Raw genomic sequence first — 56,970 nt, forward strand, 5'->3', positions numbered from 1 at the left:
TTTTTTCTTTTTTTTTTCGTTAGATGAATTGAATTTATTCTTGGTCTTCCAAATTATGAACTGTCCCTCCCATTCCATAATGCTAAATCCAGTTAGGATTCAGCTGACTCCTTCATCTCAGTTGGGGTACACTACATGCAACCTACTACTGCTCCTACTACTGACCCCTTCCAACCTTTTTCCACTTCGCACACTTCCTCAGTGTTCAAATGCATACCAACCACCCCCTGGAAAGGCACGCATAGTTTCTTGTTTTGCCTCTCACTTTACCCACAGTATTCAGCCTTATGATCCCAACCTCATAAACACATTTTCTATAGTTGCAGGACTCCTTGATCCTGTAATTGTGGGAGGGACCCTCTGCTGGCAGCAAAAGGAAAGACAACAAGACGGACCGTGTTGCTTTGGTGCTGAGTGGCTGTAGTTCTGCAATCCAGCTTTTAGCTTTATTGTAGTTTGTAACTTTGCTGCATATCTGACCTGCTCAGACTTCATCTTAAAATAAGTAAAATCGGGCTAGTGGATCTTAGAAATAAGTGTTATTCCTACATAGTACTTCATGCAAGCTCACTCATGACAGTATTTCATCCTGATTCCAAGCAGTAGGCAGTAAACTTCCGCACAAAGCCAAGATATGGCATTTGTGCATAAAAGAAGCAGGCTTCCAAAAATCAAGGTCTGACCCCTCTCTCCAGTCCTCAAGGTGAAGAGAAGAGTCTTAGGGCAAGAGATCTGGCATGAAAAATGTGTAAGTATATTTTCCTCATTTTGTTGTTGTTATCCACCCTCGGGTGGATATCGATCCATGGTGACCCTGTAGATGAGAAATCTCCAAGACTCCCTATGCTAACCCTTTGCTCAGGTCCTGAAAATTCATACCCTGATCTCCTTAATAGAGTCCATCCACTCTAGCATGTAACCTTCCTCTCTTTCTGCTTCCCTCCACTTTCCCTAGCATTATGGTTTTTTCCCAGTGAGTTGTGCTCCTCATCATGTGGGCCAAAGTATGACAGCCTCAGTCTTGTCATCTTGGCTTCCGAGAAAAATTTTTGGTCTTATCTACTCTAGGACCCATTTCTTTTGACTTCCTGGCTGTCCGTGGTAACCTCAGCACTCTTCCCCAGCACCATAGAATCATAGAATCGTAGAGTTGGAAAAGACATCAAGGGCCATCCAGTCCAACCCCATTCTGCCATGCAGGAACTCTCAGTCAAAGCATCCCTGACAGATGGCCATCCAGCCTCTGTTTAAGGATCTCCAGGGAAGGAGACTCCACTACACTCCGAGGGAGTTTGTTCCACTGTCAAACAGCCCTTACTGGCAGGAAGTTCCTCCTAATGTTGAGGCGGAATCTTTTTTCCTGGAGCTTGCATCCATTGTTCCGGGTCCTGTTCTCTGGAGCAGCAGAAAACAAGCTTGCTCCCTTGTCCATATGATATCCCTTCAAATGTTTAAACAGGGCTATCATATCACCACTTAACCTTCTCTTCTCCAGGCTAAACATCCCCAGCTCCCTAAGTTGTTCCTCATAGGGCATGGTTTCCAGACCCTTCACCATTTTAGTTGCCCATCTTTGGACATGCTCCAGTTTCTCAATATCCTTTTTGAATTGTGGTGCCCAGAACTGGACACAATGTTCCAGGTGAGGCCTGACCAAAGCAGAATACAGTGGCCAGGTCCCACCTGTAATATTGTGTCCAGTTCACCTGGAACATTGTGTCCACATCTTATATGAATTAATTCTTTTCCTATCTGCTTTCTTAACTGTCCAGCTCTCACATCTATACACGGTAATAGGGAATACAATGGCTTGTATGATTCTAACTTTTGTGCTCAGTTATATATCTTTACATTTTAGGATATTTTCTAGTTCTCTCATAGCTTCTCTCCCTACTCTTAGTCTTCTTATGATTTCTTGATTGAAGTCCCCACTCTGTTCAATATTTGATCCCAGGTATGAAAATTCTTTTACTATTTTTATTTCCTCATTGTCTTGGTTGAATCTGTGTAAAATTTTTGTGGTTGTTATTTTTGTTTTCTTTATGTTCAACAATAAACCTGCCTTTGCCTTTCCTCCTTGATCTTCCTTAGTAGTTGTTCCAAGTCTGTGATGTTTTTGGCTAGTAGTATGGTGTTGTCTGCGTATCTTAGATTGTTGATATTCCTTCCTCCTATTTTCACTCCTCCTTCTTCTGTGTCCAATCTTGTTTTTCATATAATATGTTCAGCATACAAGATGAACAGATAGGGTGAGAAGATGCAGCCTTGTCTGATCCCTTTGCCAATTGTGAACCTCATATTACTTACTATTTTTAAAAATGAAATACTGTGTGTAATTGCACTTGATGCTTCATGTCTAATGCTTAATGCCATCACAAGAGATTGTCCCATGGTCTCAGGTTTGGCTCCTGAAATGTCAGGGCCTTGGATTGCCCTTATCTATCACCTCTAAGTGAAGGCTTTTTCCGGACAGAGATAGACTTGCAACATCCAGATGACTCTTACAATACTTTGCTCATAGGGAAGCTGGTCTGAAATACCACTGGGCTCATTCACATGAGGCTTCTGCACAATGCTTATTCAACCTCACAGGGCACTGTCCAGTTCTGAGCAGAATTTGGAGGCCATGTTTTAAGCTTTGGATTGCTAAATGACTTTGAATCCCAGTGTCTAAAAGGACAGAGACACCAACACAAGAGCATGTTAAATCCACCTGCTGAGGCCGGGGGTAACTGCAGAGAGAGGCTTCCCCAAATGCTTGCAGCTTTCAGCTTCTGGGACACTCTCATCAGAGAGGCTTTCCTGGCACCAACTCGGACGTCTTTTTGGCATCATCTCTTTTGTTGAACTAACCAGCTTTTAAAACAATCTTGTTCCTGTTTTAGTCTTTGCTGAAATGTTGACAGCTATGCTATTTTAGCTGCTTAAATTGTTTTAAATGCTTGTTGTTATTATATGGTTATTTTAATCTAAGCTACCCTGGGAAATATTTAAATATTGTTTCCTACCGGTTTGGCCATACTCTGTTATATTCTTCCCAAGAAGCCGTTTCCTAGGCTGGGGAATAGGGTGACATCACTTCCCTAGATTTGGGAGGAAAATGCAGACAAAAACAATTATTTCTATGTCGTATTCAAATGTCACGGGTTCTAGTTTCCATGGAAATCCAATGGAAGCAAACATGTAAGTGGTGGTGGGAGGCGGTGGAGTGTTTGCTTTTAAGTGTCTGGGAAATCAACTGTGGCTGGAGGAATTTTTTTAGTATTCAATACCTAAGTCAGCTGCTGGAATAAAATGACCTTTTGTGCCTATTATTTTGCCAGTGAATTTTTGACATTTCACTCCCTTTTTTTACCACCCACTCCCTGCTAGGTCCATTGGCTTAAAATGTTAGTGGTATGTATTCAGCATTTTGTAATGGAATCTCTGTACCCTAGTCAGTTTCAGATCAAGGATCCGAAATCGCCCCCTTACAGAAGGCCACCAAAACATTTCAGTCTGGAGCAGCACAGTAAGTGCCCTTGTTCTGGAGTGCTGTTTCGGTGTGTCTTTGTGCCATGCAGGGTTTTTAGTCCACATATGCAAGCAGATATTGATGAGTATGCTGTCCAATGATCAGAGAGTCTCAATCACCTGCAAGACAATGAGAATAGGGCACCATTTCAGACTTTGCCACTTCACACATCAAGATCTGAACTGATACAAGCAGAAGTTGGTGTAAATACAGTGAGACAGATGACATATGACCAGTGTGAATGCTTGGGGTCTTGTGCACAGCCATGTTCCCACATTGTGTCTGCCACACTTTCTTCTAATCGCACACAAAACTTTATTGCACATGGTCCAAGGCATTTTGCACCAGGGCTCAGAAGCAATGTGTTACAAGCCACAAACTTACCAGTAACAAGCTACCTTGGTGATTACTGCAGGCAAAATAAGTTGATAACAAATCACTGCTAACTTCATTGGAAATTTTATTACAAAGAATTGTTTGCAGTTCTTTCCTCAGGGTCCTGGGAAAGAATTGCGACTTGTAATTATTTCCGATGCATTATACAGGGAAGGAGGAGCACTGCTTTTGTTATCTCTCCCAATCTGCTTGCTCATTCACTTAGCTGCCTTCTTCACTCCTTCTTCTCACTGCCTCCCCCTGCTACCTCCACCTCACGTCCCTTCTTTCTCCTCTGCACCTTGCCTTTTGCCATCACAAGAAGAAGTGGGCCAGAATCCTCCTGGGTTCTTACAATAACTAAAATGATGAAGCTACATCTGATAATGCCATCCCCAAAAAACATACCTACCCAACAGAGGGATTTACAAGTTTATCACATGGGAGGGATTTCTCTTAATTTTGAATGAAAAGAAAGTGGGGACAGAATGCATTCACATGAATTCGTTAGTTCAGTGAATTTATGTGAATTCGAATTGCATTCGAACTGACCTCCCATTGCCTGAAAATAGCTTGCCGTTGCCCAAAATTGTGTGTGGTGGTCTATCACGCATTAACATGAAACCCCATGATTGCATTTCGACTGACTTCCCATTGCCTGAAATTTTGTGTGATAGTCTATCATGCAATAACGTTAAACCCCATGATTGCCTTCGGATTGCCATTGGATTATACTTCCAATTTCCCTTGTCTGATAAACTCCCAAGGCACTGCAGATCAGGGCACTGGGAAACAATATCTGCAATGCTGTCTTGGTTGCAGATCATGTTGAGAACAGGCAGCTGTTCTCAACATGGCAGCTGTTCTCAACCCCCAATAAAACTGAAGTTTGTTGAGATGTATCAGGTCCAGGATTGATCACCTTTTCTCCAGATTATGAGGAGCAGGAATGGTTTGGAAAGAGAGTCTAGTCTTGTTGTCTCATGCTGACATTAAGATCTGTTCAGAACATTCTACCTCAAAAGCAATTTGGATAAAGCAGATGAAATAAACTTTAGAGTAAGTTGTTCAGAAACTCTGTAATGCATTCTCACCCTCGTGGTTTTCAAGGGCCATAAATCCAATGCTATGGTCTCCCATGTCTGAATATACCATAACTGACTCCTTCCAAATTGAGATGATACAAGATCAGAACTGCTGCCATCTTGATTATCAGCTACAGCAATGGACACTGTTTAAGGCTGGAATCAATGAAACTTCAATTAGAATCTAGATCTGGACCTGGCAGGTTTAAAATTATATAAAATTAAAGGAGGAACAAGAAGGCGTGCTAGTCAAGTGAAGAGAAGAGAACCTTTTAGATATGTTCATCTTTCTTGTGAGGTTTGCAGATACCTTACTTTTTGTCATTGATCTTGCAATGCCTCTGTGTCAAGGACAAGGCTGCATTATCTCCGGGGAAGACTTCAACGCTGGAAAATACTTCAGTTGTATGTTCTTTGTGCCACAGCAGTGACTGATAGAACTGACTGCATATGTAACAGGGTCCAGCCATGGTGGTGGTTGCTCTTTTTTCTTCATGGAGCAGCTGTCAGGCTGCGGATTTCTCTTCTGGTATATAGTGCAGCATCAGCCAGTACAGTACAGCGAGTTGTCTGGCAGCTATTCAATGGTTAGCCCACACAGCTGGGCCAGCAGCTGACAGTTATCCTCTTGGATTGAAGCACATCACCAACAATGCATGGGAAATGCATGGGCAGGACTATACCTTTCCCACCCCAACTGCAAGCTCATTGAAGATAACTAGGCTTCAGGAAAGTTCCCATTGGATCCAATGCCAAGGTTTTTTTTTTAAAAAATGAAATGACTGCAGATGGCTTGAACTCTGCAGACGGATGATCCCCTAACTATGCTACACTACCACCATCCCAAAGAAGTTTGATAACAAATAAAGCTCCACCTTCAGTTGTGCAGAGAATTTGTTGGCAATTTACATGAGAAGCTAGCATGGAGTGCTGAGGAAGTTAGTGGCTAGCAAGGGGGCAAGTGTACAGACAGGGATGTTTTGGAAGAAACTGGACAACAGAAGTGACTGGTAGGCCTCTGTGTCAGTGAGATGGCGAATCTGCTGTAGATTTTAACTCCCTCTTTAAAGAAGCTATCCAAGATTCTGAACATATTTTGGAGGTAGGGCTCATGATCTTTAAATTTCAAACCAAAACCCCAAGCAGATTCACCACTCTGCTGATGTGAGAGCCACCAACCACCATGGATTGAAAGGCAAGTGAACCCTTGAAATTCTGATGATGAGCTCTGTCTCCAACCTACTGATTGCTTTAAGTAACATATATAGTGCTTCAGAATATCCCTAGCCCCTTGCATATAGCGAAAGAGTTGTATTTTGTTCCACTGGGCTCTGCCATTGTACATCCTATGAATCTTACAGTTTGTATGTTAGTATATTACTAGTAGTTTTTATGGTTGTTTCAACCCAGTTATGAGAAATGTAATTTATTACAATCCTGGGGATGAGAGAAATGTGGGCAGATACGGTGGTGAGGATCAGATTCGCCAAGAGAGTAGAAGGTCTTTAAGGCCTGGCTTGTCTTCTGGTCTTTCCTCTAGTTAGCGGTTCAAGTTGTCCTGCCATTATGTACTTGGGTCCGCTGATACTGCTGCTTAATGCTCAGTTGGTCAGTAACTGACTTTCCAGTGGGACTACTAAAACGTGTTCTCAGCTGAGCTGATTTTTCAAAGGCTGCATCCACATGGAGAAATAACCTGGTTTGGCACTGCTTTAACTGCCCTGGCTCAAGGCTATGGAATTCTGGGAGCTGGAGTTTGTTGTGGGGCCCAGAGTGGACATATGGCCCTCAGTGTGCATGCCTAGAATGTTTGGCTCTGAGATGAAAAGGGTTCCTGTTTAATTGCCATTGTTAACATGTGATGTGTGCAAGAAATCCAAAACTGTGAAGTCACACAATAACTTTAGTGGGGCACAAAAGCTAACAAAAGACAAAAAGGCACTTGTTAGCTGTCTAACTATTTTCTCCTCTTAGTCAATATTGGCAGAACCATTTTTGGCAGCAGTTAAAGCCGAGAGTCTTTTTCAATAAATCTCCCTCAGCTTTGCATATCTGGATGCTACAGTGTTTGTTCATTGTTCTTGACAATTTGCTTCAACCCTATCACTCTGGATGGGACTGTTGCCAAACAGCTATTTGTATGTCTTGCTACACATTCTCAATTTGATTGAAGTCTGGGCATTGACTGAACCATTCTAAGACATTCAGTCTCTTGTTTTTAAGGTGCCCCGTTGTTATTTTGGCTCTGTAGGTAGTTGTTGTCCTGCTGGAAGATGAACCCCTATCCCAGTCTGAGGTCCTTTGTAGACCGAAACAGGGTTTCAGCTAGAATTGCTCTGTATTTGGCTCCAAACCTCTTGCCCTCAATCCTGACCACTTTCCCATCATGAAAAGCACCCACACACAACATGATGCTGCCACCACCATGCTTTACCATGGATGTGATGTTTTCAAGACAATGAGCATCATTTGCTATATATCCATTTTGCAGCAAAGTCAAAAATTCAGTTTTTATCCCATCGGACCAGAGAATCTTTCCCCATGTTACTTGTATCCCTCATATGCCTTTTGGCAAACTCCAAAATGGGCTTTGATATGGATTTGTTTCAGCAATGCCTTTTTCTTCTCACCACTTTCTCATAAAACTCAGCTTTGTGCAATGCTCAGGTAGTCCCACAAGCAGTTTCTTATCTCAGCTACAGATCTCTCCAGCTCCTTCAGTTACCATTGGCCTCTTGTTTTCGTCTCTGACTTACGCTTTACTCAGTGAGTTTTAGTAGCCAGCCCTTTCTAGGCAAAGTAACACTTGAACCATATTCTTTTCATTTTGGCTAATGGGTTTATTGTTGCTCTGGGAGATATTTTGGGATTTTTTAAAAAAAAAACAACCAAACTGCCTAACTTCATTCTGGACTTGTATGGTTAGCTGCCTGGACTTCATGATGCTGTTTATTTAGATATATTTTCCAACCAACTTTGGGGCCTTCCAGAAACAAGTGTTTAATCTGACTTCACATGGCCCTGGACTTGCACATAGGTGGACTGCATCCAACTATTTAGTTGACTTCTGGAGGCAGAGAGTTGTCCCAGAGCTTATTTAGACCTGTCACAGCTAAGGGGGTGAATCATCATCATCATCATCATCATCATCTTCTTCTATTATTATTATTCCATCCTTTCCCCAGTTTGGAATTCAAGGCGGCTTCCAATAGCTTAAAAAACAAAACAAAACCAGTATGTAGCAAACAAGTGATAGTTTGGTTTTGTGTACTTAACCTTTGTGTCCCACTAAGATTATTTTCCACCTACACAGTGCTGAGTGTCTTGTGTACATCAAATGGTAACAATGCCACTTCAATCCATTTCAATTCCCGGTGTTAACTCAACAAAATGTGGTGGTGGTGGAGGGGAATCAAACTAGAATGAATATTTCTGCAGTGCATTGTAGATGCTGACTAGGGAGAAGACACCCTTGAGGCGCGTCCTGAAGCTTCAGTTGCTGCAAAAAGCTGCAGCTATACTGCTAACTAATGCAGAGATACATTACTGAAAAATTTCCACTGAGCACAAATTGCTTTTTAGGCCTACTCCAAGGTGCTGGGTTTAACTATAAGACTCCTAAATGGTTTTGGGCCTGGCTGTCTAAGGCACTGCTTCTGATGTGAGGGACCAGCAATTTTTCTCTTAAAGTACCAAGGACCAGCACCATATTTGTGTTTATTAACTACAACTGCCACAGCTCACCAAATAGCTGTTAAGCAGGATGCTGGGAACATAACTGAAAGAACAACAAAAAAATGTATACCGGAAGAATTGTGACAGTCTTCTCCAAGGATAATTCCATTCTTCTCACTAATTTAGTACTGGGGGAGAGGAGCAACATAATCTGAGTTGGGAGAAGCATGTGCTTGAGTGTACATATGCATGTCTATACACCTATATGAATACACATCTGTATATCAGTATGGTTCAGTGTGTGAGAGAGGAGGGAAAGTTTATGAGTGTGTGTTCACCTGTTAATCACCACATCTGACCCTTGCAATCAAAAAGATTGATTGCTTCCCACCGTTATACATAGTCTCATGGGGTGATTTGTTTGGGCCAAACTAATCAGGCTTTGGAGGGAGTTACATCAAAATGGCAGCTTTGGGCTGATAATTGAGGACATGGCCCTGGGAAGAGGTATGTTTGGTTTTTCTTGCTCCAGTGCCATTTCCTCAGTTTAATCTCCCTTGCCCAAATCAAATATTAGTGTGAAAATATCAAAATGGGACAAAAACAGGTATAAAGAACCCAAACAATTCTCAATAATCCAGCTTGAGACTACTTTAATTCCCCAGCACAATGCTAGGGAATTTTGGGAACTTAGTTTTGTGAGACATTTAGTCGTCTCTGTCAGAGAGTTCTGGTGCCACAATAAACTACAGTTCCCAGGATTCTCTAGCACTGAGACAGGGCAGGTAAAGCAGTGTCAAATTAGATTATTTCTGCAGTGTGTTTTGGACCTGTGTGATACCTGGCTGTTTACTGAGCCCAGTAAGCTGTAAAATGGTGTGGGGTAGATATGCATTTCACCAATGTCTGAATTGCCAACTCAGTCATTTAGTGATGCTAGATTGTGGAGGCAACATATTCAAGGTATCCGTTAGAATATACACCTAAGCCATAAGGCTTTCACCTTCTCATTCTCCAGTGTGACTGGATCACATTTGCATCCAAACTTTCCCTGTTCCAACATTTCTCCTTAGTTATCATTAGACAGGTGCCCACAAGGAAACTAAGCATCATTCCTTGGATGCAAGAAGAATGGAAGGAGCAAAGTTGACTCATGTAAAAGATCCTTCCATCTTTAGTACAGTAGTTCACACTCTAGGCCATTCAAGCTGAATTCAAAACATATGGCATGAAGGGCAGATGCAATTCTTATATTTTCAGCACACATTTGAATACAGTTTTACTTTTATAAGAGGAGGAGGAGAGGCACTTTTACCAGGTTTCCAAAGCCTTCAAGTGAGAGGCCTTTTGGACAATTTCTGCCGTAAGGTGGGGGTGAGGACTACACAAATTGTAGTAAGACAGGAAAAATGATCACTATTCACAATTCTGGGTGATACAGGCCTTTCTCACAATTAACACCAAAGGTCCACACGTATCACCAACCTAAACAATGGTTCCACTCACACACCAAACAGTTTATGAAATATTTTTATTAACGGAAAACAGTAGGTTTGAAGAGGCATCCTTGGTTGTAGAAGCTGGTCTGTAATTTGGATAGTGCAAGCTTTGCAAAGTTGTTTCATAAACACTGCCTCCGCTCCAGACCCATGGTTGTTATTTACTGTGCCTTCTGCCCCTGTGTTTAATGTTCCACGGCAGCTAGAAACACAGGAAGGGCATGGCATTCCCCAAAGCAAAAAAGCAATTTTACTACCTGGTTATAAATACACCTGAAACACGCAGAGAAACAAACCCCAGAACTGGTCCATTTGTAAGCAGACAGAGCTACTCTCCAATACACATATACACATTTACACACTTACCTACAAGTCTCTACCACTCCCCTTTTAGAATACAATTGTATTCTAAAATAAATCTTACAAGAAAGGGCGAGGTTTCCTATAGAGACACTAGTGAGCCACATCTACAGAGCTTTCATTTTATAGACACAAAGGCATCAAAGCGACAAGTATCAGACAAGCAAACCTTACCTCATTACCAACGTCATGATAACAACTTTTTTTCTAGGATAATATTAGCAGGGCTAATAATTTCTGACAGAGTTCACACCAATACAGACTAGATTTTCAAACAAAAGCATTTAGCTCTGCCCACATGCTAGGAAATGCCTCTTGTTGATGTTTGCTCCGAGGGATATTAACTTTAAGGACCATGGTGCAATATTGCCACACAATAAGACCACAGTGCAGACTTGCCCTCTCCTCTGGCTCAGTACCACCACCACCCAAAAACTCAGCTTGTTTCCAATCTTTCTAGATATTCAACTGTTAAATAGCCAGTGGCTGATTGTGTATAAACGCAGCAAGAGCTATATGGAATGTCCCAGGGACATTGGGTGACAGGAATAACACATGTGATATCTGACATACTGTCTCTGAGCATACTGGGGTAAAAGGATGAAATGGAGAGGGGAGGCAGTGGAAGAGGAGTAGCTCTGTGTGCTTTAGGAGGAATAGCAGAATGCCAACCTGTCCAGGGAGGAAACAGCAAAACAAGTGCAGCTACCTCATCAACTGCTCTTATAGGGCTGAGCCAGCATGTGGCATCACTATATCTAAACACACACGGTTAGTCAAGGAAAGGCAGTGCAAGTGGGCTGAGCAGCTGGGATAGTTGGCAGAAAAAGCTTTCAAGGTTGATCCTTTGCCTCTGAGTCTTTATCATAGATGTAACTTCCAACTGCACCAGTGTTCACTCCTGAAAAATAAACAGAAGCATAAATGGAGGAAGGGCCATGGTAAAAGGAAAAAGGAGTTGCAGGTTGCAGGGTCGCAGGCAGGAGAGTTGATCATTTTAATCTGTACAAGTGTACAGAGTGTGAATCTCTAAGTGGCCAAAATGGCACTGTCCATGCATGAATGGAAGTATCAGAAGATGCAGGAAAACCTGAAGATATGCAGAGATTAAAAAAAAAAAACAACTACTGAAAGAAAATGCTGCCACACATTGAGAGAAGTCACCCCCACAATCAATTCCTCTACAAATCCCTCTAACTACTTAGGCTCACGAAAAATCCATTACTCCTGACAACCTGTGGATGATGTTTACTGCTGCTGGTAGCTGATCTTATGACAGCTGAGTAGTAGAAGAGCCAACGAACAGCCAGTAGTTGTAGCAATAGTTTAGCAATGATGCTATCCATGTGAATGGAGGAGAGATGTTTTACATTCCCTCAAATTCTGCATCTACCCACCAGTCTTCCAAGATGGGTTTTTACACAGGGCCTTGTAAAGGTGAGAAGTAATGTATCTGTCTACGATCCAGGTAAGCAGCATGAATGTCAAGGGAATCAAAAGAGCATTCTCTCACACATAACACCAATGCAACATTGCTACTTCAGTCTTCATCAAGGAAGGGAGAAAGGTCAGTAATCAGCTTTCAGCCTTTTGCCCAGCTTGGAGGGTGCAAGGACAACCAAGAATGGAAAGGACTTCCTTGGCTGCAATCCTTAACAGGAGCACTTTCTATTGACCCATTACATTGCAAGGCATCACTTGTTCTATAAATGGCAGAGTGGTCATTCCAGCTTCACTCCTGTTGTAGTCAAGGCCTCCTTGGAATCCCTTCCTTCCATCACTGGAGAACTGTTGCTTTTCCCACCCATTAACCCATTTCCACCCATGTTACACTCACCCTTTGGTCCAAACAGGATCCCATAGCATGGTTTGTGGCAATAAGGCTGGCCATCATGCTGCAGACAAGGGGAAAAAAGGCAGAATATCAGGGTCAGCCTTTGCACACCTAAGGTACTTTCCAGCATTACCAGCCCTTGAGTAACCTGTTGACACTCATGTTCCCTTGGCCTATGCCTCAACCTATACCTAGCCCTAGGGAAATCTTCATGGTTACACAAAGACACATGATAAACCTCAGTGTGCATTCTGGCCTGTTCGACACTCACTGTAACGAAATGCTGCAACTCTCTTCCAGGAATGCTTAAAAACTACCTTGTGCTTGAGGGCAAGTGTGTACAAAAACCAAAACAGTCCCACAACCTAGGGTTGCTGCTGTCATGGCTATCTCACGGACCTGCAAGGATTCTGCAATCCTTGGACCCATAGGCCAGAGCCACCAATGTAAAGCAGAGATAATATGCTGTTTTGTACCTTCAAGTCACTTGTAACATATGATGACCCTAAGACTTATGATGATCCTCATGGAGTTTTCTTGGCAAGATTTGTTTAGAGGGGGTTGACTTTGCCTTTGCTCTCTGTGGCTGAGACAGCATGAATAGCACAATACCATCCAATGGGTTTCCATAGCTGAGTGAGGATTCGAACCTTGGTCTTCAGAGTTATAGCCCAATGCGCAAATCACTACAGCACACTGGTTATCCAGAGAGATAATATACTGTACTTAAAAAACCCCAAACTTTATTTTATCAATCCTTTATTACATTCTACTGAATGAAAAGGTAATAGCAGAAACACAAAACTAAAAGAAAAAGAACAGGAAAGAAATATCACAACATTGACTGGGAATGCTGTATCAGGTAATTAAGATAATAAATCATTCCAAAACTTATTATGAGTTACATGGAGGTGGTAAATAATATTGTTACTGTTGAAATGTGCAATAACAGGCCACAAGGTTTCATTAAATGGGCCATCTAGCTGGTCACGTCTACACATTTTGCAGTGTGCTTTTAACTTTTCCATAAATGCAAATTGTGAGAAAGTCATCACTCCCTCCAATTTTTTTGGCAATCAATAGTCTAGCTGCAACTCAAAAGAAACCTATCAAGTTTTTATTTTTAAGAGTTACATTATCTCCCTGGAACATATACAATAGCCTCACCCTGTGTTTTGCAGGAACATGTTGACTGATTGGTAATTTGGAAGAGATATTATACAGTACTATATTTTGGATCCTGAAGAAGAGGAGTTACATGTAAATTTCTTCCTAGTCACTAGGGGGCACTTTGGATCTTCTTTGCATTCTGCTTTGGTTGCCACATGGACACAGAAAAATGCTGGTGGTTTGCTTTCCAGGTTAGTAGCAAAGAAAGCTACTAATGCCAAAACCAACAAGTCCATGATGCGAAGAGCAGCAGTGGGGAATGGATTTTGGCTACTAAGAAGGGCTCAACTTCAAATATCTAGACCAGTTAGAAAATCAGCAGCCCAAAATTATAGGCAGGTAGGACTGACTCTCATCTGTTGCTTTTTATATATCTCCTACAGAAGATTTATGTAACAAATATTTCTTAATGTGACCTCATAAAGAAAGGTCTGGATTTCTCATATTCTAAGTTTTCAGTGCTTCTCCAAGGGTAACATGTAATTCATACATTATATTTTCCATGCACTGTAGACTTTGGAATAGTAATTCAATACATGAAGCTGCCCAAATCCATGGTTCCAGGAATCAAGCAATGCATTTAATTAGGCGATCTTTAACTTGCAAGCCATCTTCTCAGGTTCTGAGAGCATTCTAATGCATAGATCCGTTAGTGCTTTGTTAAAAGCATGACTTCAAATAACGTGACTGCAATCACTTTGCTACTGCTACTGTGCAGACATTGTAGGCAGAGTGCAGCCCTCCAGATACATCTGGACTGCAATTCCCATTAGCTTTAGGAAGAATGCCCAATGCTGAAGAATGATGAAGGGTTGTACTTGGCCCACTCCAGCTACATGGAAAAAAGCTTCAGTAGTAACTTTGCAACTTTGTCCCCTTGCAAAAAATGGGAGGGGGGGAAGTATCCTGAAATAATCCTCTCATTAAAATTTGAAAAGTTTTGTTTCCACTCTTGATCTTGCTTCATTCCTTCTTAGTGCCAAATGCCCTGTTAAAGCAATCCCAGTGATACCTGCATACCCAGATGGCACTTGCAGCCAAGGTTATGGTGTCTTACCTCAGCATGGCCTCCAGGGGTTAGTGTCTTCCCACAGCGTTCACAACGTAAGCAGGGACGATGCCAATCCTTGCCCAGTGAAGTTACCTTCTCAGCTAGAACAGAACAGAAAAGAGGAGGCTTGCATATTCAACGTGTTTAAAACTCTACAGCAGAGATGGAAAACGTCTGGAGGCTGCATTAGCCCCAAAGAGATCTTGGAGGCTGGACAGTCATCTGTCAAGGGTACTTTGATGGTTTATTCCTCCATGGCTGAAGGGGGTCGGACTGGATGATTCTATGATTCTATATACTAAATAATGAGTAGGAAACTGGGGGAGTCTAAGGAGGCACATTGGAGGGCTGTACCCACCCTACAAAATTTGCTTTGCCTCCCAATGTTGCCAAATATCCTGAAGGGTGTGTGCGGGTTATTTCTGTCATATTTTCCTGCCCCCAGCCATTTTAGTTACTTCTAGGGGAACAGAAAAGTGGTAAAAATGCCCTCCCACCTGCCAGAATACATCTGAGAACATTTGAGGTAAACATTTTGATCTTAGGAAGCCCTCTGGGCCACAAAAAACAGCATGGAGGTTGGATCTTCCTGTGGCTCATAGACATTTCATCCATCCTTTTATGCATTTTGCTTAGTGTGGTATATCAAGTCCTATTTGCAGGCCCAGAGGTGGCACTGGCTTCTCCATGCTGCAGGAACTCTCTGAAACAGTGAGGTGAAGATGGGCAAGACAAAGTGCAAGCAGGAAACCTGGACAAAACTCACCAAAATAGACTTTCTTGGAGCAGCGTGGGCAGACATTGGGTTCCCCTGTGAAAGTTGTAATGCTGGAGGCTGAAATACAGATAGGAAGACATGACTATCTCTCGGGAGTAATTTGACGGTGTGTCCTACATGGCAGGGATTTGATCGGATGGCCTTTGTGATCCCTTCCAACCTATGATTCTATAATAATTTCCTAAATATGGCTTGGAGAAGGCCATTTGGTGGCTGGAAGCTACCTGGGCAACACCCAGTTATGGATCTGCAAGTGAGAGAAAAGAATAGATGCCACCTTCTTGGAGTGTTCTGGAGATCAAGAGGGTGGCACCCACTTTTTCCTCCCAGTGGCAGAGGCTGTCCAGGTGCCCCAGCCACTTAGATGACCATGGGGCACAGACACTGAGCAGCTTCCTTGTCAGGGGACAGAATAGAAGCCCCAAGTAAGCACATGCACGGGAGACTATCTGATGAGGCTAGAAAGTGCAATTAAAGCAGAATAGACACATCTCTGGCCAAACCTTATCAGATGATGCCATGGCTCAGCTGTAGCTGCTCTGTCCTCCATCCATGACTATAGCACAACTTTTCATTGATGGGCTTTCCCATAAATTGCTGCCAATATCGCTGCTGTAGAATTAATGTGTGTGATAATGTCTCAGCTTGCGTCCCAACATAAGGCACATGGTGTCAATTTCCTCCTCTCCCTCACTCCCTCCCACACTATTCCCAATCAGCTTGTTTTCTTTTTTTTTAAAACCTTACTTTTCTCTTCCCACACCCTCGCCTTTTGTAATGCCTATTTTAAGGAGAGAGAGAGAGAAAGGAAAGGCATGCTGGTAAAGCAATAGGGCAGAGAGGTGGGGCAAAGGACCACACTTGGAAAGAAAGAGTCCCAGGCCAGCAATGGCTGCTACAGTGATTGCAAAGATGTGTGATAGGTACTGCTCCCAAGCCAGAATATATCTGTTTCTTTTCATTGACACAATTTGGGTGAGAATGGGGGCTCATGTGATGATCTCCACAAAGAGGGACACTCCACGTCATGTAGAACTGTGACTGAAGCCTGCAATACCTGCATGAATATTAAATAGGGATCTCTCAGAGGAAAACCAGGGTAGTTTTCTATCCAGATTAAGGGGCCAAAGAAGGTATTCCACACAGAATTATAAGTATCAGAGAGGCATTATCCTAAATAATATTGTAAATAATGCAATGCAATTAGATTCTTGATTTAAGAGTATACACAAAGACTATGTATAGACTAAAGCAAAACAAAACAAAACACAGAGATCCTTCAAAGAAAAACACAAAGTATGCAGAAGGCAAATAAACATAATACAAGAGCCCCTTAGAAATACCCCCCTCCAATATCTCCCAGTTCAGTTGCCTTGGTGGTTTCCAGGCTTCTCTCGCACCAGTACATACCTTTGCTGGGTCCCTTAGGGGCAGCATTTACTTTTTTCTCTTCCACTTTGGGCACATGTTCAATAGGGCCTGATACCAACTGTCCTTCAGTCTGGGGCTTATCGTAAATGTAAGAGCCTGCCCCTCCAATGTTCACACCTAAAAAGGGAGCAAGAGAAATCAGAGAGGCTTGATCCAATAAGCTGTCCCATCTTCCACAATACCTACAAATTTTGAAGAAATGATACATTAATCTATACAGTAGGAACCCAGCTAAGTTCATTCTGTCTGTACTCTCTTCATCTAAGGTTCAGTAAATGCTTTCTCTGGTTTCCAGTGGATGGAGAAAATGAAGAGCTATTCTTTACTCCAGTGACTATGAGTTATCCCAATCTGGTCTATGAAAAGATACCCCAAAGTCCCATTCTCTGGGGAGTCACTCCCACTTGGTTCATGCAACCAATTGGGATTACAAGTGGGGAGGAGGAATTCCTTTGCTACCACTGATCAAAGATTGGGCACAGCAGCAAAGAACCCTTTCTACTACTTGCTTTCCCAAAGGTTAAGGTTAATGGCATGTGGGGGGAATCCCCATTGTTATCCCTGAATGGAAGTAAAAACAGGGAACTTTCCTTACCTGGGGAAACCACAAGACAGGCAAAGCTTTCCAAACCAAGCTGCCAGCTGCAGTAATGCCCCTGGCATGCATTTGACCTCAGAGTGAGACTTGTTGTTTGTAGGAAAACCCATGGGCAGGGAAATCCCAGAGGCTAATGTTGTCAGGGGACATCCCTAGCATTGTGTAGCCTGTGAAGGACAGCTCCCATCCAATTTAAAGACATCAGATCCTGTCTGATTTTGGAATCTAAGCAGGGTCAGCCCTGGTTAGTACTTGGATGAGAAACCACAAAGGAATACCAAGTGCTGTAGGCTATATTTCAGATCAAGGAACTGGAAAAAACCACCTCTGAGTATTCTTTGCCGAAGAAAACCCTATGAAGTTCATGGGGTCACCCTAAGTCAATAGATGACTTGAAGGCAGGCACGTGCATGCACACAAATACAGTACTCTCCTTTTTCATTCATATGGGTCTAAATAAGATCCAGAAGACACAGGACACCTTCAGTCCAGCAGAGTAAAGCTAAATGTAAATGCATGTTTGTGAGCAAAAACCACACATGCAGAATCCTGTGTGAGGGAGAAGATAGTGGTGGTGTTGGTTGGGGGAAGAATTGCAGCAGGAAGCATACACATGAACATAAGATGCTTTACACTGGCTGTCAGTGGCTCTCCAGGGTTTGGGGTAGAATTCTTTCCAAGCCCTAGCTGGAGATTCTGGGAACTGAAACTGGAATCTTATGCAAGCAAAAAAGGAGTGTAGCTGCTGAACTATGACCCCACCCCAAAAGTGCTGAAATACATACATACAGCATTACACACCCTTTGGTGCTACCAATCATGCCCACCCACAGTGTTTCTCTTACATATGCCTGCATATAATTTTTTGATCCACCCAAAGTAGCTCACATTCTAATTACACCACAACTAGACAAGGTGTGTCCCATTAGAGATGCTTGTAGAATTACATCAACATAGATCTGGATCTCTCTGGCAGGCTTTGAGAAGAACTGTGCAGAAAATGAGACAATCAAAGCAAGAAAGAACGATGCAGCAGCGTTTCTCTTGGAAACTGAAAGGGAAACATACCTTTGGGTCCAAACAGTGTTGCGTAACAGGGTTTATGGCAGTAGGGCTTCCCATCATGCTAAAACAAAGAAATGGCAAGTGTTAGACTGGACAGGATTTGTGAAAAGGTAAATAAAGCAACTATCTATCAAAAGGGGTGGGGGTACATTTTAGGGCTGGGGCCAAACTCTAATCTGACAGTAGCCAATGCAGAGTGGATGGGGCCAAATATAATTCCCACCAAATAAATAAAGTTAAAATTAAAAATTGGGCATTTCCCCAACAATCAAAATTCACTTTTACACATCTACCCAGAAGTAATCTCCAATGCAACAGCCTCCCAGGCTGCAAAGCACCATTCAGTTCCATACAATAGCTTCTGACCCTTAAAACACCCTCTGTCCTCTTTCACTGATGGGAGACAGCAGAAGATGTTTGCATCAGGATGGAGAAACCCTCATGAGTTGAGGAAACTAAATGAGGCAGACATGGATGAATTGGGGGGTGTGAGGGGTTCATTTTTATGAATCTTGGCTCAGTTTTTTTTAAAGAACCAAGTTCTTCCCAGTTTCAGTGAAGGAAGAATTCAAATCATTTCAGAATTAATGTTGAGGTGTTCATGATTCAGATAGTGGCAGATGAGGAGATTAAAGACAAAGAGATGATCCTTATGGTCTTCTCAAATACTTTCCTGAGCACAGGAAACAATGATCTCCCTCCCTTCACTTGATCCCAAAGTCTTTCTGGGTCTTTCCCAAGGCCTCCTTCTGGTACCCCAAACATCCTCTTGGGCACAAGAATGGTCTCCCTTCACAGGGCCTTTCCATAAAAAGACAACCCTGGTGGAGGAATCTGAAGAAAGAAAGGAGGAATCTGAAGAAAAGAGGAAGATGTGTATGCCACCTTTTCATACAATCATAGAATCCTAGAGTTGGAAGAGACCTCAAGGGCCATACACCAGTCCAACTCCCTTGCCATGCAGGGATTCACAATCAAAGCACCCCCAACAGATGGCCATCTAGCCTCTGTTTAAAGACCTCCAAAGAAGACACCATTCATTTTCTATTTTTTCCATTGATTTATCTTGAATTAGAGCTATCCAAATTCATGATTTCCCATACATAAACAGGGCTATCATACCACCTTCTCTTCCCCAAGCTAAGCACATCCAGCTCCCTACTCAGAGTGGACTGAACTATTGGACTTTCCCACTCATAATGGACTTAAATGTGTGTTTTCTCTGCACACATGCACACACTACAGCCAGACCATTCTAAACATCCTTCAGGCAAGTCAGTACTAATATATCTATTAATTATGCCGGTAAAGAAACCCCTTTCTGAGAAGAAATGGAAAAAAAAGAAAAGAAAATTAACCCTATTTATCTTTAACATCACTTATTGTTTTCCATTCTTGAGACACCTTTCTTCTTTCAGACACTCTTCCATTCCAGATCAGTCTGCAGTTCATGCCCCGGAGGCCCAGATAGCAACAGGGGCACTATCAGCTCCCTACTGTCAACAGGAGATGATTTCTAAGAGGAAAAAGTGATAAGGCAGGAACATATTTTCCTTTTAACGCAAGCAATGAGCCACTTGTGCTTCTATCTGTCAAAGCTGCCATAGAAGGAAACAACAGACACTGACAGCAAGGACAGAGAATAGTCACCTCTCTCTTAGCAGCCACAGCCACCTCATCTGTGGCATCTGGGGAGCAGTGGGAAAGAAGAGGCAGTGGGTGCCATGAAGAATTCCATGGCTCTCTCACACACCACAATGAAATACAGAACAAAAAATTGTCAGACAAGACTCCTCTCTAAGGACAGAACCTAAGCAGGAGGAAATCTGCTAGACTTCCTGGCACCATTGTTTTTAACCTTTGTTGTAAGCCGCCCTGATCTTGGGAAGGGCGGGATATAAATAAAAAATTTATTATTATTTATTAAAGAGCTCAAGTGTGGGCTAAACACACATTTAGAGAGAAAGTGTTTTTGGAATGAGTCACTTTCTCCAGTTTTCACATACAGCAGAATCTCCAGCAGTAGTAATAAATGACTCCTAGTTAGGGCATTTCTTTGATGTGTGGACACGCCCTGATTTTCATTTCTACTTACAATAACATAATGGGAAGAATTAACTGTTTTGACAAAAACTAGGAATGGCAAGATCCTGGCTGTGTACTTCTACTCCACCTAATGCACTCTGGATGTTATCACACAGGGGAAATTGGAAGGTCAATGCAGTGTGATCTCAGATGCAATCATGCAGATTCACGTTATTGCGCGAGAGGTTATCAAGTGTAGTCGAAGTCAATGCTAGCAAGCTCTCTGGGGCATTGGAAGGGCAGGGGAACGTGCATTTGTGGTTCCCTCCTTCCTTTCCAAGGCTTCAGGGACCTCCGGGGAGCTCTCTGAAGCCTTGGAATGGCAGGAAGGAGGGCGCATTCGCTTTCCCTCCAAAGCAAGAGAGCTGTCTTTCTCCAGGCAGCTCCCTGTCCTGGAAAAGGGTGGGAGATTATTTCCCCCAAATCCCTTCCCAAGACAGAGAGCTGCTTGGGGAAAGAGGCAGCTCTCCATCCTGGAAAGGGGTGGGATTGGTGTGCACACCATTCCCCACGTCTCCCTCCTGGGCTTTTTCCCTTCCCCAGGGGAAAATCCCAGGAGGGATGAGGAGGAGGAGCGCGTGAGCAGAGGCCTTGACCTTGCAAATAATCAAAACCCCAAGTGTCAAAGCCATAAATGTGGAGGGACGACTGTATGTATAGAGTGACCACTGTCCTTGGAAGAAAGGTTCTAGTTCATTATGAACCTATAAAATCAAAACAAACCCCTATCTTCATGGAGCACTGATTGCTGCACTGAGAAAGCAACAGTTTCCAATTTTAGAGTAGCTGTGCTTGAAAAATAGCATTCTGCCAAAGGAAATAAAGCTCACTGAAGCTGGGTGAGGTGAGGTGAGGTGAAGATAAGAATGGAGAATATCAGCCCTGCATATTACAGCATTTTTGCTATGCTGTGGGAAAGGAGAGAGTAGTATGTGACACTTCTGTTATATAGTCCAGGGCTTTTAGCCAGGAAAAGGCGAGAAAGAGGGTTGGTTGAAGTATATTTATTATATTATTATTCAGGCTGCAGTGTTAATCAGGTTCAGGAGTTTTTTCTATGTAGGCATGCACAGGAATGTGCTGTAAGGCTACACTCCCTATTATTTGGGAGTTAGCACTACCAAACTCAGTATTTATTTCTGAGTAAACATGTATAGGATACATCTTTTAATAAAGTTTTTTTTTGAGCTGCTGATCATGTCATTGTGAATTATGGGAAAGGTAGAGGATGAAGATGGAGACAGGAGGATGAGGCAGATTAGAAGTAAGAGGATGTTTCTTGACAATTTTAGTATAAATTATAGAAGTTAGTGTCTGTAGAGAAATCTGGCTCCAATTGCTAAGGCTTTGACTCATATTTGGGGAAGATATATGTGATGCAGGGATGTAGCCAAGGGGGGGGAGTTCTTGGAGTCCAGACCCCCCCTTCTGTTAGAAAAATGAATGGTGTGTGCTGCTGCGCTGATGCACCCAAGCCCCATTATAATGGTGGCACTTAGTCTGGACCCCCCCTTCCTAAAATCCTGGCTACGTCTCTGTGGCTACGTCCCTGTGTGATGGAATTGCTCATTTACAGGTTCCTGGATGGCATTTTAAGATCTAATCTCAGTGAAGAAGTGGTGTGGGCTAACAAAGTGATCCAGACATTCTGTCAGAAGAATAATTTTTGAACTGCAGACAGGCATGTAGGTTGTTCTGGATGTGATTGTACTTTCACTAAAACAGAGATATAACCTAACAGTGCTCCCAGCCCTTGCTATCCTGCTAGACAGAGGGATGATAATTGTAGCCAGAGCAACTTTTTCTAGGGAATGCTGACCTTGCCACAATTACACATGCCCTGGGTGTGTCCAGATTGGGCTATTTAGTCATTAATGTATTTCCTACATTTCTTCCAATCTAGGAAACAAGGTATCTCACAGCACAGGTTAAAACAAAACATAGGTAAAACAATTTATAATACAATAAAAAACAATCATATTACAAATAGTAATTTAAAACAATTTAAAGCATAGCAATGAGGGTAAAAGTGCATTAGTGCCCCCCTTAAAATACTAATCTATCTTTATATATTTTATTGATTTTATTTCATTAAAATATAACTCATTCTTTCCCACCATTATCGTTGTTTATCACTGAGTTAATTTCCTCTAGTCTTAACACTTCCATTTGTTAAGTTCTAATGTACAGATTTCCCTTTGATATCTTAAATCCCTAATTCAAGTCTATATCACATTCTAAATTATTATTATGTACATTCTCACTAATTAATACAAATAGTCTTAAACTCTTTACATGTTAATGTCTAGGAAAATGGTATCTACTTCATGTTCCCCTCTGCTTTATCCTATCTTTTTATTTCCTTAAGGGAAAAAAACAACAACAAAGTAGAGCAAGAAAAAATAAAACAACTTTCTTTTTGTTTTCTGATGAATGTCTCTTCCTTTTCCAAAGTTTTCTGCTCTTTTTATGCTTCAGTTTAATTCCTTAATAGCGTCTTCTTAATTCCCCATTTTCTTTCCAATAATCTAGAATGGGGTGCTATTCCTTTTCAAATTTCATCATTGATTTATTTTTAATCATATATGAAAGTATGTCCAAAGTTCATTTATTTTTGTAACTAATTTTCTATTAGTGGTGTATCTTCACTTTTCCAATTTTTAGCTACTGTCAACCTTGCCGCTGTTATTATATATAGTAGCACACATCATCTTTTAAGTTGTACATCTTTTTCAGTTTTAGTGGAGAATAATACCACCTATTAATAATTTTCAAGAAATTTTCTTTGAGATCCTGAAATTCAGTAAATTCATGTGTTATTTTCCAGGCCTTTTTCCAGTTTTCCAGAATAATTGAATGGCCCACATCTTGCACCCATCTGATCATGTAAAACACCTATCTAAATATAAAGATCTGCTGGGGAAAAAGCAGGGAGATGGCCAACCTAGCTTCCTACAGCCACTGAGGAGGGTTTCTCACATGCCCTCACCAAATGTTCCTATGACTATGATGTTAAAACGTGGGCAAGTTCTTATAGAGAAATTTGAGCTGAGATTTTACATTGGGAGATGTATCTCTGGCACATAGCTATAATGTGCCTATTACTGTACCCTCTATCACCACCTTGGTGTGGCAGCAGTCCCTCCCACAGATGGCCATTTCAGTGCTGGCAGAGAGTGGAGTGGAGCAGCAGAGAACATCCAGGTATTTTCCTATGGCAGGATACACAGCAAGGTCACCCTCAGGGATTTCTCAGGGGTCTTCCAGTGGTCCCTGAGGATGGTGTTATTGCTGGTGCTATTTTCCCAGTTATAGAAAAATAGTTGGATGCTTTTCTGCTGTTTGCCCTGCTCTCCTCCAGCACAGAACTGTCAATGAAACAGATTGGTCATCATTTAGCCTACTATAATATGTGGTATGCTACTGCTGTTTGTCCTTTATAAGTGTCTGAAAAAAACTGAACTGGTACCAAATGCAGCGGTGGAGCTGCGAATCAGCTTTGCTGGTTCCCAGTTTGTTTTCAAGTTCAATTCATGTGCTGGGTTTTTAAGATCCAAATGTTTCAGTACCATCTACCAACACATGAAACCCTGCAATCACTAGAGCAGGCCTTGCATTCTCCATCTCCTTCCTATAAAGAGCAGAGAGCAGGGATGAAGATACAGCCTTCTGGTTAAGATTGTGTCCTGACTGTACTATGCGCAGGGACTCCACTTCTCACCATTTGAGGCCAAAATATTGCTTTGTTTAGATACCCGTTTTTAAGAATTGTTGTTGCTCTCTTTGCTGCTGATGACTGATTATTAAGATGTTTGAATTGTTTGGATGATTTTATTGTTTTGTTTTTCAACCATGAAATGTCCTGGACTCTTGTAGGGTTAAAATGCAGAGTAGAAATATTTTTTATAATGAAACAGCAAAGTTGGATGCATCATATCTACAAAATGGCAGTTTAAATACCTAATTAATTTTTGAAGATCATCAATACATGGTTGTTTTTTTTATATCCAAGAGCCATATATAATATGGGAGCAGGGGCTACACACAGAGAGAAAAACAATCTTCTTTCCTCACTGGGAGATAATGGGGAGCCTTTTGTCCACCCACTTCGCCAGGCAATAAAGAGCAGTTTATATGAGGATCTCTTGGGAATAGGGATGAGAACAATGTGCTCTGTTTTCATAACTAGGATCCTTGTATATACTGGTGAGAAACAGAAGAGAAAGCAACTTGTAGGAGTTGTGGAAAATGTCTTGGCCTGGGCATCAAATTCTAATTGAGAAATGATCTGAGGGGCCCAATTCCAGCAGATGGTATGGCTAGTCTGAGCTGAACCTGAAGAATCCTTCTTTCCTGTCTAAGATGCTCAGCTCAGTTTTAAATACTCTCTATCACTCATCAGAGATAAGAGCAAAAGAAGGCTATGGTTAGATAAAGAACTGCAGCTGCTCTAGACTAAGGGTCTGTCACCTTTTAAAACTTTTCCAGATCTTGGCCCAAAACTCAAATCATTCCACACCACTGACTACATTAGCTAAGGCTCATGCAGGTTGCTTTGCAGCAATATATGAGGAAAAACATATTCCCCAATGCTGGAGTCCCTCCCCTTTGTGGGCTTGTTGAATACATTTGGAAATTTTGATAAAGTATGATGAGGCCACAATAAAACATCCGCCTTGAGTATATAGCCAATAAAATTGAAAAGGGGTAAATTTCACAGCCATTAAATTAAAAAACAAACACACAGTTCATCATGAACATACGTGATTTTTCCTTAAGGCTCCATCCAGCTACCATCACATTAAAGACTACAATACTGTCAACAGACCATGTAAGACTCTGTAAAGAATCATAGATCTTTCCAGCACTGCCAGTGTTCTACAGGACTGGGAAGCCAAGAAACCCAGCATCAAATTATATATCTATGTATGGACAGATGACCTAAAATGTGATTGGGGGGGGGGGGGAGAGCATGGAGGCAACTAAAGCTCAAGCAAACTAGAGGACCCATTACCAAGAACAAAGAATATGAACTTTCTTTCCATGCTTATGCACTTTCCTTTTTTCCCCTCTGAACTTTCTCTCTTAGCCTGAGCCTCATACCATTGCTAAGCTTACTGTACTTTTTAACACATTTAATATTGTAAAGAAAGACAATATGTAAGTTATATTCTCTTAGCCTCATCTGGATTCCCCTAAACACCAATGTGTCAGTTGTGGGCTGGAGACTTTAGGTATTAGGAGAACAGAGATGGTAGTTGCATCTCTTTTTCACACTATTCCTATCTTCCAGATCTCTGGTGATTCTACTCCATCACTCTCTTTGTGACACCTTCCATGATGAAAAAATTTGGTCATCTTGAAAAGCTTGCTCATTCTTGGTGACCTCTGGAGTTTCTCACAGGTGACCACTATAAATATTTTGTTGTTTCTGTGTTGCTGAGCAGCAGAACAGTTTTAAAAGTGGACTATAAGCTTAGTAGGTATATTCATCTTCCACCATTATTAATCATGCTCAGGAACCAGAAAATGGGGTGAAAGGAATCAGAAAAAGAAGTAAGGGTTTCAGCTGAAAGTGGGAAATCATTGTCCAGATATCAGGTCCAGACATCCCTTGAGGAACAACTGGGGTATACCTATTTTGGTAAACTTGGGACTTTATCACATGGGAGGTAAGCGTTCTCCTCCCGTGATTAAATCGCCATTAAATCCTGTTAATAGCACAATATGGGAAAGATTATCACACTCCCAGATGCTTCTCCTGTTCTTCTCCCGTTTGTAAAGAGTAATGGAGGCGTCATTTGGTATTACCGGAAACTCCTATTAATACCAAATGACGCCTCCATTACTCTTTACAAACAGGACAAGAACAGGAGAAGCACATGAAGGTGTGATAATCTTCCCCCCGATCGCGCTATTACAGTATTTAATGGCAATTTAATCAAGGGAGGAGGATGCTTGCCTCCTCTGTGTGATAATCTACTTGGTGCCAGGCTACTACAAATTGTAGTCCTATCTCTGTCACTATTTTCGGATAAAAATGTACAGTTCAAACAAAAAAAATGTGCTGCAATTCAAAATTCAAGGAATACAAGAACGGGTTGTTGTTGTTGTTTTGTACCTTCATGTTGTTTCTGACTTATGATGACTCTAAGACCAACCTATCACTCGCTTTTGTTGGCAAGATTTGTTCAGAGTGGATTTATCTTTGCCTCCCTCTGAAGATAAGAGTGTGGCTTGCCCAAGGTCACCCAGTCAGTTTCTATGATGAAGTGGGGAGTCCAGAGTCATAGTCCAATGCTCAAACCACTACATCATGCTGTTTGATATCAACTGATGTTAAATGTACCGTGGGGTGATAACAATGTGAAAAATAAAATGAATAGTTAAATCTCCTTCAGAATTCTTCAAAATCCCTGAGAAAGCATAATCATTTCTTCTATCCTTATCAACGATACTCACTGCAGATAAGTTTAGGATTTCTTTCATAACAGTATTTACTGACTTCACTCAATGGCTCCCAAAGCATATATTGTTGTTGTTATGTACCTTCAAGTTATCCCCAGGCGGTTTGCCATTTCCTTTCCCTGAAGCTGAAAGCATGTGATTTGCCCAAAGTCACACAGTGGATTTTGTGGCTAAGCTGGGAATCGAACCTTGGTCTCCAGAGTCATAGGCCAACACTCAAAATCACCATGCCACACTGGCTCTCCTATATACTGCATATACCCGTGTACAAGTCAACCTCATGTATAGGTTGAAGGAACGTATTAGGGTCAAAATCATGGATTTTGCTATGACTTATGGATAAATCAAGGGTAAAACTTAGGAGAAGGTGTTAACATCAGAATGAGAAGGAAGGAACTGGTAGGAAATGTGGTGCTTGCTGGGCAGGGACGATCCAAAGAGAGAGAAAGAAGGATGAAGGGGATGAGAGAATGGTTTTCCATGGGACTGAGAAGAAAGGAACTGGGGATTATGTGGTGCTTGCTGGGAAGGACAATCCAGAAGGAGAAGGGAGGACAGAAGAGTAGGGTTTTCCATCAGACTGAGAAGTGAATCACCACACACACACACACACACTCCTGTCTCGGCAGCTCTTTCAGAAATCACTGCCAAGGCAGGGGGACTGGGGCATCAGGGTGGTGATTCTTTTAGGATCTTTCTGAGCTGTATATTACTGTATTGACCTGTATATAAGTCGACCTAGTATTTTTGGGCCATTTTTGGGCATACATTTCTCAACTTATAGTCGCGTATATACGCTAATATATACAAAACATTATTAAAAAGCAGAATTAAAAAACCAGTGATGGAAACCAGAGGTCAATGGAGCAATACAGTTCTGACCACTTGCCAGGAGCTCAAGGATGGAGAGAGACTGACCTCCCTTGCAGTTGAGGGAGTTCCATTATTAACATGCTTCTGACTGTCCCATGTAGCCTCCTGGGGTAATGGGACACACTACTAGATCTCTGGTACAAACATCACATTCTGGATAGGCTAACATGGGAGTTGCCACTAAAATTACTACAGACTATTCACCAATGGTACCAAGATGAAGAGTTTTAGTTCTGATTTTAGAATATGGGGACCCATTTCATGTCATGCCATGCAAATGTATCAATAATATGACAAAGCTGATGATTCCTGACAATGCCACTACAGATTAAAGACTGATGTTACTCTGTAAAGCTGGGGTTTCCCCCTTCTTCTTACTATCTTTTTAAGTGTCCCTCACTCCAGAGAAAGTTTTATTGGTATCCACAATGCCTTCCTCTTGTGTGAAATTAAAATATAATGCTCTTCCACATTAATGTTGTCAAATTCTGAACTTTCTTCTATGTTCTTGTATCACAGAATGTGGATGCTAAGCAGCAAAACATGTATGCAGAGACAAGAAAAACTACACACATCTTTTGACCTATTTACATAGATAACAGTCACATAACACTCTCTCCTACCCAGGGGGGGAAAAGAACTTGCTGTTGCTCATGATCTTGTCCCTTTCGATAACATCCACAGCACAGAGCTGGAGGCACCTATTCAGCATATAAGTCTACAGCTGTGTTGCAGACAAACACTACACAGTCTGAAGAGATACAACCCAACAGGCCTTAATATTTTTCCATCCAGTTTACAGACCAAATGCACACAGCTAAGAGATTTAGAGCATGCGATATACAGGAGCTGTCTCACTTACCTCGGCATGTCCACCAGGGGTCAGGGTCTTGTTGCAGCGCTCACATTTCAGACAAAACTTGTGCCAGTCTTTCCCCAAGGAAGTTACTTTCTCAGCTTAATAACAAAGAAACAAAAAGGGGGAAACCAATTAAAACTATAGATCTGCAAAAATCCATGCACCAGATATCATCAAACTTTCTACTGCCATCCCCCAGGATCACTAATTACTGAGGATGTTTTGTCACAAAATGATGGTGGGTGAAGACTGTATTATTCAAAAATTTGCAGAATCAGATTTACAGTTTCTGATGCTGTACATTTCAGAGTGCCAGCCAAAAATACAAATAATAATTAAAAAAATCAAAATATGCTAATCATTCCTCCCTCCTCATTATAACATCCTTTCAAATATTTAAACAGGCTTATCATATGACCTCTTATCCATTTCTTCTCTGGGTTAAACATCCCCAGCTCCCTATGAGGAACGACTTAGGGAGCTGGGTATGTTTAGCCTGGAGACGAGAAGATTAAGAGGTGATATGATAGCCCTGTTTAAATACTTGAAGGGATGTCATATTAAGGAGGGAGTAAGCTTGTTTTCTGCTGCTCCAGAGAATAGGACCCGGAACAATGGATGCAAGCTACAGGAAAAGAGATTCCACCTCAACATTAGGAAGAATTTCCTGACCGTAAGGGCTGTTCAACAGTGAGACACATTCCCTCGGAGTGTAGTGGAGTCTCCTTCCTTGGAGGTCTTTAAACAGAGGCTGGATGGCCATCTGTCAGGGATGTTTTGATTGTGAGTTCCTGCATGGCAGGGGATTAGACTGGATGGCCCTTGTGGTCTCTTCCAACTCTATGATTCTATGATCCCTAAGCACCTCCTAGAAGTTGCTGTCTCACCTTTCTAATGGTGGAACCCAACACACTGGGTGTGGATTTTACTCATAAAATGGATTCAGCTTTTATGTTACTGAAGCCATCATCTGAAATGTGTGATTGCTTCTACTGACAAACAGGCAGGCCTAAAGCTACTGCCTTTATATGGTTGGACCAGCATGGTACGCAAGACTTTCTTTCCAGGTGTTTCTGCTGACATTTAGGCACTTCAAGTCTCCTTCTCCTCCTGCATGTAATCAGACCTTGTGCTGGGCAAATTTATTCCTGCAGGAAACACAACTGGTAGCTCTCAGTGGCTAATGGGAAGAATTTTCTTTGGCCACTAACCTTGCCTGGGTGCTCAGTTCAACAAGTACTACTGTTAACTGTTGCTCTTCTGGAGCACAAGGTCCAAGTAGCTGTGAGTTCTGCTAGAAAAGAGGTGGGCAAGGGGTGGTGAAGGCTCACAATCTGTCCTGCTTCAGGCTGGATACAAGACTGGAGTAACTGCCGGCAAGAGTGTACCCTTTTTCATCTAGGGCTGCCAGAGTGAAAACTGGAGATGGCTCCTGTACTCTTAATGGCTGTGTGGGGAAGGTAATTTCAGCAGGTGTTACTTGTTCCCTTGTTCCATGACATGCAACCCTTTCTGAAGTTCCCACTTCCACACAGTCATTAAAGATACAAAAACTGCCACAAGATTTCAATCTGGCAACCCTAGCCTGGATTGGGATGCTTGACAGGTTAGTCACATCTATGAATTTCAGGGGTACAGCTCCTATGGGAAACACTGGCAATTTATGCTGCTATATTTAAACCATTTTAAAATCATACTTCTCACACTGAGAGTTCCAAAAACTGTCATACTGATACAAGAGAACAGAAGCAAACCCAGTGCAGTCTTCTTCCTGACAACTAAGCACAAGAGTCACCTTTTCCTTCCAGATCAGCAGCAGGGAATGTGGGGTGAATATGAACCAACAGGACAAGACTAGGGAACACAATAAAGTAGCTGGCATCTCAGTTACCCTTATAGCTGAAGCCTTCATTGATACTGTGTGGACTGCTGGATCAGGTATCTGCCTTTTAATATTTTAGGCTGTTTTCAAGATATAGCATACCTGCTTGGGACTTCCACCTTGCCTGCAATTTTATCAACTGCCCAGGAGCTGACCAGAGCTCTCTCCTGTATTGGATAATAGGGCCAAATAAAGACATAATAATTTTACCCATTTTGCTTCAGATTAGACCTCAAAGGCAGAATGCTTGGAACCACAAGCACAGGAAAAGGAGTCATATCTTTTTTCTCTTCTCTAGTATCAACAGCTGCAGGCTCAATGACTAACCATGGAAGACATCTTTTAGTGGCTAAGAAAGAAATCTCAAACTTACACAGAAGTAAGAACTGCTGACCATAGCTGTATCCTATCCTAAACAGGTTTAGAATTACTGTATGGAATCTATATGCCTTTGACGGACACAAGAGATAACGGATCAAATAGCAATATCCTTTTAGAGACATGGAATGGCATTGCAAATTTGGAGCCCAGTCTGTAGATATCCCATGATTTCACAGCATTGCCAGGCAGGTCCTGTGCCATCTGGGGAAACAAACCTAAATCCAGTCTCTAGCAGGAATGAAGGAATGGAAATTTCTAGGGTTTTTGTATTATTATTGTAGACTACAGTTATAGAGTGAATTCTTAAAACCTTGGCTTAAGGTACATTCATCTTATCTACCCTCTAGATCCTCTTGAGTATTCCCCTTGCCCCCAGTAGCATGGAATGTATTGAAAATGCTGAAATAAAAGAGAAAATGAGGTAGACTCATGCAAGAACCTTCCCCAGAATGGCATGGTGCCTATCTAGCATAGGTAATTATTTGTCTTGCCTAAAAACAAAGATCACTCCCCTCCAAAGAACACAAACAGAAGCAGAGTTTTCACGCAAAGGGAAGCAACTTGCAGATGTTTCCCAATCAGCTTCAAAAACACTGTATAGAAGTCATCCAGTATTAGTCCTAACATAAGATAACACAACTTAATGAAAAAAAACCTTTTGTTGTTGTTGATGCTGCTGCTAGAGGTATCCCTATTCAAATCACATACACTAAACATATGTACCAGGTGGCGGTGGGGGGAGGGGAGATGTGAGATTTTGGCATCATGAGTCAAAATAACGCCACTGCTTTTGAGCTCTATGTGCCTTGCCTTGTGTATGGTGGGAGGAACATCTTTTGCAGTACTGTCTCAGCAGCAAAATGTCTTGGGCAGATCCTGAAACCACCACAGATTTTAAAAAGGAAAGAAAATGAGAGTTCTGTGTTATTTTAGATAAAAGTAAAATTTATTGGTGGCAAATGCACTATGGAGATTTTTAGACCTGGAAAAAAAACCAGGCGTAAATGACATACTCCTGGCAAAGCTGCGTGATTGCATTGAAGATTTTCATACATGCTGTACTTATCCAGGATTTCTCCCATGAAGATCCAGGAATGCTCCAGCAACAAACCATTCACAGGGAAGTACCAGAAATGGTTTGTTGCTGGAGCATTCCTGGTTCTTTCCACAATAAGTCCTGGATAAGTGTGATGTCATCTGAAAATGTTCAGCGTGATTGCACAATTATCCCAGGAGTATGCCTTTTTCTTCCCCAATTTTCCCCTGTCTGATAATCTCCTATCTCTCTGGACATGATATGCTCAGGCCAAATCCCCTTGTGGGCAGAACCCTTTTCACGTACACACACCCAACATTACACATACAATTCATATATACACGTATGTTGGTGTAGTATGATCATGTTTAGCACTCCCTTATTATTATTACACTGACATAACTGAGGTTGAAATCCAATAGCTGGCATGAGAGATAGGAGGAAAAATTGCATCTGTATGACTGCTTGTGGCAGTTTGTCTTGAAAGGTATTGTGTGTGTGTGTGTGGGGGGGGGTTGCCCAGCAATGTAGCTGCAACAAAAGCTGCTCTGTTACTCTTTCTCCAAAGGGAAATCCAAGAAGATATTGCTTGTTTGTATTGGATATAATTAGTTTTTATGATGAAATAGTGTTAAATATATAACTACTCTCTGGCTCTGGCTCTGTTTCTGCTTTGTTTTCTCATGTGATAAGACTCTTGGTCTTTTCTCTACCCTAAGTGGAAGAGCCAGACCCTCCCCCAATGAAGTAATACCTAGTTCCATATATTATGGAATATTTTAAAAAACTAAAAATGTCATCTGCAGGGCAAATTAACATCCAGCAACAAACATAATACTGGTTGGGCAGGATATCCTCCCTGTTACTGTTGTTGTTGTGTGCCTTCAAGTCATTTCTAACTTATGGAGACCCTAATGTGACGCTGTCGTAAGGTTTCTTGTCAAGATTTGTTTAGCGGGGGTTTGCCATTGCCTTCTCCTGAGGCTGAGAGCATGGGGAATGCCCAAGGTCACCCAGTAGGTTTCCAGCTGGGAATCGAATTCTGGTCTCCAGAGTCATAGTCCAACATTCAAACCACTATGCCATGCTGGCTCTCATATGCCCCCTAATATGGCAGAAAAGAAACCTTCACAGTAAATACCATGTTCCATTTTCATATAGCATGGGAAGAGCATCCTTGCCTGAGACCTACCAAAGCAATCAACACCAAGGTGGGATATCGCCTGCATCCCATCACTGAGACACCGCATCCCGAAAAACATGCCCACCAAAGGCTGTATCTACCAACATTAATCTTTTAATGACATACAAAAGAAGAGGACACCATTGTAAAGGATGTGCTAGGCAGCCAATCCTAGTTCAGAAAGAACGTGAAGGGGGCTGCGGGGGAACAGAATGTAATAAAAAGGCAGATACAGACAAGGTTTGAAGTTGGTACAGACAGGATTTTGATTTCAGAAAGTTGATAGTTGATACTGACAGGGTGTTGAGATGATGTGGGGATGCCAAACTAAAGGCAGCTGAAGTAGCCGCACTTTTGGTAGAACTAGCCTTAATCCCCTTAAGAGCAAGAGCAGATCCAAACATGTAACATATCTCAATGTACTATCTAACCCCCCTGACAAAACTGATGCAGGAACAAGTCTCTCAGTGTTGACAATTGAAAGGAAATAAATAATCTTTATTAACCTTCCATTATGAAGCCAAGGCCTCCCTCCAGTCCATCTGCCTTGGTCCAGGCCTTGGAGGTAGAGAAGAACTGCTGGACCTCTTATCCTTTCCCTCCACCACTCCCTTCTCCTTCTGTGTCATGTCTTTTTAGATTGTAAGCCCGAGGGCAGGGAACCGTCTAACTAAAAAGATTGCATGTACAGCACTGCGTAAATTTACAGTGCTTCATCAATAAAGGTTAATAATAATAATAAATCAGATTAACAGAAGGACTCCAAATAAAATTTCATTGCTCTACGTAGATCCAACATACAAGTCCCCTTTTTTTCTGCACTCTAGGATTGGGATAGAAAGATGACAAGAACCTCCTGAGAATTATGAAAGGCTGAATTCACCTTGGGAATAAAAGTTGGATCAAGTCTAAATACCACTGAATCCTTGTGAAAAATACAGAGCTCTTGAGGACCAAAAGTCCTCTTAACTCAGACACTCTCCCGAGCCAAGGTAACAGCAGCCAAAAATAGAACTTTCCAAGTCAGAAATTTAAGATGTACAGACCACAGCAGTTCAACTGACAATTTGAATAATGGCTGCAAAACAATATACAAGTCCCATAGGGAACCCATAAACTGGAGATGGTCTTATTAAAACCATTCCTTTCGAAAAATTCTTAATCTAAGGGTATCTAGAGATAGGATTATCATTCTTCCCTTTCAAAATAGACAATAAATCTGACCCTACTGTTATAAGGTATTAGTGCTCAACCCTCTCTTCAGACCAAATGGTAAGAATGCCAAAATCAAACTAATGGAAATTTTTTGAGGACATACCCTTTTACAGTTGCTCCAGCCAATAAAACACATATCTCCTGATCTCATGCAAATGGTACTGTATGGCCGCCAAAATTGTCTTAGTAACTTTGTCAGAATAACTCTTGGATTTCTTTCAATTCGCCCCACCCAGACTCCAAATCTATAATTGTAACCAACTTGAATCTGGATAAAGAAACCCTTTTGGTCTTAACAGCTATGGTGGGAAATACTAAAAGTCCTTTATCTTCAGACTTGCCAGGTTGGAAAATCAGGCTCTGTAAGGTCAATGGAGTGTTCTGAGAATCACTTTTACTCTACTCATCCTGATCTTTCATAGAGCCATTCACTAAAGAGTGAACAGATATTCGAAGACACTGTCATTCAACACCTGGAAACAAATCTGGGCAATCTGAAATTCCCCCTTGACACAAACAAGCACATCCTTGTGATGCCAAAGGGCTAAACTATCCTGTGAAACATGAAGGTGTTCAGACACCATTCTCCTTGATCTATGTCAGTGATGTCCCAACTCTGGACCTCCAGGTGTTTTTGGCTTCAGCTCCCAGAATCCCAGACTACTGGCCAAAGTGGCTGGGGCTTCTGGGAGATGAAGTCCAAAACACCTGGAGGGCCAGAGTTTGGACATCACTGATCTATGTTTTTCCTGTTCATCCAATCTATTTTGGTACTGAGTTGGCCCTAGAGATAATTGGCCTAGTTTACAGATCTGACACAGCAGTCTCATCTCTTGTACCGGGAATCCTATTTCGTTCTTGATCACTTCTTTGATATATGGCAACAGCAGAAAGAATATTATTTTCTCAAACTTGGAAACTGACTGACACATGGGCAACAGAAAAACATATTGTTAAGGTTGCTAAGTTAGCCCAAATAGCCAAATTAACATGGATTTTAAAGTATAAACCAATTGAAGACTTTCTGAAAGACTGATATCTCTATTAAAGAAATTCCATCTAAAATTATTAAGAACTTCCTGAAAGTAAGAACTGTTGACAGTGGAATACTCTGCCTTGGAGAGCGGTGGAGTTGTCTTCTTTGGAGGTTTTTAAACAGGGGCTGGATGGCCTTCTGTCAGGAGTGCTTTGATTGTGTATTCCTACATGGCAGGAAGTTGTACCAGATGGCCCTTTGTAAGCTCTTCCAATTCTAGGATACTATGATTGGAAACAGTTTATGAATTTTTTTAGCAGTAAGAGCTCTGACAATGTAATAATCTCTGGTTATGGTTATTAGTAATTTTAGTACGATTAGTTAGTTTAGCCTGTAATGATAGAATAATATTTTATTCCTCTTTTTTATTTTTATTTTTATCACAGCCAAGATTGGGGAAGGGGGATGTAAGAGCTTTCCAGTGTATTAGTTGTATGTATTTTTCTTCCTTTCTTTTCTTTCTGTTTCTTTATCTTTGATTGCACATTAGATTGTTTGTCCCAAAAAATTAATCTTAAAAAAAGGAGTCTCATCCCTTTCATGAGAGAATGAGCCCACATCCCTCCTTGCTGATTTATGTAGGCTTTGGCAGAGATGTTGTTTGACCAGACCAATACGTACATCTATGCCCTGCATCAGATGCTTCAGTGCTAATCGCATCACTTTCAGTTCCAGCTAACTGTTGTCACAAATTTCCTTCATCTGAAACCAAAGGTCCTACATCTTGACAATGAAAACTGATTCATCCACTGAAATCAGTACAACTGCAAGTATTGTTGTAAACATTGCTTTAAGATGAAATGGGCCCTTGGTATCCACTGGGTTTGGTTCCAGGACCCGTTGTTGATATCAAAACCTGAGGGTGCTCAAGTTCCATTAAATACAATAGTGTAGTGAAATTATGTCCTTTATATAAAATGGCAAAATCAAACATTGTTTTTTTTCAATTTTTAAAAAATATTTTCAAGACATTGATACCTGAATCCATGGATGTAGACTCCATGGCTCTAGAGGGCTGACCATGCTCAATCACAATTGTCCCTCTACATTTGTGGGGTTAGGGGTGCAGGACCCCTGTGAATATGGAAAAGCTGCAAATATCTCTAGATACCCCCCAAAATCGTATTTAACCCAGGAAAAAAAAGTACCTGTACAATTCATGAATTATTGGATGTCACCTGCATTCCTGCTCTATGCCATTTTTAGGTCAGGCAGTTTAACTGTGCTCCGCTGCATGAATGTTCCCTCTCTTGCTTACTGGCTCACTCACCTGGGCAGGCAGGGACAAGGGGATGGATGGGGAAGTGGAAAATCAAACTGGCAGTTTGGCTTCACTGTTGGGCCACATGTGTTCCCTCACTTGTTTATATGCCTGCTCACTCAGGTGGGCAGGGGGAAAACATATGGGATGGGAGAGTGGGCAATCAAATTGGCAGAGTGATTCATAGAATCATAGAACTGGAAGAGACCACAAGGGCCATCCAACCCCTTGCCATGCAGGAATTCTCAACCAAAGAATCCCTGACAGATAGCCATCCAGCCTCTGTTTAAAGACCTCCAAAGAAGGAGACTCCACTACTCTCCGAGAAAAAGTGTCCCACTATCGAATAGCTCTTACTGCCAGGAAGTTCCTCCTAATGTTGAGATGGAATCTTTTTTCCTGTAGCTGACATCCATTGCTCCAGGGCCCATTCTCTGGAGCAGCAGAAAACAAGCATGCTCCCTCCTCAATATGACATCCCTTCAAATATTTAAACAGGGCTGTGACCCTGAGTTCTGGCATTATAAATGTGCAGATGCCGGAGGGCGGAAAGAAAGCAAAAATGTCTTCCCACTTTCTCCACACACTCTGCTTTTACTCAATAAACCATCACAAATGCTCCCTTCACACTTGTCACCCCACTCCCATTTCAAAAGCCCGCCAAACCCACCGGTCTTTCTTATTGGGAGCATTGATTCTGCCTCCCTGTTCACACCTCTAGAATATACCCCTTCCCCAGTTCTATTCTCTTCCTTTTGGGGATATGAGGAGGTGACACAGGATTTCCAAATGGAGCTCCAAGTTCCGCTGCCTCCACTTCCTGTCAAGGCAGTTGCCCACACCTGAAGCCTCTCTCTGTCTCTCATAAATAGCCTCCATGTCCCACCACTTGTGGGTCAATGATCTTCCACTCCTCCATCTCACCCCCTTGCCACTGCTCACCCAAGTGAGCGAGCAAAGCCAAACTGCCTGACTTAACTGAACACAGCTCAAGATGGATGTTATCCAAGCTCCTTCATTGGCAAAAAAATCTGCAAATTATCAAATCCGCAGAGGTGAAGCCTACAAATGTGGAGGGATGACTGTACTTTCTCCTACAGTCATTGAATTTTTAGGAAGAGCCTACTGTTTTGATGATCTGCTTCTTTTTTCTTGCACATATATTCTAGGGGTTCATCTTTATCCTCAGTAGTGTAACTCTGTAGTACCGAATTTTAATTTTTAAGTAAATTTTATTAATATAAGTGTAACAAAATCTCTCATTATCAAAATTACACACCAACAGCCTTATTATACTGTCCCTTAATAAACAATTATACTTACTTATATCTTAAGTAATTCTTGCAAGCAGTTTTCTTTAAAAAAAGAACATTTAAATATTAATTATGATTAACTGAACAGTTCCATCCAATCCATTTTTTTAATCTATTTATTTTATTTATATACCACCTTTCTCCCAGGCTGGGACCCAAAGTGGCTTCCATAACACATTACAATTTTAACTGAAGTATAATTTCTACTATAGCAAGAAACGTTACCTAAGCATACACACTGCTTATTCCTTTCATACTATTTATTCTTCCCCTGCATTAATCCAGTTTTGACAGACTTACTCTTCTCCTCCCCAACCTTAGTTTAATGTATTTAACTACAGACAAATTAAATTTCTATTGAATAATCTTTGGTGTGGCTGCATTTCTCTATTAGATATAAGGACTGCAATGCCGTTGGTAAAATGATTACACTACTGGCAGTTAGAAGAGACAAAATACATTTGTTATAATCTCCATGGCAGGCTCATCTGACATCATCCTTTCCCAGGACATGTCCTACATATGAACCTTCTGTCCAGGAAGAACTTCAAAACGTCTCCACATCAAGCATGATTTTACATTTACATTAGTGTTTTTAGCTTTTATTTTGTAATGCCCTACACATTTCTTGAATGTCCTATTTTTTGTGGTGCCTTGTCTTCCTTTGCAGTTATGACATCTGGTCACCCTTCTCCATGGCAAATATTTAAAAATAATTTTCCATTAAACTAGTTACATGAACTGCAAATAATGACTCTACAATACTCAGCAGCTTTTAAAACAGCAGGCCCAAAGATTATTGTGAACTTCCAATGGGATCACCCAGGAAGTTTATCTCAAGAATGGGTCATGATTCCCATACAGGCCAATAATGGAAGTGTCTGTGCAACTCTGGAAATGCAAGGATCAGTTATCAACTCTGCTATTTATATGAAGCTGCAGGATGAAACTATCTAGCGGTCAGTCAGATATCAATATCACACCTACCTCTATTTTTGTTTTGCAAACAAACCAGCATACGAATGAAAGCAAGGAGATGGCAATCAAGTCCAAACAAGATGGAAGCAATTATACATGGCAGTAATGGCTGCTCCTTACTAACCCACCTCATTTGGCATATACATTGCAAACTGGTAGAATTAAAAGATATAGCCATGTTAGTCTGTAGAATCAGTATGTAGAGACATCTTGTCACACCTTTGAGACTGAAAGGAAGAAGTTGGTAGCATGAGCTTTCCTAGACTTAGGTCTATTTCCAAATGCATCTGAGTAAGTAGACCTAAGTCTATCAAAGCTCATGCTGCCAACTTCTTCCTTTCAGATTGCCAACTAGAATAGGTCAGGACCCAGGATTTCTCAAATGTCCAAATTACACATTTACAGGAGAACTATATTTGCTCTCTCCACAATGTTTCAGTTAGTGTATATACTTTGCTAGTATGGTTACAAATCCTTCTCATCATCCTGTATATACTCATGTATAAGTCTAGAAATTTAGGTTAAAAAATTGACCCCCAAAACCTTAGTCGACTTATCCATGGGTCAATGTAAGTATTGTATCTTAACTCTTATTTAAAAGAAGGAACCATCTCCTGATGAAAAGCAAGAGTATAATATGTGAAGCTCCCGACCTCCTTTACTCTCTCATCCATCCAGTCTTAAGACTAAGCACAAAGAATTATGTCTGCTGGACTTTTGTAAGTTCTTTGACATTGTTTTGCTTTGCTTCATCTTTTAGATCCTTTGCTATATTCCCCTAAATTTTATCCTCGACTTATCCATGGGTCATAGCAAAATCCATAATTTTGGTCCCAAAACCTGTCCTCGACTTATACACAGGTCGACTTATAGTTGAGTATATACGGTATGTGCCTTCAAGTCATTTCTAACCTATGGCAACCCTAAGGTGAACCTAGCATGAGGTTTTCTGAGGCTCATAGGCCCCATACGGACAGGCCAAAATAAAGCTGCTTCGGGTCACTTTGGAGGTATGCTGTTTCAACGATGCATGCATACTAAGAGTCCAGAAGCTGCGCCAAAGCTGCGCTCTAGTTCTTAGGACTGGTTTGTGGCTTTGGAATGGCTTTCGGACTCTTAGGACACATGCATCATTGAAACGGCATGCCTCCAAAGTGACCCGAAGCAGCTTTATTTTGGCCTGTCTGTATGGGGCCATAGTGTGTAACTTGTCAGGGTAATCCAGTGGGTTTCCATGCCTGAGCAGAGATTTTAATCCTGAACTCCAGAGTTGTAGCCCAGTGTTCAAACCACACCACCAGGCTGGCTCTCTATCCAAGAGTTACAAGATCATAAACTATCTTCATTATTTTGTCTTGCCTCACTAGCTAAAGGGAGAAGGGGTTCATCACTAGTCCTTTGAAATATATGGCATATACTTAGCATTCAAGTAAGAGAGGGATGTTTGCAGGTACTGTACAGGGGAAATGGTCAGACACAACCTGGTGGACTACATCTTTATTATCTACAGTTGTGGTCCATTGTGGGACAGGGATCCCAGGGACCAAATGGTTTGCCTGCTGGCCAAGGGACACTCTTCATCCTAACCACTCCAAGAAGCACCCTAGGGAACTAAACATGGAACCCATGATAATAGGCTGTTGTTGTTGTTGTGTGCCTTCAGCTCTTTTCAGATTTATGGCAACCTGAAGGTGAGCCTATCATGGGGTCTTCTTGGCAAGATTTGTTCAGAAGAGGTTTGCCATTCCTTTTCCCTGAGGTTGAGAGCATGTGACTTGCCCAAGGCCACTTAGTGGGGATTTGAACCCTGGTTTTCAGATTTGCAGTCCAACACTCAAACCTCTACGCAACACTGGCTCTTGCTAATATGCTAATCCATACAACCTGGGAATGAAGTAGCCATCAGCCTCTGACATTGATCTGGCCGTGTCAGCCTGTACCCCCAAGGTCCCTGAAGGGGACCGCAATACTAGTGGAAATGATTGACAAGCAGTCTGCATCACCCCGACAATTGGATCTGGACCCACGATAAAGACCAAGTTGTGACAGTATAAGAAATGAACACAGAGTAACTGAACAAAGGTCATTTATACACAATAATGATGTGAATGAGAATCCTAGAGATTCTGCTTCAAGGGAGAAGGGAACACCCTGATGCTGCCACTGAAAAAGTCCAACCAGAAGCGAGAGAAAGGTCCATGTATGGAAGCATCATAGAACATGCTGCTCTGTAAAGAGAAATCAGTAACACTCCCCCCCCCTTACTTCCCACTGTTGCAATATGCCAGATTCTTCACCTAACCTCTCAGGTTTCACTAGATATCTGAGTGAAATTGAGAATCCAAAAATGCTTCTATTTGGTTTTTCCACAATACAGACTTAAGGTACTGACAAGTTTATTCACTTTATTATAACTTCAGAGGTGTGGCCATATTAACAGAAGACTCCTCAAGATTCCTTATTTTCTCTGCAGTATATACACCCATTTTTACTGCATCAATTCTCATAGACCTCATGTATATTTATGTTAGGTTCTCAGAAGGTACTGAGATAATAGCAGCCCACTGGGACAAAAATATATATAAATCAATGGAGAACATTTAGGCCAAAAGTGATAGTGTCCTCTCAGAAAGAAAGAAAGAAACCCAGAGAGCTGGAATAAAGGACAACGCCCTAAATATAGGGAACAAAATCCAAGCCAGAAAGCAAATTTTAGCATCCAGCAATTCGCCAGTGCAGGAAGCAGCAATGATGCAATGTCCCATTCCTAGGCCCCATTGATACCCTGCCAAAAGGCAGGACAGAAGCACAGTGTTCTCTCTAGAGAGGAAATTGAGCTAGTCACCAAGCAAGGAAATGTTTCCTACTGTACAGAGTACAAAAGTTGAGTGAGGACAATGATTTAAGTTCAATTCTTTTTTCTGCAGTTTTCTGCCCTGATGGCTGAAGGACACAGTAGGCAACTTGGGGAGACGAGGGCAGGGGGGAGACCCAGACGACTGACAAATTGCAGTGCCAGTTACTCTATCAACAACTTTAGGGGTATTAATAGGCAGTGGTTACTTCACATGCTGGATTAGGCCAAACCTTATCCAGTCCCTGGGTATTAATCACTTTAGGCTTCAAAAAACTATGAATCACCATAGTTTATGGAAAGGCAAAAAGGATTCATGATTTACAAAGATGGTAACAATTATACCCATTCTTCAGGTGATAAACTAAGGCATAGTGAGAACAGCAAAGCATGCTGTAGTGCAAGAAGGACTAACAAATTTATTTATCATGATTAGGTTTATAAAAGCTCACAATGTAATACATTTGCTAGTCTTTAAAATGGCACAGGACTCTTTGGGGTACTGAGATGCAATAATTGCTTTCTGTTGCAGATCACAGGGTGAGTGCCCAAGAGAAGATGCTAAGAAGGGGATGAAAGACCCCAGTAGTTCCTTACCCAAACCTATCTGCCTTACCTGGAGCACTGCAGCCTTGCATATGTGTGTGTGTGAGAGAGAGATCCCATTAATTTCATTAGGTTTTATTAGGTGAGGAATACTCGGAGTTGGCTCTGCCAGCTCCTTTCTCTAAAATATAGCTTTCCCCTTCCTGAATTTCCCTGCTCCTCCCAGCTGCGTCAAGGCTGTGCCTTGCAGCCTCAAAGGAAACTAGGAGGAAAGTGAATGAATCAAGGCTTTGTTGGGAATGCTACCTTCTGTCCCAGAAGTCTTGTTGCCTCTGAACCACAACTCCTGTTTCTGTTCCACTGTATGTCCTGCCTGTCATCCCTATACAATTAAGGGACAGGGGAATAAAAACAGCTGGGTCTGGATATTTCTGCTGCCATCAAGAGACAGCTGTAACTGCATTTTTGAAAGCTGACAGGGGTGGGGCATTGGGGAAGCACAATCCTGGGAGGAAGCGGGAGCCTCCCAAATGATGTAGCCATAAAGGCGAACCAGATCAGGGGCAGCTTTATATAGTTCTTGAACTACACATCTCCTCTCAGCCTAGACCTTGGAATAACTAATCCAATAAGCTAATCAGTTACCCCAATTTCATTAAATATTTTCTTAATGATTTTAAAAATCTGCTCTTCTAAATGTTACAGGCCAGTGGTGTTAGAGATCTGAGTAAAGATTAATGCAACAAATTTTATAGTTTCCACTAAAATTATGATAGCAAGCTAATTATTGATTTAACGCCAGTGTTTCAGTATGAATAGAAGAGATTCTCAATTCTGCTCAGTCTGACTAGAAACACAGGCTGCACGTGGCTCTTCTTTCCAGGGCACTGGGCAATTAGGGCGCAGCTGGGAACGAAGCTGCCTACTTGACAGAGCATCAACATTCCCCCCTCCACACCATTATTTTCCTCGCGCCTGAATAGAGGTAAGAGTAGAGAGAAGCCAGGCCATCTGCTAGAGAATCTCCCTCTGCTGACTCTGCAGGGAACAGCTGTAGGTTTCTAACCAGCTGTCCCAAACTGGATTGCAAATATAGGAAGCCCCACAGAAATCTCATAAAGGCAAACATGACACAAACTCTGGACTGATTTCCCAGTTTTTTTTAAATTTAAGAATGGTGGTTGTAGAGTCTTTAAACCTTTCTTTCTTGGTGCATTTGCTTAATCAAATTTACTTCTCTCTTCACCTTACCCATAATCTACGACTGACTACAACTGGGAATCATGCCTCGGTTCTTTTTCACTTGAAGCATCTTTGGAGTAACTTAGGCTGGGATAACAAGTCTCCACACCAACCCCTGGATATGGCCTTGTGTCTGACATGCAGAAAGTCCCAGTAAGTCTCTGGCATTGCCATACAGTACTGGAGAATCTTCAGTTTAAAGCTGTGGAAAACCACAGCCAGTCAGAATCCACAACAGTTGGTCCAGTGGACCATTGGAGTGAGCCAATATAAGATAGTTTCCTATTTCCCCTAGTGGCACTTCCCCCAATCCAGTGTAACCTTCTCACTACACATAACATGTAATTTTAATTAATTAAATTTATATCCCACCTTTCTCCCATCATGGAATTCAAGATAGTGTACAACCTCTTAAAAATACAACTTTTTAAAAACCTCTCTTATACAAAAGTTACAACACAATTAAACCAAGTTCTATTTAAAAACAACATGTTAAACACAGGTTAAAAGCAGTTTTAAAAATACATTTAAAGCATACTAAAATCAAAACACAACTCCCTCCCCATTAAAAACTCTATGTGCTGTAACACTGGAGAACTCAAATGCTTCCTTAAATTAAAAGGTCTTTACCTACTGACTGGCAGAACATCACCAAGGAGGGAACCAACTGGGTAAGGAGTTCTACAATTTTGGAGTGGCTATTGAGAAAGCTCTCTTGTGTCCTCGCCAACCGTGCCTGTGATGGTGGTGAGTCCAAATGAAAGCCCTTCACTGCAGATCTTAAAGTTCGACTAGGGTCATTTGCGGAGTTAATCTTTCAGTTAGTCTGCACCCAAGCATGTAGGGCTTTAAAAGTCAAAAACAGCACTTTGAATTGTGCCCAGATCAGCAACCAGTGGAACTGTTTCAAAAGGGTGGTTATATATTCCCTATAATCTCCCCCAGTTAGCAACCTGGCTGCATTTTGGGCCTAATGGAGTTTCCAAAATGTCCTGTCTGGATTAAACTTCAATTTGCCTTCATCTGTTACATTACTGACAGCACTGCCCCCAACTGTTATGTTAATATCATCATACTGATGACAACCAACTCCAAAATTCTGGATAACCTGTTCCAGTTATTTTATGCAAATGTTAAATAGCACGGGGGACAGAACCAAACACCAAGGGACTTCACAGGCCAATAGCCATGGGGGTGAAACAGGAATCCCCCAACACCATCATCTGAGGCCCCATTCCCACTCGCCCATTTGCCCTGGATAGAACTGGGCAGGACACCATGGCTGATGGTGTTGAAAGCCACTGAAAGATCTAGCAGAACCAACAGGGACGCACTCATCCTGTCCAGTTCACTGCATAGGTCATCCAGCAAGGTGACCAAAGGTGTGTCTGTCTCACAGCCAAACCTGGATTGAAATGGATATAGATAATCTATCTCACCCAGAAACCCCTGGAGTTGGAGGCCACTACATGCTCCAGGGGATATTTGAGACTGACCAGTAATTATCCAGTGTAGTCAGGTTTAGGGAGGATTTGTTTTGTTTAGCAGAGGCACCACATCTTCTTTTAGATGAGATGGAATTCTGGCTTGATGTGTATTCCCTTTACACACTCAGCCACTCCCCCTCTGGCCACTTTTATAAGCCAGGATGAAAGGGCGTGGGTCTAGTACACATGTAGTGGCCCTCACATCTCCAAGGGTCTAGTCCACATCCTTGGGCTGCACAAACTGAAATGTATCTAATAACACTGGATAAGCAAGGGGCAAGATTACATCCAGTGGACATGTATCAACAACAACATCCAAAATGATCCGAGCTAATTTATATGCAAAGGGTCAGGCAAATTATTCACAGTGGACTACTGAGTGGTATGCAAGCTGCTCCTGAGTATAAAAGGGGCAGAGTATAAAAGGCCTTTGACCACCCAAGATAACTGTGCTGGATGAACATGCAATGATGGCAATTTAAAAACAAACAAAAACACAAGATTTCACACATCACAATTGTTTTGAGCTTTCACTGCCAATGATTCCTTTCCAACAGCCACAGCACAGTCTTAAGCGTTTCTGTTGTTTTAAAGGGATCTGAGAAACTTTGTTTAAAGGAGAGTAAGAGTTAGAAAGGCACAGGGACGTAGCCAAGGGGGGGGTTCTTGGGGTCCGGGCCCCCCCCCCTTCCATTAGAAAAATGAATGGTGTGTGCTGCTGCGCCACTGCTCCCAAGCCTCATTATAATGGTGGCACTTAGTCTGGACCCCCTCCCATCCTAAAATCCTGGCTACATCCCTGGAAGGCAGGTAAAACATATGCACAAGCATACACAGAGAAGTACTTATAGAATCCCACAAGAAAGAATGTAAGACAATGGCTAATTTGACAATGCTGATCAAAGAGAAATCTTTGAACAGATTTAAGAAAGACTGGGAATTATTTTATTTCATATATACAGTTTAGCTGGGGGTACGTGTCAGTTTTAGGCTTTGTAAAATAACCCGTTTGTATATTAGAGACATAAATATATTATTACATATAAAGAAGTATAGTAATAGTGGTATGTATCCTTCAGTTGGGGAGGGGGAAGTCACTAGTGTATGCTTGTTTTTGTTTAGTAGTAGGTAAGCTGGGTTTTGTTATTGACATGTGTGTTTTAACTAAATATATACAATTTGTTAGTGCTAGATCCTTTGCACACAGATCCAGACTAATACAAGTCTTTGAATACTCGCCTCCACTCTGTGAAAAGGGCAGTGCAGCCACACAATAAAACCTTTGTCTGATTCCTGTGTGCCCTGTTAATGTGTGAGAAACCTTACATCTTGCAAGAAGCTGTAGTATGCATGTCATAGATACAATACAAAACAAAGAACAGCATATATACAGTTTGCATGTCACAGTTTGTGCACGCCATGTTCCTACATGAAAATGGCATCTATGTTGTTGTTCTTTTAAGTTATCTTGTGTGAGGTAGCTTTTAGAGCAGCTCAGTGAACCAGGAGCAGATTCCTGTTTCTTTTACGGAGCCAAAGAAAAAATAAGGATGCTTTCTCATCTCAGTCAGCACCCCTTCTTATTTTTCACTCTCTTTATCTTGAGAGATACATCTCAGTAACGTCACACAGAGTACCATGGAAACACGAACTAAATAAACATGCTGGCTCCAATTTGGCACCACCCTCCATGTCTCCTGCATGCTTATGCAAGTCTACTCTGTTAGATGCGATGTAAAAATGGATGGGAAAGTGGGTGCACTCCTATTCTACCGTCCCCACCCAAGAGACAAAACACTTCATATTCCAATTACTCCAGCAGCCCTCATGCAAGGCCAGCACCTTCTTCTGAGATAAAGGGACAAGCCTAGGGGGAGAAATTAGAGAATGTCATACCTCTGGAGAACGTGCAAAATGGCAAGATTTCAGAGGACTGTTAAATTAAATTAAAACTGCTGCTGCTGTCGCCACCACCACTGGAGCCAAGGAAGCAGAATTGCGTTTCAGGCTCAACGCTCCCATTTAAAGTAAACTAAATATCCACAAAATATTAGGGTTTTCACAGGCCTATCTATCCAGTGAATGTTGTTACAAAAACTTTGCTGGAATTCCCCCACAAAGGTTTTGCACTGAAACTACTCTGCTTGCAGTTCAGTACAAATGCTTCCAAGTAGCATGTTCACTGCATCTGCACTAAGAACCTTTTGTTGCAAAGATTTCCAATTAAGGAGGAAGAAATGGCTACTGAATGGGACCGATGCAATAAAAACCATCCCAAAAGGATAGGAAGTGCCTCCCAAACTTTCTGCCTCTAGGATCCCCTTTGAGAAAATGACTAAGGCCCACCTAAAATGGCAATCCAGGATGGAACCAATCACAAAATAGCGGGAGAATGTGGCATAATCTGTTTGCAATTACTGATATCATTTTATATTGCCACAGCAATTTCCTTGGGGCAGGAAGTTCTTTAGCTCAGATATCAAATATCATTCAAATAAGAGGCATCATGATCCTCTTCATTCTAGTCAAAATTTGCTGACCCAGGGGGCTTTAAAGTATTCCTTCCTCTTTCCCATGCCTCTGAAAACATTTTCTCACACCTGTCACTTCTTCTCCTCTACTTTTTTCATTCCATTTTGCAACTGCAAATTTCATTCATTACCTTCTCTCCCTCTTCCACATTAATTTTCTTCCCAACAGTTTCCATCTCTTGTCTCTTCCTCTTTATTCTCAATTGTATTATGACTATTAAAATATTAACCTTTATCTCCTTACTCTTTTTCAGCAACACCTTTTTCTCTCCATCTTCCCAATACACATGCCCTCCAGTTTTTGGAAACAAAACCTCCACAAGGCTGCGTATGATAATACAGTTAACATTTAACAGTTCACCTCACCTCTTCCTAATCTGTCTGTTTTCTTTCCCTGAGACTTGGCTGGCTGCTTTGTCTATCTGTCTTAACAAACACTGATAGGCTGTCATGTATCACACTGAGAACTGTAGGCTTTTCTCTTAAGGGTGGTAGTCAGTAAAATATGACACATTTACCAACACTCCAACTATGCTTTTATAAAATATAGAATCATAGAATCGTAGAGTTGGAAGAGACCGCAAGGGCCATCCAGTCCAATCCCTGCCATGCAGGAACTCTCAATCAAAGCACCCCTGACAGATGGCCATCCAGCCTCTGTTTAAAGACCTCCAAGGAAGGAGACTCCACTACAATCCGAGATGTAACTTTAATGAATAAAAACAAACTGTTAACAAAGAATATGGGAAAGGAAGATATAAGATTACTAATTTTAAGAGACTGGGTAATTTTAATTTTAAATCCAGATAGTGCTCCACAAACTGAATCCACACTGCAGAACTAATTCTGGTTGACACTGCTTTAAGTGCCATGGCTCAATGCTATGGAATTCTGGGAATTGTAGTTTTATGAGACATTCAGCATTTTCTGCAGAGAGCTCTGGTGCCACAACAAACTACATTTCCTAGACTTCCATAGCATTGAGCCATGGCAGTTAAAGCAACGAGAAACTGGGTTATTTCTGCAGTGTGGATGCAACCATAGTCTACCATAGCGTTCCAATGTTTTCAGTAAAGCATCAACACAATCTAAAGGGGTTTCCATTATAATCATCAAATCATCTGTAAAGTCTTTCAGTTTATAAGACTGTTTCTTCATGTTTCTTTAATTCTTCCTTTTTTTCCAAATTTCATCCAGCAGCAAAATTCTTTTTTCCCCCTTGTCTTTCTTGATTTTCTTGTTGGATTGTATAAAAATACCTTTCACAAAAGGTTTTGTTCTTTAATACAGCTAAAATAACTAAAACAAGGAAAGATCAGGATCATATTAGGTAAGATACACACATCCCTGTTGATATTAGCCCTGGAATAGAAAGATTCCAAATGAGACAAGAGAGGGTCTGTGCCTCGTATCTGGCAGAGCCTACAATTCCTTAGGGAGGCTTCTCTGTCTATTGTCTCTTGCCCCACCCAAAGAGAGCTGTCTCTAATATAATCCTTGGAGGAAAAGACATGGGACGTTGCTTACAGGGTAGGCAGATATGAGTACTGTATAACCAAGAAGGGTCTGTTCAGATCTGTGCTCATCCAAACTCAGTTACTAGTTTGTATATTATTATGCATCCTCTGCACTCTCATAGTAAGTAATATATGTGGTTCTTCAGGTACAAAATAAAGGCTGCCAGTTTATGCAGCATAAACAAGATCAAGCAGAACAACAATGCCAAGGGCGATCTATGAAGCAGACGAGGTTTCTTCCTTTTTAATGCATCCTTTAATCACTTGGATATTCATAGTTTTAGGCAGAATGAGTGCACAGAGCTTGTTTGAATCCCCCCCCCAATCTTTTGGCATCCCACTAGACATAGACTCAACTATATAATATTTCCAGTCCTTGTAGCTAATGAGTTCGAAAGTGTAATGGCAAAAACAGTAACAGTCTGAAAGGGTGGGTGATGAACCTTCCTTATCAGGATTTCCAAATTCATAAGCCAACGTTTTCTGAGCTGTGGGTAACTACTTTAGAATAAGGATTTTGTAGATAAGCGCACCATGTCAGCAAATGTAATTCAGCACACCACTTGTCATGAAAGTTATAGGTCAGTTATCTTTGCACACAATTCAGCACCCACGGCTCTTTTTGCCTCCTTGCAAGAGGTGCCTATATGGGGTTGTGATGACTGACAAAGCCATCCTTGAGTTCAGGCATCAAGACTGCAATCCTATTCCCTTTCATCTGGGAGTAAATGGCGTTTATCACACAGAGGTTTTTGGGGATTTTTGGAGCTCAGATCCTGGGTGACTGCAGGTCCACAATGTGAATTCATGTCATAATGTGAATGTGTTATCAGATGAGATTCCTTTCTATGGGAGCTCCTTCCATGGTGCTTCCTCAGTGATTCCAATTTTGGTAAAATTGGAAAAAAAGTGAATTCACAAAATTCGCTTTCAAGCTCACTTCGATTTCACTTTGAATTGGTCTGCTGTGGAAGATCACTCCGATGTTGCCCCCCTTTGCACCCTGCGTCCTGCTCCTTCATCCCCCTCCTCCTCCTTCATGCCATCTCGTCCTCTCTGCCACCTTGCGACCTATCCCACAATCCCCTGACTGCTCCTGCATCTGAATCCTGGCCCCAGTGACCCCCCTGCGACCTATCCCATCATCCCCTGACTGCTCCTTCAGTCCAATGATAGATGACAGCTAAGGAGAGGGCAGGGAAGGAGGATACCATTGAGACCCCCACTGAGCATGCGCAAGGGTTCCAATTCAAATCGTTGAATCTGAATGGTATGCACCGGTGTGGTAATACAACTTGCATTCACTCTGCTTTGCATGAATCCGCATCACGTGACTTGCCTTGGATTTGATTCCCCCTTGATTCGGAAGAGCAACCAGGTGTGATAAAACATTCATGTTACGACGTGAATTCGCATACCTGAACCAGGAGTCACCCCGGATCTGACCTGCAAAAAGCCCAATGTGATATACTCCAATGTCTTTGAGCTCAGTGGAACTTACGTATTCATAAGATAGGCATGGATTTGACTGCACTGTGAAGCATTATTACAATAAATGAACTAGCCCAAATAACACAGCAATGCATACTTAATTCTCCCAAATTTCACAGTTTCCTTGCTAATTCCAAAATCCACATTTTAATAGAGTTACTAGGCCAACAAAAAGGACACAGAAATGTGCAGGAATGTAAGATCTTTTAATTTAAGGACTAACAGTTTTCTCAGCACTGGAACATGAAAAAAGAATATGGAGAAAACTGTAAATTTGACCCCTCTTCACATACTACATTTTTAAACCCATAGCTATAAATAGAAAGAGTGAATACTGTACGACAAAGGGATATTGGAACACGCATGTATTCTCCAAGTAAATTGACTAGAAAAACAGGATGGATACAACAGTAATATGAACATTAGTTTATCAGCCCTGTAGGACAAGGTCTGCCCTGGGTTGTTGGCATTCAATTCCTGCTTTGGCAGTTGAGGCTCATTTGGGATTGATAACTTTTGAGGGTAAAGCTGTTTTTAAAATGGAGTCCACAATTTGTGTACCCCTGATGCTCTTTTCAAAGACAGCATCTCAAAACCACACCCTCTCTTCAGTAAGATAAAGCAAGGGTCCAAATATCTGGCACTGGATTGGCATTAGAATACAGCAGCTGAATTGCTAGGTGGGGTCAGACAAAAAGTGTATATGTGCATGCATGCCTTCAAATCAGCTGTTGACATATGGCAACCCCATGAATTGCACAGGGTTTTCTTAGGCAAGGAATACTCAGAGGTTGTTTTGCCTGTTTCTTCCTCTGAAATATAGCCTAATGACCAGACCCTAAATCCATTTGTTAGTCCCAACAAAAGTAAACCCAGTGAATCAGTTGAACTTTTAAATGTTGATTTACCAAATCCCTGCAGTACAGCGTTTACATTAGTTAAGACTAACAGTTGGATTCAGGCCATTAAACACTCAATGCTTCATCAACTCCACTGGCTCTTGTTCTCTAGCTGGATTTCCTGTGTTAAATGGGGGGCTGTATTTGATGGCCTATGATTCTATTATTCTTGAATTTCTAAGCCAAAGGTCCTAGTTTTGAGCTTTAAAATCCTTTATGGCTTAATACAGTGGTACCCCGGGATACGAATTGATCGCGTTACAAAATTTCCGGGATACGAAAAAGTTAGATTGGAAAAAACTGTTCCGGGATACGATGTTTTTTTCGGGTTACGAAATTTATTTCGGCGCGAAATTCAAACGCAAAGCGCGGCTAGCGGCTTTCCAGCGCTAACGGAAAGCCTTTTCGGGTTGCGAAATGTATCGGGTTACGAACGGAGCGGCGGAACGAATTAATTTCGTAACCCGAGGTAGCACTGTACTAAATGTCGTGAAGGAACACCTGCCCATCCATGCAACAGGAGACTCAAAGGCCCTTCTGTAGCCTCTTTTGTAGTGGTGAGACACATCAAGTGGTTACTGGGGAGATATGTCTCTTCAGTAGTAGCACACTATGAAGTACTGTCCACATAGAAGCTTACACAGCATCTACCTGCCAGCATTTACTGACAGGAGCCAAGGGAAGATCATTCCATTTTCCCAGTGTTTTCATTCTTCCTTGTATGGTGGGGCCTTTGGTATCCGCTGGAGTTTGGTTCCAGAACCCCACCCTCACCCCATAGATACCAAAGTCCCTGGTTGCTCACATGCTATTAAATACAGCAGTGTATTCAAATGGTGTCCCTTATATAAAATGTCAAAATCAAAGTTTTTAAAGCATTTTTTAATACTTTCAAGCCAGAGATGATTGAATATGTGGATGCCGAATCCATGGATATCAAGGACTATCTGTATATATTAATCTGTCCGATTCTTTGTATTTTTGCATAGCTTTTCTATGCTTTTCTTCACTTATTTTTATGTTGCTTTGAATGTAATTTTTAGCATTTTATTTTTTAAATATATAATACAAATACAAGAAATGTGTTCTACATGAACAGAAATACATTGTTGTTACAATGGAAAGAAAGGGGGGGAAAAGAAAGGGAAAAAAGGGATTTTTAAAAGCATTTTTGTTGTTAATTCTGACCTCAGGGTGGTGTGTAAGCTCTGTTGCTAAATAACAATGCTTCATACTGATGTAAAAAGCACTACGTTAAATCCAAGACATCTTTAGGCCAAAGGATTTCTGGAAGCAGAGCTGCAAAGACAATGAGCAGTTAGTTGGAGCAAGCAATACTGGTTGAAGCACGCTGATGGCCCAACTCAGCACAAGCTACCTTCAAATATCTGCACATTCAAATATGAAAAATAACTGGGGGTTTAATCTGAACCAACAGTACAGAAGATGAACAAACTTGTCTAAAGACTGGGGAAACTGACCTTGCAATCCTACACAAAACTGAGAAGAAAGTCACCAGTGCCAAATTTAGGAAGAACGCAATCAAGCTTGTTCTGCTAAGGACTCTTCTAAAAAGCCCTCCTTTTAAAAAATGCTCCTCCTCCATCCATCTCTACGTATGAAAAGGGAAGGATGCATGAAGATTATCCATTTTTATATTTTTATCAACTTGCCCTTGGAAGAGTGCCACCTTCCTCAGTCAGTAGTCCAGACATTCTTACTGTCTCCCAGCCAATCCAGTTTAGAGAAAACAAACACTCAGGGACATCCTTCTTATCACCTTAACAGGCTTCTCAGAGATGAACAATTTGCCATTGGCATTTGCTACAGATTTACATGTCAGAGAGAGAGAGGGAGAGAGAGTACTTTCAGGATTTGCAATCAACAGTGGAGAAGGTAGGAGTCTCCAACAGCTGTATGGCTCCATTCACCTGCAGGAGGGAAAAAGCTAACAAAAGCAATGACCCATAAAAATTCTTTGGCAGACCCTTTTGTATGAGTGGCTTAAGAAACATTTGTATGGGTGTCTTGCTTCAGTAACTCCAACAGAACAAAGAACATTAAAACAGAAGCCTATAGTATAGAGCCATGGGCCCAACAAAAAACGTCAAAAGAAAAGAGCTGTTTTTGTTATTATGTATTCCAAAAGTTATTCATATTTCCATTTTATGATAAATATCAGGAAATGGTACCACGGTAAATAAAGGTCCTGCTAGCCCAACATGAATCTGCACGATTATTTTTAAATTCCCATGATACTTTTAATGTCTGGAATGCCCACCCAGTACATCTTGTATTTCAATGGAGTCAGAGGCCAAATCAAAAATAAATAAGCAAAAAAGCCCCCAAAGGAGTAGTTTCCCCACCAACAGAAGTCATTATTTTTGTGGATCTAAAGTCACATTCCTGTGGGACCATGTGAAGACATTTGGTTAGATACAAGGGACTGACTCCAGAAAAAATACCTAATAAACATAAGCCTAGCATAGTAATTGCTTCACAATTCACGGAAATTTTTGCTGCTTAAAAATGCAGACACGAATAGAGGCAACACTTTCAATGTTGCCGTAAGCAGGGCAATAAAAGTCTGAGCAGACCCTTTAGGAGACCCACATTAGGAGAAAAGTAGGATATATATTATATCAAATCAATCAAATATAAATCTGTGGACTGGTTCAGATGTAACAGTCAAATAATCTGCACACCTACCTATATGATCTCTCCCACCCCCCAAAAATCCCCCTTTGGCCCCACCTCACACATACAGGTCCAATGAAGCTTTCTTGGTTTCTTAAGCCACCATTTCCAGGAAACTGAGCCTTGAACACATATCAAAACATCAAACTAAGAATTCTCAAACAATTCCGTAGTTCAAACATCACTGGAAACTGCGGTTTCAAAAGGCAAGAAAATTTTGCTCTTATATAGATGAAGGAAAAAGGTAAGCACACAGTCCATTCCCTGTGCAATACTATTTTATCTGTGCCATGCCTGAAACTGTCAAAGGGTCCTTTCTGCATGTATTCTTCCATAGGAGTCCTTCCAAAAGCACTCTTCAGAGGAAAGGGGAAGCTGGGTTAGCCTGTTGCACACAAAACACAATTTATGTGGCATAAGCTTCCGTGGATCCCAGCCCACTTCTTGAGACGCATCACTGGACTGGATTCTACAACAGCTTCTTTTGTAACCATATAAAACTAGTCTTTAAGGTATCACATGTCTCTTTAGCACAATACTGTAATTTGTTATATGACCAACATGGCTACTCCTGAATGTTTCCGACATGTCTCTTTGTTATGTAACTTCCCAGGAAGCGGGGGGAAGATGTAATGTTATTCCTATACTAATTTTGAACTAGGAAGATGTGATTTGCTACACCTGTACAAACATCTCCAAACAGTAATCAGCAAATCTCACTTCCATTTTTGGAGAAGGTGCAAAAAGAGCAAACATATTTGTGTGCATGTAACTCACTAATAAACAGAAGCAGGAAGGGCCTAGGAAGGTGGGCTATTGTGATATCAGGCACTTTTCTGAATCTCAAACAATTCCAGGAAGTGAAGAAGCACAACAACAAATGCTCAGCTGGACGGAACAAGACAATGATATGCACTAACTCCATTAGAAAGGCATCTGGTGAGCAAAGATTGCCTCTCAAAGGCTCTAAGCAAAACCAATGGTTCCCAGAAAAAGGGCTGTCCAGAGAGAAGGAGTGGGTGGTAGTGGTGGTGGATAAGAGGTTACTTTAATTGTTGCTGCTTAAACCAGATTTTTTGCATTAATGTTTCAGTGAAAACATGTGAATCCTGTTTATTATAACACTGTGAAACATTATTTTATGTATTAGAAAACTCAATCAACCATGTTTCAATGCTTTCTAACATCAACAATCAAAAGATATGATTTATATCTTTCAATAAAACACCAATTTTACTGCTTATTATTGCTATTAAATCTGAATATATGTAGACTATACGTAATAAAACATAAAAAGTACTCTCCGAGATAGATGCAATTAAAAATAAGTTAATGTTAAGCATTAGCTCTACTTATTACTTTTAGGAGTGTAGGATTACAGTAAAGTAAGACTTTATCAGAAAATTATGTAGCCAGGTGCAGTTCAGATGTTATGGACACTGGCTTAAATAATCACTGTTCTTCTGAGAGCACTCTTTTAAAGTAAGTAGTTTTGGTTGAATTTATGTTAATTGCAGGATTTGTTTCTGAATGGCACAATACAATTAAAATGATTAAAGAGAAACAGAAACCATCAAACACTGAATATAGGTCCAACAATAACAAGTGCCAATCACTGTTAAAGTTAAAATGTTGAAATTCAACATTTTATTGTTATTTCCAATAAGAGGGCTGGATGATGATTATAATAATATAATAGCCAGACTTTTAAAAATAATAATCCATTTTAAAAAGAGATTTAAAAAATCCTTTGTTTAAACCAACCTGAATAAACCAGCCAACCCTGCCAGAGGGCAAAAGATTGGCCAGATCCCTCAGCAAAAACAATCTGACATTCTGGATCCAAACATCTGCTGTTAAAGAGGTGGGGGGGAATAATGTTTCCTTGACAAAGGAAGTTGTTGTTGTTTGTTAACTACCTTCTGTCTGCCGACTCATGGCAACTCTGTGGATGAGAGATCTCCAAGACCTTGTCCTCCAGTTCTGCCTAAATCCCAGTCTGATCTTCATGGTTCCATGTCTTTGTACTGCCCTCTACTTTCACATCATTGTTGTCTTTTCTAATGAGTCTTGCTTTCTCATGAGTGGCCAAAACAAGACAACATCAGTTTTTGTCATCTTGGCTTCTGGGGGGAGCTCAGGCTTGATCTGTTCTAGGACCCATTATTTGTCTTTTTGGCTTCCAGTTATCCACACTCTTCTCCAGCACCACATCTCAAATGGGTTTATTTTCTTTCCGTTGGCTTCTTCACTGTCCAGCTCACATCCGTACTGGTGAGGGGAATATAATGGCACGGACAATTCTAACTTTGTACTGTTGTATATCTTTAACTTTAGGCTCTTATCTAGTCCGTTCATGGTTGCCCTTCCCATTCCTAAGTCTTCTGATTTCTTGACTACAGTCACCATTCTGATTAAGTTTGATCCAAAGTATGAGAACTCTTTATTTTGATGTATTTTTGTTTAAGGAATGTGTATGTCCTCTGTGCTCATCATTTTTGTTTTCTTTATGTTCAGCAGTACGCCTGCCTTTGCACTTTCTTCTTAAGCTTCCTTAGTGCACAAAGGCCGACAGGCAAGAAATAACGTAAAAGAGAATTTGGCTGCATTCTCAGCTGTCGTTTGGCTAACGGACTGAACTAAATACACCAAGCTCCAAACCTTAAATTTGCTTGTCTTGAGACATACAGCACCAACTGAA

General features: G+C 41.4%; 1 protein-coding gene across 2 annotated transcripts; it reads right to left on the reverse strand.

The window, feature by feature from the left end:
* Positions 1-10,165: 10,165 nt before the first annotated feature.
* Positions 10,166-44,311, reverse strand: CRIP2 (cysteine rich protein 2). 2 transcript variants are annotated; one of them, XM_042462657.1, is made up of 8 exons: positions 44,278-44,311; positions 28,724-28,818; positions 18,439-18,496; positions 16,752-16,889; positions 15,330-15,398; positions 14,570-14,664; positions 12,346-12,403; positions 10,166-11,409 (listed from the first exon to the last, which is right to left on the reverse strand). In XM_042462657.1, the coding sequence occupies exons 1-8, from the start codon at positions 44,294-44,296 to the stop codon at positions 11,342-11,344; spliced, it is 600 nt and encodes a 199-aa protein (XP_042318591.1). In that variant the 5' UTR covers positions 44,297-44,311; the 3' UTR covers positions 10,166-11,341. The 2 variants fall into 2 exon arrangements, with proteins under 2 accessions (XP_042318591.1, XP_042318590.1); XM_042462656.1 differs by lacking the exon at positions 44,278-44,311 and adding an exon at positions 42,476-42,512.
* Positions 44,312-56,970: the final 12,659 nt, after the last annotated feature.

The sequence above is a fragment of the Sceloporus undulatus genome, chromosome 4, assembly GCF_019175285.1.
Source record: "Sceloporus undulatus isolate JIND9_A2432 ecotype Alabama chromosome 4, SceUnd_v1.1, whole genome shotgun sequence".
In the NCBI taxonomy this organism is placed as follows: Eukaryota; Metazoa; Chordata; class Lepidosauria; order Squamata; family Phrynosomatidae; genus Sceloporus; species Sceloporus undulatus.

Excerpts from the sequence above, each read along its gene's own strand:
- CRIP2 (XM_042462656.1), bottom strand. The coding sequence starts at position 42,497 with ATGCAAGGCTGCAGTGCTCCAG. Across the intron at positions 18,497-28,723 it reads CCCCTGGTGGACATGCCGAG|CATGATGGGAAGCCCTACTG; the intron begins GTAAGTGAGACA and ends TCTTTGTTTTAG. Across the intron at positions 15,399-16,751 it reads CCCTAAGGGACCCAGCAAAG|CCTCCAGCATTACAACTTTC; the intron begins GTATGTACTGGT and ends TCTGTATTTCAG.